General features: G+C 37.0%; 3 protein-coding genes across 3 annotated transcripts in view; 2 read left to right on the top strand and 1 right to left on the bottom strand.

Moving 5' to 3' along the window:
• LOC142338682 (uncharacterized) overlaps window positions 1-4,054 on the top strand; it is a 9,292-nt gene extending 5,238 nt beyond the window's left edge. The window contains exons 3-4 of the mRNA XM_075388546.1: window positions 802-953; window positions 3,576-4,054. Coding sequence (XP_075244661.1) covers window positions 802-953; window positions 3,576-3,693 — 270 coding nt within the window. The 3' untranslated portion in view covers window positions 3,694-4,054. The remainder of the gene's footprint in view (window positions 1-801; window positions 954-3,575) is intronic.
• Window positions 4,055-27,986: 23,932 nt separating this feature from the next.
• Window positions 27,987-32,869, bottom strand: LOC142338172 (uncharacterized). The gene is made up of 3 exons (XM_075387809.1): window positions 31,045-32,869; window positions 29,894-30,924; window positions 27,987-28,745 (listed from the first exon to the last, which is right to left on the bottom strand). Exons 1-3 carry the CDS (start codon window positions 32,867-32,869, stop codon window positions 27,987-27,989), a joined length of 3,615 nt encoding a protein of 1,204 aa, XP_075243924.1.
• A 31,945-nt stretch (window positions 32,870-64,814) lies between these two features.
• LOC142337914 (uncharacterized) overlaps window positions 64,815-72,089 on the top strand; it is an 11,910-nt gene continuing 4,635 nt past the window's right edge. The window contains exons 1-2 of the mRNA XM_075387549.1: window positions 64,815-65,929; window positions 70,175-71,408. Coding sequence (XP_075243664.1) covers window positions 65,498-65,929; window positions 70,175-71,408 — 1,666 coding nt within the window. The 5' untranslated portion in view covers window positions 64,815-65,497. The remainder of the gene's footprint in view (window positions 65,930-70,174; window positions 71,409-72,089) is intronic.

The following is a 72,089-nucleotide window of genomic DNA, read 5'->3' as shown; positions in this document are numbered from 1 at the left end:
GAAAGCTTTAATTTTCCCAGAGAGGGCCCAAGCCTTGGGCGTCAAATCCAAGTATTGCCAGGGCAAATGATTTTTTCAATATAATATTTGCAAACGATGGCTAAAATAGTCAAAGAGCTGCTCTCTTTATAAAAAAACAGTCTATCGTCATGATATCAAGCTAAACTTTGCTAGGTGAAACGCAACCCTTGGGTTAAGAAAAACCCAAGTATTGACTTCTTTCTGATCAAGCCTTAGATCCCAAGCCTTAGAACCTCTACCCAAGACTTTGAATATCTCTGCCACGACTTGGCTTCTGAAAAAATATCCAAATCAAGCCTGCTAGGCCCTGGAGATTCGCTACGGGCTGTATTAAGGAAATTTGTGCAATTAATTTCAGTATAAATCAAATAGGTTAAATATACTTGTAACAACATTAGATAATTAGACAATATCGCTCATAAATTATACATGCATCAAATCGAATGGTTGATCTTTGATAGAAACCTCTAGAACTGAAAAAAAAATGAAGCTTACGTTTTTTTTTATCATTGTCCTCTTTTCATGTCAACCTTCAACTAAACCAAAAAATCATCAGTTTTGCTAGCAAATTTGATTATATATTTTTTAACTCTGGGTTTCCTTTACTTTGTAGTCGGAAATTTTTTGAGCTGCCATTTGTTAATTAAGGGTTTCATTGAGCTTACGAACATTCAAAAGAACAACAATTGTCAATTAGAATTCCAATATTGATGAGATTATGAGCAAGATATCACTTTTGATTAAAAACTGTACTAGAAGCATCTCAGTTCTGTTGATTAGGATGACATGTGTGTGGATGGGACCCACGTGACAGTGAAGCTGTCGCTTCTGAGTGCCTCCACTGCCGAAGCGTGTGAGATTCAGACGGTCCTTGACAGTCACAAGGAAGCCATCGGGCAGACATACCCTGTGCAGTACATCAAAATGGATGAGTAAGCCAAATTATAAATAAATATTGTATATTTTTTGGTTAATTTTGCTGGGTCATGAGTGTGTAAGAGAAAAAATTGGGTGATAGAACGAATAGAACTTCATGCCTCATCAAAGCACCTTAAAATGAGCGACAGTGTAGACATAAAAAGCGGAGACATATTCGACAAGTCCGACAGGGCGATATTCGACAAACAAAAGATAGAAACCTAGCCAAATATTTTCGTAGAAAGTGATAGTAGCTAGCCGCTGTGATTATTTATTACAATATTTTTAGGCTCAATTTTTATCAACTAGCGTAACGAAGATCCGTTGCTGCACTCTCACCCCCCCTCCAGAAAGGGAGGGATGCATGGAGAGGCCGAGCTAAGCGCCATTTGACCGCAAACCAAATATAAAGGTCCACCGAACTACGGATTTATCGATTCATGAGATTTTTTGACCAATTATGACAAAACACTGTCGGCTAAATTTCTCATTTTTCCTTGTCGGCAAGACGCCGATTCGGCCAATTTTCATAGCACCTTAAAACTTAAGCCCTCGTCACTGTTTTCTTCGCTGAGCGTTTTTTGACTAATAATGACCGGAATTTGCAAGGTGCTATGAGATTACCACATTAGACCAAGCCTCGCGATGCATGACCATATCGTAGCCGCCCATGGAACCTAAAGATAGATTTCATCTGATTGGTTAATATGCAACTTCCAAAGAAATTGTTGATTTAAAACCACCATTGCAGAAAGTTTCGTTCTCTCCAAAAATAAAGACTATACAAAATTCAAAATTGGTTAATATAAAATCGTTGATTTAAACAGCTCATGTTTGCTTCAATTCGAATTTGCTCATTTTTCTTCGTTCATTCCCTCTCTGTATGATAGATGTTTGATCAAAATATAACCCTAATCTTAATTAGAATTATTAGAAAAATTTATATAAAATTTATAAAATTTATATAAAGCAATCGTCACTAAATCGTGCTTCCAATCATTATTCGGCACAAACTGATGAATCCAGAGTATAATTAGAGTGAGAGCAACTTATTTATAATCTTCCCAGCATGCAATAATGATTATGTTACCACAAGTAATCTGAACGAATTCTTAGAAAAGCGTAAATGCAAACTACATACTATTTATGGTATCCCATGCGGTTGATTTCTGTTAAATTTGCGGAAGCAAATCATATTGACTAAGCCCTATGACCCCCACTATAAATCATGTTGCTCAAGTTAATTATGTGCCTTGACTTTTTTGCACTGATAGTGACTTAGGATTTTTTCGAAAAAATTTGGATAGTGTAATTTGCAACTTCATTTCAATGTGATTAAAGAAATTTAAGAAAATCGAGTATGCGATTCTTGATGAGAGCGTTCATCCTATTTGCAAATTTAGATCTGCAGGCCAACATGCAGCCTTTAAAAAACTCTTCAACGAAACCGCACTTTATCTCAGATGTGTTGATGAAGTGTAATCTCACAATAACGTCTGCTGAAAATAGATAAGATTACCATTATTGGTCTCATATAAGCCTTAGTACTGCTACCTGGCAGTATTCAACAACTACCGTAACGACTTTTTGAAAATTAGCGAGGGGTTTTGTTTCTGTTGTAGCTTGGTTACCTGGATTAAAGCTGATAGGTGTCAGGATATTTTACCTAGTTCCATTTTTTCCAGTTCCATTTTACCCAATGCCTTTTTACCCAATGCCATTTTTGGAAACGTTGAGCATTTTTTTTGCTTTTTTACAGTCCTCTTGATTTTCAAAAGCGGAATGAAAAGCGTTTTTAACTAAGTAGAAGAATTAATTTCTCAAAAATGAGGGGAGAGAATAACACAAATGATATTTTACAGTAGAATTTAGATTTACAGGAGAGATCTGATCATTAGATCAAGCTGGTGATTTCAGTTTGGGGATTAGAAAAAATCAAAAATTAGCTATGTATATATATATATATATATATATATATATATATATATATATATATATATATATATATACATAGCTGACTTTTGAATTTTTTAATCTCCAAACTGAAATCACCAGCTTAATCTAATAAACAGATCTCTCCTCTATATATCTATATTCTACTGTAAAATATCATTTGTGTCTTTCTCTCATTTTTGAGAAATTAATTCGTCTACTTAGTTAAAAACGCTTTTCATTCCGCTTCTGGAAATCAAGAGGACTGTCAAAAAGCAAAACAAATGCTCAATGTTTCTATTAATGGCAATGGGTAAAATGGCACTGGATAAAATGGAATTGGGTAAGATAACCTGACACCTATGAGCTTTAATGTAGTTAACCAAGCTGCAACAGAAACACAACATCTTGCTAAGTTTCAAAAGGTCCTTACGGTAGTTGTCAAATAATGTCAGGTAGCAGTACTAAGGCTTATATGAGACCGATATTGGTAATCTTATCTATTCTCAGCATCCGTAATTGTGAAATTAAACTTCATCAACTCATCTGGTATAAAGTGCAGTTGCGTTGGAGAAGAGAAGAATTCTTCAAATGGTGCTGGCTGGCGTACACTTCTAAATTTGCAAATAGATTGAATGTATCGTCAAGATTTGCAGACTTGATTGGACTCCTGCATTGCTGAATGCCTCTTTTTTCCTTTTCAGTTGTGACATGGGCAGTGGTGGAGGAGGTGGAACTGGATCCAGCAGTGGAACTTCCACCTGTGCAGAACTGTTGCTTATACTCTTGTTTGTTGGAGCAACGTTGCTATATCTGTTCTAATGATACTTTATTCTGAAAGTGTGCTTATATTCGATTAACATTTCTTTCACCGCCCTCGAACTTCTCTCATTCTGTGAAGAGGAACTTGATATACACAAGCTAAATATTTAAATAAGACCAAGACAATCGTTGCGAATATATGAAAATTATCGTCTTTGCAAGATCTTGACAACATAAATACTGACAACATAAACACTGTTTGGATAAAGAAAAACACTTCAAGAGACAACATTCTTCGGAATTATAAAAAATTTGCCTATGAGTATTTTTGTAGGAAAAATGTTTTCAAGTCAAAATTATCAAGTTATCTGAAGTTCCGTTTCTCTAGGTAGTTAATAAGTACCTGCTCATTAAAAAATGTTCAAACAGGCAGGATTTTGAACTTTTGAACTCCTGACTTGCAATGCCTTCAATGAGTTTTACTAACAACGTTTTTAAACAATTTGTATACTCAAAATCCTGCCTGTAAAAAACTACCTGTCAATTTATTATAGCTTTATTTGTGTTCTGTTCAACTATATTCCTCACATCTATTTCAATTCTACCTGTACAACACGTAAGGCATCTGTTTCCTTTCCCATTGAGCCATAATTTTGATCGAAAATGAAAGACAAATCGACAGGCAGATCTAAAATGCAAATTAAGTGCAACCGAAAATGAGACCATTCCTGCTTTCCCCATTTTAGTTTTGGATGTACTGTTGTCCAGTCATCCAGGGGTTTTTTTGACGGGGGGGGGGGGTTCGGTGTTGGGAGAGGGAAGCAGTTTCCAAATCGTGAGAGAGAGCAAGTAGTGTGCAATCGACCGAATGACTGCTTAGCCGAATAACTAAGCACGAGTAGGAGCCACGAACTGGTTGCAGAAAATCTTCTTCGCTCCTCAATATTCGCATTGCACTCACAAATGACGCGTCAGATGATATCCACTTTTGTTAATGATGCTAACAGACTAATGAATTTGATGCTGATGTGCTGAGTATATGAATAAACTGTTATATGTCCAAAAGTTTTGCCAAAAAATTCTTAAAGAGTGTCTTATCACCAATTGTCTGACTTAACATCGCCTGACTATAATTATTTAGGACATCTTATCAGATCTCACACGATAAAAAATTTTTGTCAGATCTTACCCAACTCCTGAAATTATCAAATACGTAGCATAGTAAAATTACTATTAATGAAAAAAAATGCTTTTGGATTCGATAAACTATCGTCCTATTACGCTAAAAAGTCCGGTGTTGAAAAAAGACCGTTTATTGCAATACTTAGTTTGAGAAGTGCGTTAGTGATCACACAATTAAAAATGCACAGGGGGTAGAGTGCATTTTTGATTACGGGGATGAGCGCCATATTAAAGTCTGCTTACATGAACTAGCTTCCCGGTCAAAGTCTGCCTAATGACTGATCAATAACGAGCTAAAATCTGATCTTTAGCGAGCTAAATTCTTATGAATTACAATGTATATTCTGATCGTTAACAGCTAATTTTTGATCAATAGCGAGAAAAATTCTGATCAATAACGCGCTTAATTATGATCATTTGAGCGCACAATAGTATGATTGGGGGCTTTTGAGCGCCGATTTAATGAGGTGGGGTTTTTCTGGTGAGGTTTCCCTCTTTCTTTTAAAAAATAATTTGTGAAATATGTATCGTATTGGAAAATGAACAAAAAACTAAAGAAAAGTTTTTTGACAGGAAACTCATGAAAAACAAGTAATGGTAAGATCTCTCACTAGCCTAGATATCCTATTTCATAAACGTAAACAAGGCAAAGTCTGGAACTTCAACTTTTTCATAGATTGAACGGGGGACATTTTTCATAGCTTGAACGAAGTAAAAAGGAGTGGGCATCATTCATGGGATTTTTTCATGGCTTAAAAGAGGTAAAAACGGGCGGGAATCATTCATTGTAATCTTTTGACAGCTTGAACAAGGTAAAAACGAGCGGGAATTTTTCATAGGAATCTTTTCACAAATTGAACTAGGTAAAAAAGACAGGGAATCATTTACAGGAAAACTCTTATAGCTTGGACGAGATAAAAAGGAGCAGGTATGTAAAGCGAGCTAAAATTTGATCTTGGCTGATTATCGTCTGGATGGGTATGACCTTGCCTAATAATACTCCTAAGTGTCTGGTCCTTTGAGCGGCGTTTGAGGTGTTGTTGAGCGCCGGTTTTATGGTGATGATGATAATCATATAACAACTTTTCAGTACATTTTCATAAAAAGATTCAAAAAACCAATTTTTAAAATTGTCCTGTATTTTCTGGTGAGGTTTCACTCCTCCTTTTAAAAAATCTCAGGAAACTCAGGAAAAACAAGTAATTGTAGGCTCTCTCAGTAGCCTAGACCTACAATTTCATTAACGCAAGCAAGGCAAGGTCTGAATTTTTAACATTTTCATAGCCTGAACGAGGTAAAACTAGCGGGAATTATTCATAAGAATCTTTTCACATCGTGAACAAGGTAAAAACGAGCGTGACCATGCCTGATTATGGTCTCTAAAGATCTTCAACGGACATGGGTACCAATTGGACAAATGTTTTTCTGCAAACAATGTTTTAAAGGAATTGCAGAACAATTAGAAAAACGAAATAAACGCAAGAGGCAGTGCTCCCTTTTGACTATTTTGTGCGCAACAAAAATCATACGTTAAATTTTGGTTTGCTGAATTTCTTTTAGCTGCTTTTCTTCACTTAACAAAAGTAAAATAAGAATCACACGAAGAGTTCGAAAAGATTCCACAAAAAATTGTTCGTCAGCTACAAATTTATAGAAAAAAGATAACAATATTTCCAACTGGAAGATTTCAAACCACGAAACTTCAACTTTATATGATGAGATTTGAAACTGGTAAACAATAAATCATAGTCTTTCATAAGTTGGACTGACTTGATTACTACTTTCTATACTAAACATCAAGGATGTAAAAGTAAAAAGAAGAGGCAACATCGAAATAGTTCATTTGCAGATGCAAAGCATCAAATTCTCTGGCGAAGTAAACCGAGTACGTTGTTGTGAACTTCAAACTTTTTTAATTTAATATGATTATTAACGCAAACAGAAGAGAGGTACTATCTTTCACAAAATTACCAAATAATGAAAATAACAATTCTGATGCTGTGATTACTTTATTTAATATTTGAAGTCGTGTAGATATTTAATTCGGGGTTATACCAGAATAATATACATGTTTACTCTAAAAAAACACTTTTTCAGATTTCAATTTGAGAATTAAATTATTCAAAAAATGAAAAATTTAAATTTCTAGAACCTACCTTAAAAATGTATCGACTTTTAACTTACTTATGATTTAATTGCTCTGAAAAAAGCTCAAAATGTTTGTCAAATAAAGACAGAACCCTTCCGTCTCTACATGGCTCTGCAAAAATCTACACAAAAGGCAAACGAATTGGGGTGTTTGATTCACAACTCAAAAGAATAAAATATAATTCGAGACAAATTTTACCGACGATCTGTTTTATCGCAAGTTTAACTTTCAAGACGAACTAACTCCGCGGGAGTGGGTTTGACAACTTCGGATGGGTAATAACCGCGATTCCTTATCTCCTGGGCCGCACTATATTCATTAAACAGCTAAAAATTAGATCGGAACTACAAACAATTTTTTAACTTTTGGATTAAATTGACACAAAAACACCGAGAGATAGGGAAAAGACGGCATATAGCGAAAATACCGAAACCGTACAATGAAATATGTTAGCGATTTCGAAATTTTTTCATTGTTATTTTTTGAGATATTTTCTTAACCCATAAATTTTTTTAATGGTTGATTATAATAATGGTTAAGTTATCATTTTGAAGGCAACTTCTCAAAAATTAGTGCCCTAAATAATATTGTGAAGGAACTAATTTAATCAGATGAAAATCTGAGCAAAATTACGGACAGACAAATATCCTGGAACACGTTGAATCTGATAACACCCTGTTATTTGGCAGATCTAATCAAATCTTACAGATGAGTAACAGCAGAAGAGCAAAACAATTCAAAGATTTTGGAGAAACCATGCGCAGTAGCCGATACAAGATATTAGCTTGCATCGCTCATTTGTGCTGCAAAGAGAAAGATTAAGAAAAATCAAACCGCATCGTGGCTAACAAACGACATATTCAAATATTTAACTGCCCTCAAACACTGTTTTTGAGCCTGATTTGTGTGATTATACAACAATTATCAACGATGATGGTTTATATTATTTTTTGCTGAATTAATTGTTAGTTCTGGCATTTTAAGAAAAAGGGAAAAAAATTCGTTTCGATAACGACTGCAATTGTGTACAAGTAAATATCTGATAAAATTACTACACGGCGGCAATGAACTTCTCATAAGGTCATTCAAGTTTTTATAGCAGGAAAAACTAATGGGTGTCTTCTAGATCTAACAAGTATACCGAAAAGGACAAATTTTACAGAGAAACTGTTTTATCGCGGGTCTGACATTGAAGACTTACTAAATTCGAGGGAGTGGGTTTGACGACTGCGGATAGGAAATATACGCGATTGCTTATATTCCAGGCCGAACTATTTCCATTGAACAGCACACCATTAAACAGCTTAAAATTAGATCGGCACTACAATCAATTTTTTAATCTTTGGATTAAATTGACCCAAAAACACCAAGAGATAGGGAAAAAACTGCACATATGGAAAACATCAAACAAAATTTTGATGAAAAATTCGGAAACAATACATTGAAGAATGATAGCGATTTCGAAATTTTTTCATTGTTATTTTTTAAGATAATCTCTTAACCCATAAACTTTAGTTAACGAATGATTATAATAATGGTGAAATTATCTTTCTGAAGGCAACTTCACAAAAATTAGTGCCCTAAATAATTTTGTGTAGGAACTTAATTGATCAGATGAAAATCTGAGCGAAACTACGGACAGAAAAATATCCCTGAACACGTTGAATCTGAAGATACCTTGTTATTTGACAGATCTAATAAAATCTTACTTATGAGTATCAACAGAAGTGCAAAAAATGCAACGATTTCGGAGACACCATGTCACTTTAGCCCATACCAGATATTAGCTTGCACCTCCCATTGCTGCTGCAAAAAAAGGATGAAGAAAAATTATCGAACTGGCATCATGGCTAACAAACAACATGTTCAAACATTTAACTGATCTCAAATACTGTTTTTGAGCCTGATTTGTGTGATTATACACCAATTATCAACAAAGATGTTTTAAAAAATTTTTTCGCTGGAATAATTGTTAGTTCGGGCATTAAGAAAAAGGGGAAAAAATAGTTTCGATAACGACTGCAATTGTGTACAACTAGATATCTGATAAAATTGCAGCACGACGGCAATGAAGTTCTCATAAGATCTTTCAAGTTTTAAAAGCAGAAAAAAATAATGGATCTCTTTTAGAACTGACAAGTATTCCCCCAAACTTAAAACCAAGAAAGTTAGTCCAAAGCCGAACTTCTGTCGTTTATGAGCAATGCAACCTGTCAAGATAATATTATTCAGTTAAATTTTTTTCAGACCTTACCTAAAAAATTTTTCTCATCTCTGGCTTTTTCATAACTTTTAAGAGATACAATTCGTTTATCATCGTTGTTGCTGGGGAAGATTTTATCACCCCGTACTGCGCCTCGAAAGGCATACCCTTGGCAGATTTTCAGTCGCATATGTAATTGATTTAGCATCCGCTTATGTAAACAAAAAAGATGTTTTTAATTTATTTTTAAAACATGCATGAGAGCCTCCTTTTGATTGAATGTTTTGAACGGTAGACAAATCTAATTGCTTTAAGCATGCTAAAAAATTTTTATGCAGAAGCAAATCATTGCTTTCCTGCTAAACTTGTTACTTGTCGTGATCTGATATTTCTTGGAAAACCGTGAATATGAATATATTCTGCACGAAATTTAACTATATTCGATTCACTTGTGTTTTCAAAAATTTCAACTAAAAGATACTTTCATTAGTGATCCACAAAAAAGCCAGAAAAAAATTCTTGTGTTTTTTATTCCAAGTCGAACCTCCAAAATTATCTATACTTTCTTCATTTGGGTTAGTACACATCTAATGAGATGCCCAATTAGATTCTGGAGTTTTTGGTTTAAAATCCTGCCAATTTAATTAAAATCAAGCAATATTAGTTGCTTTAGCAAGGATATCTCTTTACGCGTAACAAAACATTGCATATGGTGAAAAAAATCATTTCCCCAACATCCGGTTTGTTTTATTTTTAGGGATTAAAAATTTGCATCCTTGATGGATTTCAGATTGGTCACTCGCTCATGGACGCACAACCATCCCGAATTAACATGTCGTGTAAGTCCTTCCAAAACGAGCGCATGTTTTTTCCACTTCAGTCTTGATGGTCTTCAAGAACACTGTCCATTATTTCTTTCAGGATGGCTTCTTACTTCTTAGGACGAGAGAGATTTTTGTAAAAAATTGATTCAAGTTTTTCGCGAAAATCTCTTAGGTGTATAAGGGGTTCTTCATTAATGAGCCTCAAAAGGCGTAAATTTGGTTGACTTCTATCTGATATGTAATAGATTTGATATTGGCTTTTGAAGAAAAAACATTTCTAATTTCTATTAGCATACAAAATAGCCTTCTTTTGATTTTTTGCAGTAAACGGTCAACAAATCCAATGGCTCGATGGTCTCCAACAGGTGCATTAAAAATGTTAAAATGGTTTTTGTGCAGAAGCATGTCTATTGTTTTCCTGATAAACTTTTTGCTTTTTCCAATCTGGTATTTCTTGGAACACCGTGGATATTGTTATACTCTGCAGGAAGTTTCCAAACGATCAATTCACTTGTATTTTCAAATATTTCAACTCCAGGATACTTTGAATAGCGATCAATTCCAGCAAGAAAATAAATTTCATGTGTTTTTTCATTCCAAATGGAGTTTCCAAAATAAGCTACATCTCCTCGTATGGGTTAGTGCATTTTTAATCAGCTGCAAAGTTCGTTTTTTGGAGCTTTTGGATTAAGAGTCTTAAAAATATAATTAAAAGCAAACAAAATCAATTGCTATAGAAGTGTATTTCTATGCATGTAAGGAAACATTGCATACGATGAACGGGAAACCATTCCCTCACTTCCGGTTTGAGTAATTTGTAAGGTTACGATGACTCCATCCTTGATGAAGTTCGGATGGGCCAATCGCTCATCGAGGCACAAGCATCCCATATTAATGTGTCGTGTAATTCCTTCCAAAGGAGTGTACGTAGGCACTTTTTTGGCTTCGGTCTTGATAGTCTCATAGAAAAATGCCCTGATTTCATTCATATTTGCTTCTTTAATTCTAAGGATGCCCAAGAAATGTGCTTGTAAAAAACGGAATCAAGTTTCTCTCAAATTTTTTATTTGTATTAGGGGTTCTTCCGTGTTGAGCCTCGCAAGGCGTAAGCACGGCCGATTTTTAATCTGATATGTAATTGATTTAATATGTGCTGTTGAAAAAAAGTTGTTTTCATTTTCCTTTGTATGCAAGATAACTTCTTTTTGATTGTTTATATTGAACGCTCGACAAATGCAATTGCTCTAGGGTCTCCAACAGGTGCGTTAAGTATGTTAAAAATATTTTTGTGCAAAAGCAAGTCTTTGTTTTCCTGGTAAATATGTCATTTTTTCCAATCTGATATTTCCTGGAGCACCGTGGATACGGATAAAATCTGAAGGAAATTTCACAAATTTCACTACATTTGGTTCACTTGTATTTTCGAAATTTCAACTGCAGGACACTTTGAATAGCGATCAATACAAGCGAGAAAGTAAATTTCATGAGTTTTTTCATTTCTAATCGAATCTCCATAGTTAGCTACTTTTTCCTCTTTTGGGTCAGTACATATTTATTGAGGCGCCCAGTCATATTTGGCAGTTTTTGGTTAAAGTGTCTTACCAAATTATTAAAAATGAAACAAAATTAATTGCTTTAGCAATGATCTCTCTATGCACGTTAGGCAACATTGGGTGGAAGAGAAACCAATCCCCAACTTCGGGTTTGTCTAAATTGAAAGGAATCGAAGAATGCATCCTTGTTGGAGTTCGGATTGGCCACTCGCTCATCGAGGCACAGGCGTCCCAATTTAATGTGTCGTGCTATTCCTCCCAAAACCAGTGTACGTAGGGTTTTTGGGCACCGATTTTAATCGTCTTGTTGAATAGTGTCCCTGATTTTTTTTTCATGATTGCTTCTTTGACTCTTAGGACTTTTTTTCTCTCAAGAAAGATCTTTGTAAAAATTTATTCAATTTGTTCTCAAAATTTTCTTCTCTCGACAGTTCTGATTCTTGGTTGTTTGTTGAAGTGGTGGTGAGGTCACGTTGATGGAGCTTTGCTTTCTAAATTAGTTGCTTTTTTCGATTTCATATGGGTGTTTTTTGTGAAAATATATCACCGAGCTCAATGATTTTCATTTTTCGAAAATGACACTACAATGTATATCCTGAGATAATCGCTATTAAATTTCTTCAAACAAGAACAGACATATTAAAGGTATTCTTCTTTACTGTTTTTTGCTGACTATTATTATATAATAAAGAAAACAAAAAAAAGTAGTTTTAGGGGCGATAAAATTATAATCCATTGCTTTTTGAAGTTCTGTAGTTATGTTTGCTATTCCATAAAAGCCAGTTTCGAATCTATAGGTAGCTGTTGATTCTCCGCAAAGGCTGTTAAAATTACAAAGGCGTTACGTTTCTGAATGTAGTTTACGTTGATTGTATGCGTGTTTCAATTGCAGTGTTGCACAAAAAATTTCAGTTTGGAGTGATAAATTGTTCAGATTCTGAAAATTGGAATTGATAAGCCCATCAATAATTGGTATTTGATCCTTGTTTCTGCAAATCCTTATTTCTTTGAGACTTTTAGGCCTAAAACAAGCTGAGTAGATTTATCTTCCTTTAAAGTAAAAACTGTTAGTAATATTTGAGATCTATTAGTATGTTGAGACCATAAAAATAAGTTTTTTTCTTATTTGTTTTCAACTTTTTCTGATAAATTGATTGGAACCCGATTTTTTTTCTCGTAATTACGAGAGAATTTAATGAGGCATAGATCCAACAGTGTGTGATTTAGACTTACCCTCTTGAGAAACGAGTACCTGAAAATCAGATTTTACTTGTTTTTTGTGTGGACTGATTTTGCTATCTACCTGATTGATTGTCTTTAAGGGATGAAAACGTTCACGAGAAAGTCACAGTTGTGGAAACAAATTTCGCCCGTGGTGGACGATGTCGGTCTGCCAGCGCTCTATTAAGAGCGTGATTCGAGATCCAACTGTTCCTCTCAACTGACGTTCGTACTACGCTGACCTTGTGAAGTGCCTCGTTTGAGAAAGATTTCCATTGTTTTGCGTTCTTGTTGTCAATCCAAATTCATTGTGTATCATTCAAAATTATCTGATTCTTTAAACATTCATTACTTATATTACATACAATACTTGAATCTACCATAACTGAAGGGTCTGTTCTTTCGAATTTTTTTCCGTAAATTTGAGGAGTTCAATGATAGTTGGTTGGTCGTCAGATATAATTTTTGCTACACAATTATCGTATGAAGAATAATTTGATTCTAAGTCTCGATCGTAAATATTAGAAATTTGATCTTTGGTCTTTGTCCTCTGCTTCTACAATGTTGGTTCTAGTTTTAGATTTCAAAAATTGCGCAGACGTGTTTTTTGGCTTCCGACAAATTTTTGCAAATTTATTGGCAATAATTCTGTAGTAGAAGGTTTTTCTATGAGCGTGACACTCAATCCTTTAGTCTGCGATCCAACTAAGTCTACAAAGTGACGAGTTGGTAACATTTTGCGTCCTGAGGAATTAATTTTTGACTACCGACTTGTGATGTGAGTACGATGAGTCAAGGTTTTGTCAATTTCGAATAGGCTGTTTGAAAATTCGTTTTTATTTGATTTCCCATTTTCATGTTTGTGGCAAAAGTCACTGCCCGACATGAGTCTGTAGTTTATTTCAAAAATTCTTGTTGAAGGTTTCCTTTTTTTAATATTCGCTTCACATTTTTTGAAATTTTTTCAAATGAACATAAAATTTCTCGATTAGTTCGGTCTTGTGTTGCTCACGTTTAGCTTTCTGTCGAATGTTTTATTTCGAACATTGACAACTAACTTGCTGAATAGTTCTCACAGATTTTTGGTGGTTTTGTCATCAAGAGTGATTGCAGATTATTTCAAATTTAAAATTTGACGGCTTTCCCAGCCTAAATTAAGATATATCAGAGATGAAGCTTTTAGGTTATCAATGTCTGTCACAGCAAAAAATTCCTACAAGTTAAAAATTTTGACTTTTCTGACCGTTCTGACTATTTTGGTTCACAATACTCTTTCTTTTTCTGATTGAGTTGTTGCACTTTCAAATTTCGGCCTCGTAAATTGGTTTGGTGGTAGTGTCATTGTATTTGATGATTCCGTCAGAAGAAGATCAATCAAAATTCCTTAGCTTGCAATTATCGCATGTTTTAAGTGTGTACGCCAGCTTTGGATGAGAGCAAAAACTTTTTCTCATTTCTCCGATGCTCCATTTTGATCCAGCTCACAACTAAGGACTCCTTGCTAGCGGCTTCATATCAATTTATACAACAAAAATCAAACTAAAATTTCTTCCCGTTCCTCTTTAATAACAAAACCAGCAACCACAAAAACGCTAAAGAAGCGAGTAAAGAAGCAAATTTGCACAGCCCTACTATAAATAGAAAGCTTGAAGAATCTATCTAAAATGAAAGCTTTTTCCAAAAATCTACTCGATAGCCCCAAACATTTACTTTACATAACTCAATCCATTGATTTCCTGATGACACGTTAAAACTAATTAAACAGCATCCTAAATCAGAGCTATGCGCGGTTCAGTTCGGTAGTTTTATGTTTCAGGTCAATATAGCAAATTTCCTTTCTATTTTTGTACTTTTTTGCCTATTTTGTCCAAAATTCAGACAATTTTATTCAAACTTTATCAAATTAAAGAACATGCATTATCAATAACGGTTTTGTTCTACGGATACACGGTTTTTTTTGCTCAGTGGTCTCTTTATCTGTCTTTAAATCGGGCGCAGTACTTTAGTCTCCCCTAAGAGCTACATTTTTTTTATTTTTCTATACTACATCTTACTTCTTGACTTCATAAACAAATTCAAGGACAAAGTTGTCAATGGATCGGCAACTAAATTTGATATAAAACCGATCATGATAAACATGGCATAAGTAGAGCCTGCATACTCCCTCTCCGCTGCTTGAAGTGGTTCAAACGTTAAAAATAATTGCAAAAACTTTGCTCTTGTTAAATTTTCAATCCAAATTATCTTCAATGATGCCTTATAAATTGACTGAGCTTGATAAATTGTTAATTGATGAATTAGAAGTATATTTTAGTGTAGTTTAGGTATTTTTTACGATAGAAAGTAATGATTTACTAGTTTTGAAGTTTGGTTCTGACGCAGTGTTTAGCCTCCAAATGCTGGAGCCATTCTCCTGATTTTTACCGAACGCTCCCAGGCTGAGGTGTTCATTTGTTTCATCGAAAATAATGCTAAAAAATAATGCATCGAAAATAACGCATAACCAAATGATAGATTTGGTTATGCATTTAGTCAACAATAAGTTTTTGATCAACAAACGCGAGTAATCTATGTATGCGGCAATTTGAAACATCATTTTCTGGTCAAATAGTAACCTGAATGGTTTCTTCCATTACTATTCTTCAAAAAAAGGTCAATTTCAACAATCCGAAAACTTATGCAGAATTTACGTAGTCACTATCCAGTGACAGTTTCTTTGCGTGAGGTCTATTGTTGTTCAAAGCCGATTAGCCTTGGTAGTGGCATTTAAACAATTGGGGTACTATGTTTGTTATGAGTATCCATGATGGTAATTTTTTCAATGTTCAACAAGAGTTGAGTTTAAATCAGTATTTCCAGTATCATCTGGAGTTTTTCATTGGTTGACTTTGCTCCATAGATTTGGTTGGACTTTCGGAGATTTTTCCACTAAAAAATACTGTGCTGTTACAGCATGCATTGCAAATCGTTGATTTTCAGCATTGTTATTTGTTAGAAAAGAAAAATCTCATTTTGTCTAATCCCTTTTTGTATAATTTCTGAGGGAGCTTATTTTGTACATACATATTCATGCTGAAACCAGTTGGATTATAAATATATTGTAAACTTTCTGATTGATTTGTTAGGTATTCTGTGATATTGTCTCCAAACTTGCGTGTGGTCTGAGTAAAAATAACGTAATTGACTAAAGGAGTTGAGTAAATCCAGTTAAGATTGGTGAGCTGCTAATGTGTTTCTTACCCTTTTCGAAACTCCCCCTCCCCCCCCCCCCCAGATTACTTGTTGAATAATATTCCCCTCCCCCAAACCCCCCCCCCCCGACTCACGTGCCATTTTTTACATAATGATTTGCTATGTAATGACACAAGCTCTGTAACTGGGAGGTACATAACGTACTTGGGGGAAGGGGGGCACAAATTGAATTGATCCCCTTTCTTAAAGATGTTGATAAAGTTGTGCAAAACAGGAAAACTTTAATCGTCGGACAGTTTTGTAAACACTTTCAGCTCCTGCAGTAATTATGCCTAAGTTTTGCAATGATGCTAAAAGTTTAAGGAATTTAAAAAATGGTTGTTTAAAAAGACCGTTGAGTTAGGCTGTATAATTTTCTCTACTTATCCATTGTAAGAAATTCTGTATGTCATCTAAGAGAGGACCAAATTTTGTGGAGGCATGGGGGACAACGGATAAATGAAGTTGTCTCTTTCGCAATTGCAGTACCTATAATTTCTGCTGCAAAAAATGGGAATCTTAAACTTTTGATTTGCGAAACTTTATCCTCAATAAAAAGGAAGTTGTTTTTGCGAAAATAGTGACATTCATTTGTAATGCTTTGCTCACTGTAAGATGGAATTCATCTGCGGATAACACATTAGCCATAGATAATGGCGGTTTTGCTGACATACGTTTTTGGCTCTTTCGTTGTTAAGAGAGCAATTGTCCATCTAAGAAATGGGGTAGTGGAAAAAAGTTCCCTTACGTACTTTATGGTGCCAGAGGGAAAGATTATCCATTTTGTATTAGTCTAGTTTACTGTGAAGTGGTTTGTTGGAACTGTGCCTCTAAAAAAACAGAATACTTTTTTTAAAAAAATATATTGCACATTTTTATTTTTGGGTCTTTTCCGTTTGTGCCCCAATACGTTATGCGACCACAGTTACAGAGGACGTGCCATTACACAGTATACCTTTGAGAAAAAAATATGGCAAATGCGTTTGGGGGTGCAATAATATGCAACCACCAATGGTGAACTTTTTTATAGTTAGAATCGGGGAAGTCACTGGTCGCACTAGTTAAAGCATACTTGATGTGGGCTCTTTTATGCCTTAGGGTTTTTAGATTTAGAGCTGATAATTGCTACGCGCAAACTAGACTTTATTACGTCAAGATGGATCTATTCTGTTTCGGCCCCCAGTGTTTTTTATTACTCCCTGTTACAAATTCTATGTTGTTATATAGCACGTTACTATGTAGGAATATAGCACGTGCGCCTGGGGGTCATAAAAAATTTATGCTCACTAAGCTGGGGGGGGGGGGGCAAAACAGAATAGATCCGACAAGATATTTGGGATCTATTCTGTTTTGCCCCCCCTCCCAGTGTTTTTTACGCCCCCAATTACAAATTATATGTTGTTATATAGCACGTTACTATGTAAGAAAATAGCACGTCATCCTGGGGGGCGTAAAAATATAAGCTCACTAAGGTGGGGGGCCAAAACAGAATAGATCCCTTTTACGCTCCCAGGCGCACGTGCTATCTGTTTAAATAGTAATGTGCTCTATAACAACATAAAATTTGTAACTGGGGCGTTAAAAACGCTGGGGGCAAAAGAGAATAGATCCGATCCTTGTTTTGTTGCAAGAGTCAATATTATACGCAAGGCAGTGAATATAATAATGAATATTACCACACGGTTGTTATCGCCACCGAAAAGTTATCAAACTCCGAGGCGAAGCCGAGGTGTTGTGATAAATTCGAGGGCGATAACAAACGTGTGGTAATTTTTTTAATCAACACCTGTTGCGATCAATTTTGTTTTTTTAGACAAACTTTTTATCAAACTGTTTCCATCATTAGACTACAATTCTATCATCACTCTTTTATCGCCACTGTTTACTGAGTAATAGTGGCGATAAAAGAGTGTGAAAAACTCGTAGTCTAATGCTAAAGTGTTTTTTCCAGTGTCAATCGGGCATTAAAATTTAGGATCTTTTACGTTTGTGCCCCCCAGTTACAGAACACGTGCCATTACATAATAATTCATTATGTAAAATATTACACGTGCGTCTTGGGGGGTGCAAATAATATGTGCCCACTAAGCTGGGGGGGGGGGGCACAAACGGAAAAGATCCAAAATTTATTATACTGGCAGTTTATTTAACTGCTATTATCGCAACAGGTGTTGATTAAAAGTAAAATAAACCATACTGTAATGGAAACGACCCTGAGTTTGAACTCAGGCAGGTTGAATAGGAAAAAACTCTAGCATTGCCGAACCTGCCACTGCAGAGATCATCTGAACTTGCACGTGCGCGCTTCAAGTAAGCTCACAATTGAAACTACGCTAACACGATTGAGATTTTTGCTGCGAACGTGAGCTGTAAGTGATTCAAGGAAAGAAAGGATCATTTCCGTTCGACCGCCCCCCCCCCCCCCACTCTCTCTCCCCATAAGTTATGCGCTCCCAGATACAAGGCACATGCCGTTGCACCATTATATAGAAATATGGCACGTGCACCTAGGGGTGCAATTTGTTTGCACTCAATAAGCGTAGTAGAAGCGAAAGTGGTCAGGTAACCTATAGTCACCCAATCTTGGTAAATTTGCCATAATGGGGGGGCCTATAATTTCGTGGGGGTCTATAATGGGAAAGACCCAAAAGGTGATATATAACAACACATGATTTGTAAGGGGGGCATAAAAACACAGAGAGAGAACTCAAATAGATAAATAGATTGTGAAGTGCAATAGTTAAATGACAGGATCTATTCTGTTTGCCCCCACCCCCCCCCCCCCCCCCGCTTAGTGGGCTTATATCTTTTACGCCCCCCCCCCCCCCCCAGGCGTGCTATTTTTTACATAGTAACGTGCTATATAACAACATATAATTTGTAACTGGGGGGGGCTTAAAAAACACTGAGGGGCCAAAACAGAATAGATCCGAATGATAGCTAATTTGAGGAGAGGATTAGGATAGCTCGAAAGTTGTCAATTCCAAAGATGATGAAGAATACAACAGAAGCTTTTGTGATGTTCTCTCTATTCTTGGTTTTCATCACATTCTCTCCGTCCAGTGCAGTCTCAAATGGGCACACTGCGTCCCCTGGTCAGTCTACTGAGAGGCGAAGGGGACTCCTTCCGACATCATCGGATGGTAATCCAAAAGAGGTTGACGAGAAGGCACTAGAAGCTGCCCTACCACTGTGACCACAAACATGAAATTGCAAAAAATCTACGGCTCGTGAAATTGTGAACTCTTTCCCATTATAGCCACCTCCTCCCAACGAAAATATAACCCCCTTTATTGTCTTAATGTTTGGTCACCATGATCTTGAGGGGACTATAGGTTATATGGCCACCAACGTGGATGGGCTCAAATGGGGGAAAATTAAATTCAATTGCGTATAAATATTGTATAATCCCCCCCCCCAAAAAAAATTATAAAATGAAATATTGTATAATCCACCTCCCCCCCCCCCCCCCCCCCCAAAAAAAATTATAAAATGAAATATTGTATAATCCACCTCCCCCCCCCCCCCAAAAAAAAATATCAAAAATGAACAATGTGAGCGACTATTTTGTTTTTGTGTGTGTGTGTGTGTGTGTGTTGTGTGTGTGTGTGGGGGGTGGTAATTGGGAAAGACCCCATTGTGTATTGAACCAAAAAAAGCGTAATTGATGAACGTCATTAAAAGATCAGATTTTGTAGAAAACGAATATGATTGTTATGTTATTATACGTACATGTTCGCGTCAGATAAATGTGGTGAGGTGATTTGAATATATAAATTTTAAGCTGTCTAATGAACAAAGTGTGTGATGCAGTCAACCAAGATTCATTTCAACATTATGAACAAGTGTTGACAACTTCGAGACCTTAAATCAGTTTTCGGGTCTTTTTCCGACTGCGCACCCCCTCCCTCCCCCCAGCTTAGTGGGTGCACATTAGTTGCATCCCCCAGACGTTCGTGCCATGTTTTTAAATCATTGTTTAACATGTAATGGCACGTACTGGGGGCAGCATAACGTACTGGGGGGAGGGGGGGTACAAAAGGAAAAGATCCCAGTTTTCTTTATTACGAGGAATTACGTAGATGTAATTCACTTAGATGTCATGCTCGACAAAAGAAAAGTTGGCATGAACTGACTTTAATAGTCTGCACCAGAAGGTTTCCTCAGTTGAAACGAGAAAACTTTTTTGGCTGATTTAAACCGCAGCAAAAAACGTTTGCGAAAAAAAACTGCTATTTTTTAAACAAAAATAACACAAAACGAAGTATATTTTTTCTTCAAGTCACACATATTTCTTAATATCAAGTCACAGATTATGAGAAAAATACATTAAATAATAACTTTGTTGGAAGAGACGTCAATGTTATCCATTTGTCATCACCCATGAATCATATATCTACTCATGGAAAAAATTAGGACCTATTCTGCTCCCCCCTCCAGTGTTTTTTATGACCCCCAGTTGCAAATTATATGTTGTTACATAGCACGTTACAATGTAAGAAAATAGCACGTGCGCCGTGGGTCATAAAACACGTTTATGCTCACTAAGCTGAGGGGGGGGGCAGAATAGATCCAAAAATTACAATGCTCATGAGGATGAGCTTCATCCTCGTCAGATAAATAACCTGAGCAGCAACTGCCAGAGCAGCCAATTCTCTGCTCTCTAAATTGCTTTTCATCAGTTGCACTGCTGTTGTATGTTGATTGCAGTAAAACTAGCCGGATCTTTTCCAATTGTGCCCCTCCCCCTCCTCACAGTACGATATGCGCCCCAGTTGCCGAGCACGTTTATTACATGGTAAATCATTATGTAATGGTTAAGTGACTCTGCTTGAAGTCACTGAGAACTTCTGGCGTTTATCGAGAACTGGGAAGCGGTTCGAGATATTAAGTCAGAATTTCGAAGTGACTTCTACTGAGTCACTTAACCATACTTAAAACACGTTTTAAATTGTCGAAAGTCAACGAAATTCAACTTCTGGCTAAGCAGAAACTTCTGGCATTTTGACTTCTGACACTGCAGACTTTCGGCATTTCAAAATATGCACGTGAGTGTTTTAAGTAAAAATATGGCACGTGCATCGGAGGGATGCAAATAAAATGCGCCCGCTAACCAATCGGAGTAAGTCAGTTGAAGTACCAAAAATCTGTCGACTTTTTGCTTTATGAATTTAGGGGTTAGGTTGAGGGGGCCGGTGACAAATTTTTTGCAGATTAATCTCTCCAACACCTTCCTGTTGGGCGAAAAGCTGACTAGGAAGTTGGTTGACTTTGTTCTGATTTGCAGTTGCCTAACATGAGGGTTTTAAGGGGAACAGTGCAGTTTTCCAGCGTCCAGTCAACAGACGTCTTAAGTGCACTTTTTGCACATTGTGACCAAAACTTTGGTACTGAAATCAATGGGACATCAAATCTTGGAAAAAGATTATGGTGGGTTAATTCAAACATCAGGCTGCAGTTGATCAGCAGCGCCTTGTTCGTCTCGCATATTGGCCCTTGGCGGTGACAGCCAAATTTCTCAAACTCTTGCTACAAGAACTAGAGCAAAATTTCTTGAACAGGGCGTCGCCGGGCTGACAAAAATTGTTTGCTATGCTTTAACTAAATTAGTAACTGAATCACGAATCTTTTTTCTTGCTGGCTTACTTGGGTCCTCATTTCATCAGACGCAAATTTGATAATCCGGGTATATGCCTACTTAATTCACCCAGGGTGAGGTGTTATAATATGATTCGACAATTTGTGTGCGGGGTTACCCACTCCAAGAAGATAAACACATAGTCTGAACCATACTTTTGGTTTGTTAGAATATCGATCAAACTATAGTCTTAAACTTAGTGAGAATTAGAAAGAAAGTTTGACTTACCAGATTAGAAAGACAAGCAATATGACTTCGATCAAAGAAATTATATAAATGAATCGTCAAGAAATGGTGCTGAGAATCAATATTCGGTTCAAATTGGTGAATCTAGATAACTATTATAAGAGTTAGATTAAGTGATGTAAAATCTTCCCAGCATGTATTAAATGATGATGATATCTCCGGAAGTGTGAATGAATTCTTAGAAAAGTGCAAATGCATTCCATTTATGGTTCCCTTTGCGACTGATTTGCAGAAGCAAACCATATTGGGTAACCCTTGCGACCCCCACTATAAATCACGGTGCTAAGATTAGTTTTGTATCTTGACTTTTTCACACTGATAATGGGTATATATACAGCTGATTTTTAGTCCTTTTTCTTCAAACCTCCTATCAGTCTCAAGATGCACGGAGTGGGGACCTAGCTTCACTTTCGAGAGAGGAAACAGCTGCATGAAACTCCAGAAGGGAACTCGGGTAAAACTAACACAAGAAAATAATTTGTTTTACTTACCCTGCAGCGTTCTAGAATTCAAGATGAGTTCCAACAGCGTGAAACTTGACAGTGCAAGGAAGTGGCACAGACAATTGGGTCATTTGAATCAAGCGGATGTGGTCAGGAATGCACCAGAGACAGTAGGGGAACTCGATGCTGTATGCAATGTGTGTGCATTGGCCAAGATCACAAAAACTCCAGTACCAAGAGTGGCAGAGACCCAAGCAGAAGAGAAGCTGGAGAGGGTGTTCACAGACGTGATGGGACCTTTCAGAGTAGAGTCACTGTCAGGGTTCCGGTTCTGCATAGTGTTTGCAGACCACTACACGAAGTTTGTGTTTGTGGACTTGCATAAGGCAAAGAGTGAAGCACTGGCCAGCTTGAAGAAATTTGTTCTCAGTGTGGGGACGCCCAAGAAGCTGAGGCAACACAATGCGAAGGAGTTTCTCTCAGAGCAGTTCAAGACGTAGTGCTTAGATGCAGGCATTCTACAGGAAAAGACCATACCAGAGACGCCACAACAGAATGGGTTAGCTGAGAGGTGCAACAGGACACTGCTGGAGATGGCAAGATGTTTGCTCATTGACTCAGGACTTCCCAAGATGATGTGGGGAGCAGCAATTCTTCACGCAGCAAGGATTAGAAACTTGGTTGTGAGACGAGGAGAAGAAAAATGGCCAGCAGAGCTGATGAGAGGTATAAAACCTAAGCTTTCAATTAGTAAATTATTTATTTTTGGTTGCACAGTCTTCATGAGGAAGAGGGACAGAGAAGTCAGCAAACTTGAACCAAGGCACTGGAAGGAAATTTTGTGGGTTACACTGAAGGAGAAAACGGATACCCGGTGTACATACCCAACACACGCAAGGTGATGGCAGTTCGAGATGTGATCATCAAGGAGTCTGAAGTGGGCTCAATCCCTGACAACAAAGAAACGGCTGACCTACTAGTTGATGGGTCGGAACTGGGAATCTGGCACCCAGATGATGGTCATCAAGATGATGACAACAGAGAACGACAGGACACATCTACTGCAATAAAGGAGGAGTGGCATGACGCAGGGAGCGTGAATACTCAAGAAACAACACTGAGACCAGAGGCCTCAGATGTTGGAGAAACAGCACTAGATGAAGGATCTACTGCAACAAGAGGGAGTTACAGACACTCAGAGTCACTGGAAGACAGTGACACAGAAGACTTCTCACAGTTAGAGACAGTTGGCTTCAATGAAGATGCACTGGAACACGCGGACAGAGCAGAGCCCAGACGAGGGACACGAGCAAGGAATGTTCCGCAATTTTTTGGAGAAGTCAGGACCCATCTTGCTGTGACTGAGGGCGACTATGTGGAACCCAAAACAGTCTACGAAGCCAAGCAAGGTGACGATTGGGACCAGTGGCACCGGGCAATGAAGGACGAGGTCAGGGCACTCCAAGACAACGAGACTTGGAACCTAGTGAGACCACCCACAGACAGGGATGTCATACCGGGCAAATGGGTCTACAAAGTGAAATTGGGACCCAGTGGTCAAGTGGACAAATACAAAGCGCGCTATGTGGCAAAAGGCTTCAAACAAGTGGAAGGACTGGACTACTTTGAGACTTTTGCGCCTACCTGTAAGCCAGAGACATTCAGGATTCTACTTCAACTATCAGCGAAGCAGGGCCATGTGATGCACCAATTTGATGTCAAGACTGCTTTCCTGCACTCACCAATCGAGGAAGAAGTGTATCTGGAACAGCCACAGGAGTTTGTAAAACGCGGATCAGATGGGGAGAAGTTAGTATGTCGACTAAATAAATCAATTTATGGTTTGAAACAGGCTGCTAACAACTGGTACAAAGAGCTGGCAAACTTCCTACTAAGACAGGGGTTCACCAGAAGCAGGAACGATCACTGCTTGTTTGCAAGATCAGAGGCAGAGGATCACACCTTCATCTTGGTCTGGGTTGACGACATCAGAGTAGCATCAAGAAGTATGACAGTGGTCTCTGATGTCAAGAAGGCACTAGAAGCAACCTTTCACATGGAAGACAGAGGGAGATAACACTGGTTTCTGGGTCTAAGAATCAGACGAGAAGAGGGCAAAGTCACAGTCGACCAAGAACGCTTTATAGAAACAATGCTTGAGCGGTTTCAAATGGATCAATGCAAACCCTCAAGAACTCCAGCTGATCTGAATTTGAAATTTCAGACAGCACAGAACGGAGACGAAGAAGTGGACCAGAGGATCTACAGAAGCTTGGTTGGATCACTTCTGTATCTGGCCGAACAGACGAAGCCAGACATCATGTTCACAGTCAACATTCTGTCCAGACACATGAATGCACCTACCAATCAACACTGGATGTGCGGAAAACGACTTCTGCGATATCTTCAAGGTTCAAAAAGTTTAAAACTTACACAAAAGAGGCTAGGTATGATTTAGTGGGGAAAAGTGATGCAGACTGGTCTGGAGACGTGAACGACAGAAAATCAACAACGGGCTATTACTTCAAGCTCAACGGACGTGGCGCAGCACTCAGCTGGGGTGTCAAGAAGCAGGCCACAGTTGCTCTTTCTTCATCAGAAGCAGAATATCAGGGCATGGCAGCAGCGGTTCAGGAAGCACTCTACCTGAAACAACTTCTAGAGGATTTTGGCATCCAACAGAAACGTCCAATAGCAATTGGAGAGGACAACCAAAGTTGTATCAGACTTTGCCAAAACCCAGTCATGCACAAGAGGAGCAAGCACATCGAGACAAAGTTCCACTTCATTCGTGACAAGACGGAGGATGGGACTATTTCAATTCATTATGTTCCTACAGACAAAATGGCAGCGGACATCTTCACAAAGTCCTTACCCGTTTCGAAAGTGGAAACATTCAGAGCAGTTTTGATGGGAGCAGACTCTACGCAATCAGCTCAAGTCTGAGTGGGGGTGTTAGAATATTGATCAAACTATAGTCTTAAACTTAGGGGTTGCTTTATTTACTTGTACATGGGTTGCTTTATTTCGAATCATGAGCAGGAATTAACGTATCGTAGTCACGCATCGTCTGATAAGCAGGGCTCATTTCGAACCATAATCGGACTCAATCGAATCATATTCCCACAAAATCACGTAAATCGTACTAGTTGTCGTTACCTGGACGTCATTTTTCATCCTTTGAAACTGTTTTTGCCTTCATTTGGGATATAAATATTCAAGCTGTATCTACTGCCTTTTATATAGGGGATGCTAGGCACGTTGTGTGGGAAAAACTTCAAAGATAGGAGAAATTTGAAAACATAAACAGCAAACAGGTAACCCGTTCACGCCAAAAATCACAAATTTCTATTTTCACGTTTTCGAAATCTCAATTTTTTCTCAACTCAAACATTTTCTGACTTACATTTTGCAACTTTAAATCATCATTCCTATTCCTATATTCTTTAGCAATTTTCAGAGCTGACACCATAACCCTGGCTTTGTTTTCCTCCAAAAGGTCCAATTTTTGTCTGATCAATAGTCTCTCAGTTTCGATACGCCGTACTTGAGAATCGTAATCGCGAACTATTGAATAGTCCCACAGAGTCGAAACAGAGTCCCACAGAGTCGAGCCTATTGAATGGACGCTCTTTTTCCAATTACTTCGCAATAAATTGCACTAATTCACACAAAATTGAACCACTGCAAAGTCTTTGTCATCATAATAATAATTAATTGTGTAACTTACTGACCGAAACATTTTTTTTGTTTGCCGCATCCTCAATTTATTATAGCAATCAAATTATCACCATAAATTGTTCTGATATTTGTGTTAAAAATCCATCGAACTGAAAACTGTGCGAGAGGGCCGAACAAAGATGACATAGTGTTGCGGTGCAACATTAACTGAATCACTTGCTTAGAAATGCTTTATTATAACGCTTTATCTCAAGCTCGAAAAGACCAAGTGAATGTGATAATATCGTTTGAAATTATGAACATTTGGTTTCAGCACGTGGTTAATTATCATTGTTTTCCTCATCTTGCTCGGATTGCCTTGAAGGTCATTGTATCAAAGGCTATTGTAAATCGTAACATACCGGCCTCCTTGAACTGGTTCAAATTTATTAATATATTGAAACTGGCTTTCTGGTTAAGTGGTCAATTGCGGTGAATAGTTTTTCTCAGCAACCCATCGCAAGTTTATTGATACTTTCTTAAATTCAATCAGTTCTTGTTTGTCAGTTTTGTACAGTTGTAATTTACATTTCCTTGATGTCATTCCTCGTCTGCATCCTCTGTTGTTCATTCTTCATCTGTGTCATCTTCCTTGTCAGATCTTAATGGCGGCATGTCATTATCGTTTTTCATTAACAAGACAAGCTTGTTGACTGGCCGTATAAATAGTCCAGATGATGTCTTCAATTCAACAACTCGAACTATTTTATCATTTCAATCAAAGACCTTTGTTATTCGCCCCATTGGCCACAGAGTGGGTGGTGTGTTCTCTTCCTTGATTATTACTACATCATTGATGTCAATATTTGTTTGTCCCGTTTGCCATTTGTTCCGTTGTTGTAAATTTGACAAATATTCTGTTGACCACTTCTTCCAAAAGTCCCTGATAAGATGTTCCATCCTCTTCTTCTGTCGTGTCAGGAAAATTGTTTCTTTTCCTGTTGTTTTTGGTTCAGGCAATGCTATGATTGGTCGTCCTATTAAAAAGTGTCCTGGTGTAAGTGCTAAGGCATCATTGGGATAAATTGAATCGGAAGTAATAGGCCTTGAATTTAAGATTGCTTCAATTTGTGCCAACAGTGTTGTGAAGTCTTCAAAAAACAGTTTTGTTTTTCCAATGCTGCGGTACATGTGGCGTTTCAAGGATTTGACAGCGCCCTCCCATAGTCCTCCAAAATTTGGTGTTCTCGGCGGAATAGTAAGCCAAGTAATATTGTTCTCCTTGCCGAATGTTGATATCAAAGCTTCGAACTCGTGAGTAGCTAAGGCTTGTCGAAACTCTAACTCTCCCTTGGTCCCAAAGAAAGTTGTTGAGTTGTCGCTGTATATTTCGTCAGGAATACCTCGACGAGATACAAATCGTTTAATGGCTGCAAGACAGTCGTCCTTGGTCAGAGACATAACTGGCTCTATGTGAACTGCCTTCGTACTGAAGCAAAAGAAAATTGCAACGTATGTTTTCAAAAGCGTTCGAGTTCCATTTTTCGTGTAGAACGGTCCACAATAGTAGAGTCCGCAGTGACTGAACGCAAGGGACGGTACTACTCGCTCTCGAGGTAGATCTCCCATCTGAGGCTGTAACAATTTGGCATCGAAACGGATACATGGCTTGCATCTGTATAAGACACCTTTCACTACAGAAAGCCCTCCAGGTATCCAAATATTTCGTCGAAGCGTCTATAACGTCAGTTGAGGTCCTCCGTGAAGATTTTTTTCGTGTGCTTCTCGAATAAGCATTTCAATGATTGGCGATTTTCTTGGAATGAGAACTGAAAATTTTCGGTCTATTGTGTAGGGTGAATTGGCTAGGCGTCCTCCAACTCGAATCACTTTATTTTCTTCATCAAAAAATGGTAAAAGGCTGTTGAGACTGCTGCTTCTAGGAAATTTTCGTCTTCTGTGTCTCCCTTTAGTGGCTGCTGCATAGGCGTTAACGAAACATTTTATTTCTCTGGTGTCATCTTTGTTGAATTGATATACTGTTTCGCTAGAATTGTCTGTATTCCCGGTAGACACGATGTACATTTGATCCCCAGGACCCCGGCCCAACCTATACCATGTCTGACATCATCCCTTGAGACCCCGACAGCTTCTACGCTGTCAAGACATCCTGGGCCCCCGGCCCTCCCTATACCTAAGGAATTGGTAATAGAAACTGAGCTCGCATTTTCACCTGCGTCCCCGGCGCTGACAAGACTACCTGGGCCCCCGGCCCTACCTACACCTAAGAAATTGGTAGTAGAAACATTATCATCTGCGCCCCCGGCGCTGAAAACATTACCAGGGCCCCCGACCCTACCTGTATCTAAGGAATTAGTAGAAACTGAGCTCGCATTTTCACCTGCGCCCCCGGCGCTGCCAAGACTACCTGGGCCCCCGGCCCTACCTATACCTAGTGAACTAGTAGAAAAAGAGCTCGAACTTTCATCTGCGCTCCCAGCGCTGACAAGACTAAGACTACCTGGGCCCCCGGCCCTACATATAACCTCAGGAGTACCGGCTGAACTTGAACTCCAATTTTCGTCCGCGCCCTTGGCGCTGACAAGACATCCCGGGACTCCGGTCCTACCTAAGTGTTGAGGACCATTGGTAACTAAAGAGATCCCCGCTCCCTTGCCAATCCTGGTGTTGATGTAAGCACCTGGGCCTCCGGCCCTACCTATACCACCAACCCCCTCTGGTCCAGTGGATTTGATACCTTGCTAAACGTATTGTTTTGTCGCATCTCTGCTGCTGTTTGCATCTTCAGTGGGCTGATTCATGATGATCTTGTATTCATGAAGAAAGTTTCGCTGTATGAAGCTGTACAGTTGAAGTCGTCCTTCGTATAAATCTTTCCCTTGTAAAGAGACTGAATTATAAGTCCAGATCATTGGTTGAGACGTAGACTCATTACTATGAGTGCTTTCGTTTGGCGTTGAAGAGCATGCTTTTATGCTGTTCGACTTTTTTGTTGTCCGTTGTTTCGCTTTTGAAGATTGAATTCTTCTCCTGATACTGCTGATGAACTTTTGGACATAAATAAATATCCTTATAACTTTATGTATTGACGAATGCCAATTTATCATCAAAAAAATTGCGTTATCTTCTTTTGATGAAATCATTGTCACGTTTTCAGATTGCACCTTTACTTCTTTTTTGGTCTCTTCTCCTGTAGGTGACAAAATGTCAAGTGAAGGCCAAGCGTTTTCAGGTTGCCGCAACCACTCTGGTCCATCCCACCAAAGCTTATGGTTCATTAAATCAGCTGCTGCTAATCCTCTGAAAGCACAATCCGCTGGATTATCTTCTGTTGGAACATATTTCCAACTACTGGCTGGAATAATTTCTTGTATTTTTGCTACTTGGTTGGCGACAAATGTTTTCCATTTCCTCGGATAACCTTGTAGCCAAGCAATTGTAACTGTAGAATCTGACCACGCAAAACCTTCGGAGTTGGAAACCGTTCATCGCTAATAGCATTTGTCACTGCATCAACAAGCTTAGCTCCTAGCAGAGCAGCACAAAGTTCCAACCTTGGCACACAAACTGATTTGATTGGTGCAACTCTTGTCTTTGCTGTAAGCATTTTTGTTTCAATGAAATTGTCTGTCTCCTGTCTGATGAAAACGACAGCAGCATATGCTGTAGTAGAAGCGTCGCAAAAGACGTGCAACTGCAAATCCGATTTCTTGGCTGGCTTGAGAATCTTCCGCTGAAGACTAATTTTTTCAAGATCCTTCAGTTGTGCTCGAAGTCGCATGTACTGCTGTAGAATTGGGTCCAAGAAAGGTTGATCCCAGCTAAGCTTGTCCATCCACAACAGTTAAACAAAGGATTTTTGTTGAATAGTCGTTAGTGATAGCCATACTAGTGGGTCAAAGAAACGTGAAACTTCTGAGAGGATTTGCCGTTTTGTAAATGGAGATCCCTTGTCAACTTTTACTGTGAAACCAAATTGATCAGGATTTGGATTCCACCTTATCCCAAGCGTCTTGATGGCATAGTCTTCGCTTTCAATTATCTTCTCGTCTTCCGTTTCTCTGACAGTGGCAGCTAGTCTTGATACAAGTTTTGAGTCGCTAGATACCCATTTCCGTATATCAAAACCTGCTGAAGCAAGAAGCGTAATAATGGCGTCCAGAAGCTTCTCTGCGGCTTCTGAATCTTCGCTTCCTGTAAGTAGGTTATCCACATACATATCAGTTGTTAGTGACAAACGAAGTTTAGTGTTTGTTGTTTCTTCGGCAAGAACTTGTAGTGGTCGAACTGAATGAAAAGACGAAGACGCAATGCCGTATGTTACCCAAGTCATACGATATGTTTCAATCGCCTCTGAATTTGGATCTTTCCACAATAATCGGTGATAATCTTTGTCTTCCTTGTCCAATTCCACTTGCCTATACATTTTTGCAATATCAGCAGAAAGTGCTACTTGGTGTAGTCGAAATTGAACAAGAATGCTGAAAAGGTCTTTCTGAATTTTTGGTCCGACCATGAGTCTGTCGTTGAGAGATACTCCTCTTGTTGTCTTTGCGGATCCGTCGAAAACGACCCTCAGCTTGGTGGTAGTGCTTGACTCCTTGAACACACAATGATGACAAAGATAATAGCAGTTTTCGACAGGCTTGACAAGTTCTGATGTTGGAACTTTCTCCATGTGTCCGAGATGAAAGAATTCTCCAATGAATTCTGCGTATCTCTTATAAAGGTCGGGTTGTCTTTCCAATCTGAATTGAAAACTGCGGAGTCGTTTTTTGGCTTGTTGACGTGAATCTCCCAATGCTTTTGCCTCGTTCTTGAAGGGAGGTTTCACTATGAAGCGACCTTCAGGGCTTCTTCTAGTTGTTTCCTTGAAGTGATCATCGCAGCGTTTGTCTTCGGCTGTCCAAAACTGCGCTGCTGGAAATTCTTCTATTTCTCAAAAACGCTGCAAATTTTCTGGCTCTGAAGAAACAAAGAAAGTCTGCAGATTGTTTGTATAGGTTTTGTCTGTCTGTTCCCTTCCAATAACGACCCAACCAAACATTGATAGCCTATATGTTATTCCACAGTTAAGCTCCTTTAGTCGATTGTTGCCAATCATTATATCTTCATAATGGGATGCTCCAATCAAGAGGTCAATTGATGACGGCTTGTTGAAGTCTGGGTCAGCAAGCTCCAACTCCTTTACTGTTTCCCATTGGCTGGTGTCAATGAACCGTGATGGCAGATTATCAGTCATTTTTGTCAAAATTGACGCACTAATATTCACAGTGGACGATCTGTTCCTTGATGAGATAAAAAGGTCCACGCGAACTTCGTTGTCTTGAACCGTCCCACCTGGTCCAAAAACTTTTGTGTTGCTGCTTTTCTTCTTCAATTGTAACCTTTGTACTGCTGTTTCAGTTATAAGGTTGTTTTGTGAAGCTGAGTCTAAAAAAGCCGTCAGTAAAATTGTCTCGCCGTGAACATTAACGGAAACAATTGCGGTTTGAAGAAAGACTTCTTCTGAAGTGCGTTGAGTCATAGCTCCTGTGAACTTGTTTTCATCCTTAGATTTTGCAATTGCTGTTGTTGTTATAGCGTTGTTCTTCTGTTTGTCATTTGCTTGAGTGCTGGTTGTTCCGCTTGTCGTTTGCTGATCGGTGCTTCTGTTGTGAATGTTTTCACGATGAAGAAGAGTATGATGCTTTCTACCACATTGCTTGCATTTCGATCCATCACAATCTTCTGATCTGTGTCCCGGTCGTAGACAATTGAAACAGAGTTTTCTAACCTTTATCAGCTCTTCCCTTACTGAAAGTTTCTTGAACTTTCTGCATTTGAAAATTTTGTGCGTTTCTTCAAAACATTCGCATTGTTGCTCGGAAGTCGCCAAATGTGTGTGCAAATGTCGTTGGTTCCCGTTCATTTGAGTTTTTGTCGCTCCTACTCCATTTGGCGCTGTTGCCTCGAGTGCTTGTGCGCGTTCCTCTAAGAAAAATCCGAGCTCTGCATTCCTTTGAGGTTCCCTGCCTTTTGAAGACAGCTCCCATTGTTTTCTTGTCTCTGTAGGCAGCTTCTCACTGATCAAGTAAACAAAAAAGATGTCTTGACTGTTGACTGATTCTCCCAAATTCTGCAAGGCAAGTTGATGTTCGTCCATTGCTTCAATTAATTTTCTTAAGTCTCTGGCATTATCGGTTGTCAGTGATCGATACGAAACAATTGAATGCAGGTGTGTGCGAATGATGATCCTCTTGTTCTCATATCTGTTTATCAGAGTATTCATAGCAATGTCGAAGTTGTGATCGGTAACTGGTATCGAGGCAAGCAGTTTGGCGGCATCACCTTTTACAGATGTTTTCAGATACTGCAACTTCTGACTTCCTTGAAGAGAACTGTTGTCGATGACTGCTCCTTTGAACAAATCAAAGAACGAAGTCCATTCCATATAATAACCCGAAAAAAATGGCAGATAGAGTTTTGGTAACTTGATGTTGGCTGAGTTCGTCATAGCATCGGAGAGCGTTGAAGTAGATGGCCTTGAAGTATCTACTGCAGTTGAAGGTCCCTCAAAACGTTTCGTGAAGCGTTTGATTGCATCAATGTTTTGTGTCAACTTGTCATCAACTTCCTCGGACTCCAGAATGTCATTGTCCAGTGCTTCCGCCTCCGTCAAGTTCTGTTGAAGTTCTTGGTTCCAAGTTACCAGAAAATTCTGCTTTCGGGTGAGAAGTGTCGCTACCTGATTTAGCCTGTTGATGTCTGCTTCTGAAATGGTGTCTAGATCTTTTGACATGATATTTTCAGCCTCATTGTTAAACCTTGTAGCAACTCTGCGGTGTGATCCCCGCGACTGTTTCTGCATTTCAAGATTGGACATTTTGACTTGCTGTTGCCTTTGAGGGCGTTTTTTTCGTGTCTTTGATGCTGGTCTTTATTCGTATTAGTTTTGTTTGTCTTTTTCGTGGATTTTGCTGTGCTGAAAGCTAAAAACACACTAAAAGAACGCAAAAGATGGGAAGTCGGGTTTCACTTTATCCCCCCTTTAAAAAATGCGACCAATTTTTGCGCGCGAACTTAGTGCTATTACTTCGGGGGAGCAAACCTAAACTAAAAATTTCGAGTTCTCCGCGAGAACTGAGAAAGAGATTGTTTTCCCCGAAGTTTCACAAAAAAGTTTTTGTAACCCTTGAGATATAGTTACATTAATCAAAAAACTCTAGTACAATGATACCTAAAGCGGCAAATTTTGGGTCACTGTAAATTAGAAAATAGAAATGGTAATCCTTCGTCATATCGAGTTCAACTTTGGGCTAAGTTTATCTCGGCTCTGTGCTCTAATTGCCTTTGCTTTCCCAGAACCATTTACAATTATATGCCTACAAGCGATGAATCGAAGGTTGAACAGCTTACAATCGAATGAAAGAAGTCAATTGTAAACATTTTAAAACCTAAACCTTAACTTTTTAGCGGAAAGGTCTAACGGTTCCTTAAGATAGTGTTCAGATAGATACACACTAACTATAAATGCGACCTGAATCTCAAAAAAACTTTCATTTCTTTTATAGCGCTTCACAATTCCAAAAAACTAGAGTAAACGTATCGTTTCCTGCCTGCTAAGCTGATTGGAGTTAAACACATTGGACCACAATGTGCTTTTCATTTTTTTTAGAGTCTAACATTGAATTACAACATAGAGAAAAATAACGGAAATGTTTTCGAGTCTACGGAAATATAAATATCTAATCCACTTTCTACAAGATTTCTCCAGGACGACGAATTTGGAAGAGTAGATCTCAAAATTTGTATCAACGCTTGGTTATTTTGATAAACATTTGAAAGTAGGCAAAAATTCTGACTATGCAATGAGCTTTGAATTCAAAAGAGCAAATTTATCAACTTGCACTGATTAAATTAACATCTTACAGCGCTTGCGCTTCCAAATTAAAGCGCTGTAAGATGTTAATTTAATCAGTGCAAGTTGATAAATTGGTTCTTTTGAATTCAAAGCTCATTGCATAGTCAGAATTTTTGCCTACTTTCTAATGTTTATCAAAATAACCAAGCGTTGATGCAAATTTTGAGATCTACTCTGTTTTGCCCCCCCCCAGCGTAGTGGGCTCATATTTTTTTCGCCCCCAGGCGCACGTGCTATTGCTCTACATAGTAACGTCTTGTATAACAACATATAACTTGTAACTGGGGGGGGGGGGTGTAAAAAACACAGGGGGGCCGAAACAGAATAGATCTAAATTTTAGATTATTTCCGTTTGTCTCCCCCTCCCAGCTTAGTTGTTGCATATTCTTGCACCCCCGCCTTGGGGGTGCATAATGTACTGGGGCTGGGGGCACAAACGCAAAAGATCCCAGACACTTTCTATGTTTTTTGGGGTCTTTCCGTTTATAGACTCCCATGAAGTTATAGCCCTCCATTATCGTTTGAAAGGGGCTATAGTTTATCTGACTACAAAAGTGGGGGCGGGGCCTGGCTTGAAAGACCCCTTTTTTGTACTCGTCTTATAGTACTTCTCTTATAGACGACGGCAAGTCAATAAGATCAGCACTAGAGCTTTCGAGCTATTTACTGTTTTGTTTCAGCACTGATGAACCCTGTTTATAAGTTGTATAATTTAATGTATCTAAAGATATGTTAGCACAGGAATCTTAGCGTGCCCTGACACGAGGGCACTTGCACACGAATTCTGGGCACAAGGCCCGAGGGGGGCTAAAATTCATGTGCCAACTTATTTAGAGAACCAAAGTGTACGAAGAGGGTTAAACTTTAATTAAAATTGAAGTTAGGAGTACAGAGATATCGAATTTTTTACCACCATAAAGCTGAGGATAGAGGGGGTTGGTGGGGGTGGGAGTATTTGGAGGATCCTTTTAAACGTTGTGAATAAGATAAATGTTTCCGTTTCCAAGACGAGGCAATTGTTTTCGTTTCAGGTTTTGATGGGAAATGTAAAAAGTATTAGTGGGTTTGGCCTCAACGCCAAAAATTATGCTTTCTTGCTGCGAGCGGGCCGCTAAGTTAGGGCCGCTAAGTTAGGGCCGCAAAACTTAGCATTCTACTTTTGCGCGTGCTAATTGCTAATTGCACGTGCCTCCAAGTTTTAGCAACCAAAAAATTCGTACCCTGGGTTCTCTAATAAGAAGCAGCACGTGCTGAACAAACCAATTTTGAAACAAAATAGCAAATTGATTCCACGATTGCAATTAATTCAGCTTACCTGTTTACAAGAAACAATGAACAATTTTGTAGCGCTCAGTTTGTTTCTATTGGTGACTATAATTGGTTATTCTGCACGAGGCGTGAACAAGGACAATTTTCAACAACGCTATTCACATTCTGGGCATTTTGACAAGGAGAGTACTAAACGGGGATTGTTAGAGTCGGCAGTAGAGGCGCTGGTGAAAGAAACAAACAAACAAATAGACTCTGTTAACCCACTTCACGATCCTAAACTACCTTTCAAATAACTAACCCATACTTCGGGTCTTTCCCATAATAACCCCCCCCCGCTTGGCGGTCATTGGTTAGATTTCCACTATGCCGTAAATATACCGTAAATATGCCATAATGGGGGTTATAAAATTTCGTAGGGGAGGGGGTGGTGTTTGTTTGGTGATATAATGGGAAATACCCCCCCCCCCCCGCCGCCCGATTTCCAACTAAAAATTATTTGGCTTTTGTACATTACGCTCTGGATAAGTGGTAGAAATATGCGACCGATTATATTCTGGTAAATGTAATCTGAAAAATTGTGGGGGAACGGGACTCAGATCCCAGTCTTAGTTAAATGGCAGCAGGGTTGCTGGATTGGAAAGAGCCAACATTACCAAGGAAATTAGCCCCATTTACCTAGTAAAATTGTAAGAAAATGGTAACGAAGCCTGATTTGAATTTGAAAAAGTATTCCAAGGACAAAGTTACATTCAATAAGAAATTGTATTCTTTTTACTTGGTTTAAAAACGTAATTATAAATGTTTTTGAAATACTTTATACTTAGCGCAATGTTGAAAAAGCCCTAAGTAGAGGAGAAAAGTAACCAATCGAGCCACGAACAGGAGAATGAGCATAAACTTAATTAGATGAGTGGGATCTTTTCCGTTTGTGCCCCCCCCCCCCAGTACGTTATGTTCCCCCCAGTTACAGAGCACGTGTCATTACATAGTAAATCATTATGTAAAAATATTGCACGTGCATCTGGGGGTTGAAAATAATATGCACCCACTAAGCTAGGGGGGGGGGGCACAAACGGAAAAGATCCGATGAGTGGTTGAATAAGGCTAAAATTGTTTAATTTCATTATTATTTCGAAAAAGTATCGGTTGCTTTGATCGAAATGGAAACCAATTGAATCCCTCTGAAAACGATGAACATTTGGGAACATGATGCTTTTCACCTACAGTAAAAGACAGGAGGAGCCGATAAAATCGCGTTTGACACAAAAAATTAAAAATATTGTTCTGGCACAAAAATATAACAGTATTCTTGCTTTGTATAGCTTTTAGTGCCAGCCAGACTCAACGCTATTTAAAAAACCAGAAACAAAAAAAAACTTCTTTTCTACGAAAACAGTAGATTGCTCCGCAATTAATTACAGATGTGAAAAGAACAGAAGTATGACAAACTCATCAAATGCAAAACGTTTACCAGAGCAGTATGTCATTAAAACAATAGAAAATTATTTTTCAGTTCCTCCATTTTTTTGTTCTGAATACAATGTTTAAAATGCATTTAAAGCAACAGGCAAAAACATTTTTGAATCCTGAAGTGAGGGATAATTTTTCAAAATTTCTACAAATCAAAAAAAAATGTTATTCCACTTCTCTTTGCAAAAATTAGCGTGCTTCGTTTTCATTTCTCCCATTGAGAAAATTGATTGTTTCAACAAAACAATTGAGAAAATTGATCGATCCGACAAATTAGCATTAGACCCTAGTCAAGACCAAATCCATTCACAAAAACAAATATCAGATTCACAAAATAGAAAAACCCATTGACTCATTCCCAAAGAACATGATTAGCTCTCAATTAAGAAATACAGTAAAGTTCAGTGCCTTGGATCTCAATTATGTGTATGCGGACAAATGAACTTTTACCACCCTGACGCTCCGAAAGTCTGTATTTTCGGTATAGTATATGACTATTTAATAAAAACAGAGCAACTTAAAGCCGGGTTTTTTAACTCGGTAGTTCTGACAGTTGATTTCTAAAAACCCACAGGCTAGACGCGTATCGGTCTTCGAGATAATTTCTGTTTTCTTGATGTCTTCCTAATTGTAAGCCGAAGCTCAATTGACAAACATCCTAAATTAGTCTATTATTGCGTTATGATACTAGATGAAGTTAATCTTAGAATACACCTATTCGAAAATCATTTCTAAAATTGAAATTGATTGGCTAAGATGCAGACTAATTCAAAAAAGAAATTTGCTCCTCGAATCTAAAACAATTTCATTTCACATCGTTTGCCCCCAAATTCACTTAAAAAGTTGCGTTCATTTTCATTATTTTTTTCAGATCTCGCCCAGTTATGTCATCCAATGAGGCCCCTGTTAAAAAAAATTCGATTTCATCTGGAAAAAAATGTTTTAGTTAGACAAATTAAAATTTGCACAGGCAACAGAGGAAAATCATTTCAGGATATCCTTCTCAAATCCCATGTCCTACCCAGCTAAATTAATTATTTCAAAACTTAGTATATTGAAAATCCACACAGACTTGAATCAGAGGATAGTATCAGAAACACTTAAAAAATGTGCAAACAGCTTACTGTTAAAACAGAACAAGCGGACAAAACAACTGATAATAAGAACGCAAAAGTAAACTAAGCAGAGTAAAAGATCTTTGATTTTGAAGAGCATACAAAAATGGAATAAGTTACCCTTTAACGTAAGAGCGACGGAGAACAAAACTCTTTTCAAAAGAACTTTAACAGAGTTTTTGCAACGTCAGCATGACAATTTTCCAATAGATAGACAGTTAGGATCATTCGTGTCTTTTTCTATATAAAGTGTAACGAACAGCTTAATGGGTAACATCAATTAATAACCAGAAGAATGATTTAAAATTTTGATTATTTCAGTATATAATCCTGATTTTTCTGAATATTCTGATTATGTAAAATTTAACCTTCCGGTTAATTTTTTAAGATACATGTTTGAAAAGAATCAAAAACCAGTTTAGAAAGATATTCGGTAACAAAATTATATGTTGAGAAACGGTCTATCCATCGGGTCAAATGACTGCTACTTGGCTTGTTCGAACGTGATTCCTCTAAGAAGCCAAGTAAAGGGAAGCTCAATGATCTGTAGTGGTGTGTAATGACTGTAAATGATTTTCTGTGAAGACAGTTTTTAATGTTTTCAGTTGACCAGACTGATAATTGGCTTTGTTTGCGCTATATCTTGGTTCTGTTGAAATTAGATATCGCGAGGTGAAAGTGATTGGGCACAATTGTTATCCGCAGTTCGCTGTTCTAAAGCGGCACTGAATCCAGGACGAAGGTGGCACATCACAGCTAACTCGCATTGCAAGTGAAGGGGCGACAATGGTCGAGTTTACGACGCTCATAGGACACTGTTATGCCCCAATCAATCTGTCGATTTATACGCTGTATGTTTTTGCTGACAATGTTTGTAAATAAAATCCACTGAATGACAAATGAGACAGGCCTAAAGATTTGCAAACTCGCAGCCTTACTTCCAAAGGTGTATGGTTTCTTACCAGATATAGTGAGCGAATGGCGGCCGCCATTTTTTAAAAAAAAACTACATTTAGGTGTGCTTCAAAAGTCAAATTTGAGTCAAAGTGTATTCCTGGATAACGACAACTCTCAGCAGATTTTATTAAATTTCCGTTGAAATTATTTTTTGGTTCTGATTCCTCCCTGATAGAAAATTAAAATTGTTCTGTTTTATCAGCATTCAAAGTAAGTTGGTTTTTCTTCATATAATTATCCGTCTTCAATAAAACATTTTCAATTTTTGTTGCATATTTTTCTTTTGGATCATATCGACATAAAATACTAGTATCGTCTGCAAATTGAACAAGCTAAAAGTTACCTTTGATTTTTTCCGAAAAAATCGTTAACGTATAAAAGAAAAATCAGGGGCCCTAATACTGTGGCTTGCAATACTCCATGATTAACAAAAATGTGTTCTGAGACCGCGGTGCCTATTTTGACGCATTGTGATCTTTCTTTGAAAAAAGATTTCAATAAGTTAACGGCAGGCTCACAGAAGTTGAATCACTCTGCTTTTTTAAGAAATATTTTGTGGGAAATTGAATTGATTGCCTTTGCAAGGTCCAAAAGGTCGGTAGTTGCACACTTGTGTTGTTGATCCTTTTTTGTGAATTGGTGTCACATATGCATGTTTTAGAATAGTTGGAAAGACACTGTTTTGAATACATTCATTGAAAACAAATTGCAGATGAGTACCAATTGCGTATTTCGCCGCCTTTAAAGCCCCCGCATAGACTAATCCTAGACCCGGTGATTTACTGTCTTCTAAAGTGTAAATGGTTTCGTAGTTTTCTATTAAAGTCAATACTCTAAAATTGAATTTTTTCAGAACTGCGGTCCAACTTATGGATATTGAGAGGAACGAGATCACCAGAATATTTGCCCAATACCGCAAAAGATTTATTAAATGCATTGTAGGTTGTTTTTTGTCAACGGTCTTTGCTCTGTTTGTTTCAATTTCAGACACATTAAGACCTTGTTTGTGGTTTCCTAATTCTTTATTGTTGAAATTCCATTTCTACTTCGAAGTTTCACATTGCTTAAAAAAATCAACAGAATATTTGTGATGTGTATCTTGTAGTTTTCGGTTCACTAGGTTACGGCAATTTTTGAACTCTTCCAAAACATCGTATTAAAGTTTGTATTGACTGAACAAATGATGTTTTTCTGCTATTAATTTTTTTTGAGTTCCTTGGATATCCACGGTTTTTTGTTTTGTTTTATTGAAGAATCACAGATCTGTATAGGTGCATGTTGATCAAGTATACTTTGAAAAATTTCATTAAATTTTGTAAACGTTTCATCACAATTTTACGGTTGATACATAGGTCGTCTGTCCGCAAAAACCAAACCCCTGTTGAATTTATCCCCTGAAAAAAATTTCATACTTCTCCTAAAGAACAAAGGGTTAGTTGATTACTTTCTAGATATCCTGGCCAAAGAGCAAAACAGACTTAAATGTAAACCGAGGATTTTGTTGTAACAACAATCTCGAAAATACAAGATTGCGTAAGAGATATTGGTAATGAAAACCGAAATCTGTAATCTCATTGAGCCATATTCTCAAAATCTATCTACATGATGACTCAAATGAATCTCTAATCAATTCTCGTCGCTTGACGTCGCTTTGTTTTTTTTTAACGATTTTCATTTAAAATTACCAGCATTGATACGCAACCGCAATTTAGTCAAATTTAGCCGCTATAATTTACCAACTAAGCTTATGGAAGCAGCGTTTCCCCGGATTTGGCCATTTGAGGCACACTTTAGGGGAAACACGAATACTCGGCTGAATACTATCAGCACAGAACCAAATTGGTCCCAGTTGAGGTATGCAATTGTTTTGAATTGCTTTTTAGACAACGATACAGTCCAGGTTGCGATAATGTAATCCCTGAGTCTACTTTGGAGGAGAATAAAATGAGTGAAGCAGAATAGCAAGACGGGGGCAACCCGATAAGCTCAACAACACGAAGCTGAGGCAATATATACGGAAATCAGATTGATGCGGACAACTGAAATGGAAAGACCCATTCCAATCCGCCACCGAACAATTGGCCAATTAAATCAAAATCAACGATAACAAAATATCTAGAAATAATCTGCAAGGCTTAAATACTGTGCTTGTCCCCGGAGTGACTGTCGTGAGATAGTCTCCCAACACTCGGTTACTGGGCAAACACGGGAACGCAGATGTCCGCATTCGTTCATCTGATTTGGCTAAAATTGGTTCAAGAGAAGAGAGGAATGGTCCACTAGTCACGTATGCACTCAAATGATCCCCAAGTATAACAACAAAAAAAACGCAAACGGAAAATTTTTTGCCACACATCAAAAGGAGATACAAAATAAAAGGGTCGGGATTAAAATTATGAAACACAAAAAGACTCCAGCTTGCTGTGAATTCATCCAGCTATTCAAATATTTCCTGATGAACGATTGCTGAAATCCACAACGGCCTGCTTATTACGCCTCACCAGTAACAATTCTACCAGGCACATAATTTTTATGAACTATCATACTAGTTGTACCTCAGTGGCGGGTGAAATGTGATTGCCCAGAACAGGAAGTTTTACCTCAAACAATTTTTCCAAGAAGGAAACTATTGTGATTGCATGGATGATTGCATGGGTTGAACTGATAACAATGATCATTTATGAACCAAGATTTTCTAATTGTAAATTTTCTTCTTCTTAAAAAAGTTGTAAAGCAGAAACTCATGTTTAATTTAAGTAGAGACCCGGTCCATTAAGTTCACAACCACAAAATTCTACTGAAATTGGTACATCGCCAAACAGTTGCAAGACTGGACGATTCAAAGCACGGTCCAATTATTATGGATTTCCAAACAATTTCAATTTGGACGATTCGACCGCGTCAGCGACAGCATAGTTTCCTGGCTCGCAAGAATCTAAACAACCTGATATTACTGTTGACCAAATGTTAACGCTTGCCCAATACCACGAGGTGGCAAATCATTCAATCGAAATCGGAAAAGTATCACCACTGGACCCACGTATGGCTCATTTAAACAAACTTACACCGGATGTAACACTTGAAATGTCATTTCAAACGGAAATGAGAATTTGGGAGCCCGGGTCGCCATTTCTCAGTAGTCATACAAGGATCATATATGGTATCATACAAATCATAACGTATTTCCTAGTACGATCCTTGTATGACTACAAAGAAATCATATATGATCCTAGAATGAATACCAAGAATCATACATCTATTTTTCATAAATTTTTATTCATTTATGTCTTTTAAAAAAATTCATTCCGCAAGGACTCACTTATGTGATTCCCCGGCATCACTTTGTGATCCGCCAAAAGACCCAAACTCACAATATCATATGCAAAGTTGGGCACGCAATTAAAGAGTAAGACCAAATAGATAAATAAAATTCGGATATTCTCTGAAGCCAGCTGATACCTATAAAAAGTATTTGAAAAAAGTTTTTGCAGATAACCTCAAATTCGTTTTCTGAATATATTTAAGTTTGAAAGTTATTCTTTTCGCACACACAAATAATCAAATGTGGAATGTAAATGCGATATAATAATTTATTATGTCCTCTGACTACATTATACGGGAATTTTTGGAACCAATCAATGTTTTATGTGTCATATATGACTTTGTATGATTTCCAAGAAATTTTTTCAACATCAGAAGAAAATGAAAGATATACAGTTTTAAGGCATTGAATTTTTTTGTATGATCCCTGTATGATTTCTAGGAATTCATATATGATCTTTGTATGACTACTAAGAAATCATACAAATCATATATGACCTTGTATGAATACTAGGAATCATATATGAACTTGTATGACTACTAAGAATTGTGTATGATGAGCAACCCGGGAGTTTGAACATGCACACTTTAGCATGCAATTAAAGTTTTGCTAAACTGCTATATAAATAACTCTTCGTTATCGATTGCATTTGAAATCTTATTTTACTTAATTTTTCTAGATACGACAAACAGCACATACATTTTAATTAGTTTTTATCCGGGGAATAAGCATTATTTTTTTGCAATTATGCTATTTTTTGTACATCATAATGTCTTATCAGCGGGGGAAATGCCAAACGGTGCCCAATACCGCATTCATAAGTTAGTTCCATTTATATTATTTCATTTGCAAAAGTCTTGCTTTTCTGGTAATTCGTTCATAATTGCTGTCTGAGCAAATTGATTCACTTCATTTGCTTCCACGGAATCGGTTCCTATTTTATTCTTAGAAAACGAGGTTTTGTTCTCGTAAGCTGTTCATCTAGAGCCCAACTAGATATTTAAGTAATTCGGGGATTCAGCTAACGTAAATTTAAGTAGAGATTCGCCCCGCAAATACCAGCAATTATAGTCAGGTTCTGCCAATAAAACATTTGATAACCGTGTTAACACCATACGACAGAGTTCAAGACTAGTCGATATTTGTAAGAACAGATTTTTATAGGCTTGTTTTTCATAGTTTTGTACTTAAACTTTAAGGATGAGCTTTGTTACTTAAGATGATGTAAGAAAAAGATAAGAAGTCAAATCAACATTGACACTCAAAGAGTTTTGTATAATTGCCTATTGTTAGTTTGATCTTAACTTCACTGCTTTTAAAAGATCAAACGTTGAGTGTTCAGGGAAAAATCCATATTGAAACAAAGCATAGCTTGTTTGAGCTCAAAGTTACTTCGCATCAGAAACCTTATTAAAACACTTACGTGCACATTTTAAAATGTCGAAAGTGTGCAGTGCCAGAAGTTAAAATGCCAGAAGTTGCTACTTAGCCAGAAATTGATTTCCACTGACTTTCGTCATTTTAAAACGTGCGCGTTTCGTGTTTTAAGCATGGTTAAGTGACTTTGCAGAAGTCACTTCGAAATTCTGGCTTAATATCTCGGACCACTTCGCGGTTCTCGATAAACGCCAGAAGTTCTCTGACTTCAAGCAGAGTCACGTAACCATTACTTCTGAACACCTATGTTTGAACTGCTGGAAAATAGTTAATAGTTATAACCAGTTCGAGACCTATAACATCAGTAAACAAACCAAGTGGGTTTAGCGACCCCAGTGCGCGACACAAGTCGGTCGGTCCGATCACAGCCATCTGGAGGGGGGGGGGGGCAGAATAGCTTCGTCAATTCTTTTTTTCTGTTGCAAAGGTTTTTGGTGATCTACAAAACTGATTTGGAATGAGCACCACTTAATTTATTTGAAAAGTGGCAAAAATATCTCGTTGAATGTCCTCGCATCTGTTTTTTCTGGACTTCTCTCATTCAGCTTTCCCTGGATCCAGTATCGCATCACGCAAAAGTATACATGCTGAAAAAGATTGTATATCCCGTGCCCATGAACATACCATGCTGCAGCCCTAACGGACATACCATATACGCCCGCTAAATACTAAGCATACAACGTTATTTACCCCCCCCCCATGGTTTATAAAAATTACGTTCCTCTACACACGTGCTGTTACTACACAGAGTAATGCAATGTATAAAAGCACGGAGGTTACGACACAACAAAATGGCGCAATTTCAGTCTAAATGTCTGGTTCGCCCTGTACGCGGCTGGTCAATTTGAACACACAGCTTGCCCGGGTTAAGCACCTCAGCCTGGGTATATATTTAGAGTCATATATTTTATTCAATGATTTTTCTATTAGTTTAACTGTTACTCCATACATTTCTATTTACTACATTTTCACTGATTTCTCTAAAACTGAAAGAGATCCGAAAGATCACGGCAAAAAAGTCATCAAGATCACATCAATTGGAGTGATCTCCCGCAATATCAGAAATCACAATCTCGACTTTTAAATCCAGGTAAGATCATAAAAACAACTTCAAGTTCCTGTCCATGTGAGTAAAAATGAGTGCGACATTCCGTTTTAATCAAAATTTCTTTCTGAAGATAGTCGTCCTGGTTGCCTGGATAACTCAGGTCGCTTCTGCCGACGATGAAAAGATAACGCTTCCAAAGGGAACGAAAGAGAGAGTGCATGAAGTAGTGGACGGGTTGAATAAAGCAGCGGATACAATTAAAAACCCGTTTGGGGGTGATGCAATGACGTCACATCCGAACATAATCTGCGTTCTGGTGACTACAGCCATTGCCCTTGTTTATCAAACTATTATTTAGTACGAAAATGATTTTAAATTATTGTAATATTATTGTCTGATTGTTGATTTGAAGATTGCTTATTTACTAACTGTTAGTGCTAACTTCAATGCGAATTTAAAAATGACTTAGTTCAAAAGACTAATTTCAATCTAACAAATGCAACTAAGCATTATAGATATCATAGCTCTCGAGATATGTATCTATATATATATATATATATATATATGTGTGTGTGTGTGTGTGTGTGTGTGTGTGTGTGTGTGTGTGTGTGTGTGTGTGTGTGTGTGTGTGTGTGTTTGTGTGGGTGTGTGTGAGCGTGTGTGTGTGTGTTTGTTTGTTTGTTTGTTTGTTTGTTCGATATGAACTATTTTGCAAAACGAATTTCAGTGAAAATCGCCTATCAACAAAAATGCTTTCATTAAACATCTCTTTAACATTTTAGTTACTCTAGTGTTTATCATTAGTTAACCAATCTAGTGTTTATCATTAGTTATGAGAGAAAAAAAAACATTTTAAGACGATACGAGACAATTACGCAGTTGACACTTTTTTGCCTTTCTCAAAATCTCGAGCAGAAATCAAAACCCGGACCTAACAACAAGTTATCTTCAGTATTGGGCTAGTCGCTTCTTTACTGATTCAGAACTATGTTCATGTCACTTTTAACACTTGTCAGTCCTGAGGACATGTAAGACTGGCCAAGTCTAAATCCAGGTATTGGCAAGTAAAAAAAAACATTCAAACTAGCCGAAAAATCGTCGAAAACAGAACCACAAAATTAGCCAAACATTGTCCAAAACAGGCCCTGAAAACAAAAAAAAATCAGGAAAATTCTCAAAAAAAGGTCTGGAAAACGGGAACTGGAAAAATAGCCGAGCAAATATTTCAAATAGGTCCGGAAGTCATAGTTAGGTCCAGAAAACACAAAAAAATTGCCAAAATTTTGAACAAAATAGATCCAGAAAACGCCAAAACTGTAAAAAAAAAACCTGTTATCTGGGTTTTACAAAAAAAAACAATATTTCGTGATCACTTACGACTGATCCATGACGCGCTCTATAGTTCCGAAGAGACCCCTTCTCTGCCAGGGGTTTAGCGAGAACTCAATCACCTCTAGATTTCTCAGCTTATTCAGTCCATCAAGTCGAAAATCAGCAACCGACCAATATTACAATTGCAAAATCATTCCCGCATCTGAATTTATGCATTTGCAGGTTAAAGATCCTATTTTTGGGCCAAAAAATTCAGAAGATACTAACCTAGACATCAAAAAAGTGGACATTTACCTATAAATTTACAGAAAAAAGAGTAAAGACAACTTCAAAAAGAGGGCCATACAGAACAAATAAACAATTGTTCAGATGAACACTTTGTTTTAGCAGTAAAGATTAAATATTTGCTTTAGATTGAATACCACAAAGGAACACTATCCATAAAACGTTTATAAATTAAAAATAATAATAAATTGTTCTCAGATACTAAAAATACAATTTTTTGCATCTTTATGTACCTGAAAGGACACCAAAAGGCATTAAGCCTGTCAAGTGGTGCCTGAGAGCAAATTGTTTCTTTATGGGTTGTACGATTTTCTTTACCTCCAACACCCATCCCACGCACCAAATCAAAAATTAAATTCTGAACTGAAAAAAAAATCATCTTTGATTTTAATACAGAAACAAAAAAAACACCAAAAGAGCGAAGTCTTACCAAAAAACGTTTATGAGTTCCTCGTTCTCACAAATATAATTATTTTTCAGATCTTGAAGTAAATGCGGCAATTCTTTGGATTTGCACTGAGCAATTTTTAAGACAAAGCTGACATCCCATTTCACTAAAACATTAAACAGTTTGTGTAAGCGCCACTTAAGAGTTTTGTTTTCTTGCTCAGTGCCTTTTGACGTTTTTTAAATTGTTTTGCTTCTTTTTGAATCATTAGTAACAACTTCTATTTCATCATTGGATATGACATCATTTAACTCTGTGTTATGTCGCTCATTTCTTATAGTTTTACTCAAACTCTTCATCAGTTCATAAACATGCAGTTCACGTATTGATAGTAAACGATGCTTTTGTCTTATGCTGGTAATTGAGTTAAACTTTTTAACACCAAAGAACATTCTCCAAACCATTAATTGTATTTTTACAAGCGCAGAGCCGTAAATCAGAACTCCATATTGAAAAACAGGTTTTATGTAGATCTTGTATAAATGCAGCAATCGTTTCTGTTTTACGAACTGTCTGAAAAATCGTAGCGGTTGAATGTTGCCGAAAATTGTTTTCTGAACGAACTTAACATGGACCTTAAAAGTTAGGTTCATATCAATATATAATCCCAAATACTTGACACATTGTGCATAGGCAATAGTCATACCGTTAAAAGAGAAGTTGGCCCTATTAGTTAGCAATGAAGAGCATGGGGTCAACAAGTACGTTTTTTGTTGATTTAACGTTAGTTTATTTTCACCAAGCCACTTCTCATTTTTGGTTAGTTCTTGTTGTACACAATCAAGGTTTTTGTTAACTACAATGCAAAAAGTGTCGTCAGCAAAAAGAGTGACCTTAAGAGTATGGCAGACTTTCGGCATGTCATTTAGATAAAAAAGGAACAAAAGGGGTCCTAAAACTGAACCTTGTGGAACCCACAATTTATTGCTAAAACTCTAGAACTTAGGCTGTTATGTAGCACAAACTAGTTTCGGTCACTAAGATAGGAAGTAATTAAATCCAGAACATGACATCTAAGACTATAAAGTTCACACTTTTTTAACAACAGGTTGTGATCCACGGGATCAAAGGCCTTTTTTACATCCAAAAACGCGCAACATGTATTTGTACTAGTGATTTTGTCTGACCTCAAGCTATCTATCACAATTGCTATAGCGTCTAATGTAGTTCTTTTACTACGAAAGCCAAACTGTTTTTCTGTACAGACGCTGATTTTGTCCAGAAAGTCTACTCTTCTCAACTTAAGAAGTTTTTCAAAAATTTTGCCTACAGTAGGTAGTAAGGAAATAGGTCTGTAATTAGAACAAACGCTCTTGTCTCCGGACTATAGGAGCAACTTTGGGTGTTTTCAAACAGCTTGGGTAAATGCCGTCTGCAATTGATCGGTTTATTAAACCAGTCAAAAGGGGTGCTATGGTGCATTTTACTGCTTTAAGGAAATTATTGCTGATTTCATACTGCTCTTCAGAGATTTTGTTTGATAATTTATCTATAATACACTTTATTTCTTTTTCATTAGTGCCGAGAAGTAACATAGTTGCTGATACTTCGTCAATGAGGGAGAAATTTGGACTAGAGTGAAACTTACTGTTTAAGTCAGATCCTATCGTGCTGAAGAAAGTATTGAGCACTTCGAAATTTGGGCTAAGGTCCTTATCATTGAGACTTGCAGCTGAGGGTTTCAGAATTGTTTTGTAAAAGTTTTTACTCCCTTGTTCTTCCTTCCAAGAGAGATAAACATCAAAATAATTCCTTTTAGACAGTCTTAAAACTGCTTTGGCTTTGTTTTGCTGCTGCTTGAACTTTAATCAATTTTCTTGTGTTTTACAGTGAATGTAGTCCTGATATAATTTTTTCTTCCGCTGACATTCTTTCTGAACCTTATTATCCACCCAACATTTATTCGGTCTCTTAGTAGAATTTTTTGTTTCTTTCGGCACATATTTGTTCAAAACGTGAGCAAGAATCTCAAAAAACTTTGTGAAAGCTACCTCACTTGTTCCATGCGTAAAAATTGTAGCATTCTTTACTAATTCATGTTGTAAAACAAAATTCATAAATAACAGTGTTTGTTCATTTTTTTAGTTTTTTCCACACCTATAGCTGAACCTTTCGTTATCGTCAATGTTGCACATCTCAATCTGAGTATACCAGAGTAAAATGAAATGATCTGTTATAGCCGTTTCTACAATGGACACTGTCACGTCATGGTTAGCAAAGCAAAGGTCTATTGATGTGCCTCCAACTCTACAAGTTCAGGTTATTGATTCCGAGTTCATACTTTCTAACTCAAAGAGTCTTAACGTGCCTTTAAGCACTTCGGATGCAATACTGCTACGAAGCAAGTCCATATTGAAGTCTCCACAAATCAAATGTTTCTGACCCAAGGGTATGTTTAAGTTGAGTATGAATTCTATCAGCTGGTTTAACAGAAATTGACATTTTGTAGAAGGCGGTTTGTGCACAACTGTTAAAAATGTGACCGGATGCAAAAAAATTGTAAGAATCTGCAATTCATTCAGCTCAAGCTTTGCAACAAATTTACAGGCAAGATTTTTCCTAACGTAACGGGCATCACCCCCACCTCTTTTCTCCCTGTTAGCAACTACCAAATTTTTATACTTTTAAAGAAAAATAATCATGAGTGGGACTTTTTGAAAGCCAAGTTTCAGTAAGTGCTATTACTTCGGGTTCTGACGTCTCGTCTAGGAAAGCTTCAAGTTCAGAAAAATTTTTAGTAATCGATCGAAAATTCTGCAGAATTAATCGCATAAGTATACCGATTGCATTGTAACCTCATTCATCTGGTCTTAAGAATACACGCAATGAGAAAAGCAGCTCATAAAGTTTTGCAAGTTTCTGAATTTTTGTTTTCACCACGTTTTCCTTTTCCCCGTTTTTTTTGGAGTTATCACGCGGTTTTTACGATGTGTTAATTTGGAAGGTTATTGTAAATGTTATAATTATGTACAGAATCTAAAAATGTCCGTGGATATCACAGACACTTAGTTTCTTACCCTTATGGCTAAGCAGTCGCTGTTTTTAATTTTAAATCTAGTAAGAGTCCGCGAAAGTCACAGACACTAGGTTTCTGAAACTTATGACTAATCGGTCGCAAAAATCACAACTACTTAATTATAAATCTGGTAAGAATCCGTGAAAACACAGATTCTTTGCTGTTTTCATTCATAATTTCGTAGTCGTGAATATCACAACTAATCTTTATATATGTAAAATCTTATGAGAGTGTCCCCGGAAATCACACACACCCGACTGCCAAGGAAAAACACGGGGCGACTTTTTTTTAAATACAAAAAAAAATTTCTTCGCTATCCTAATTTATTAAAAAAGGCAAAAAAGAAAAAATGATAAAATGTTCGTAAGCCGCAAATACTGACTAAAAAAATTAAAGAAAGTACTAGGAGACGAACAAGAAGAACACCCTCCAACCCCCTTGGTTACCTGAAGCTTAACACGACAAAAAAACTAAAGTACATATATCATACAGTTTCTGCTGGACACAACATAATTTTGCTTATCAGCTTCCGCCTTTATATCATGCTCAACAGGAGGTAATCGTTCCATGATATAAGTGTTTTTATTGTTTATCGGATTTTTAAAGTCGCGAAGGTTTCGTCGGTTTTCGAACACTTCGTCCTTGTCTTTGAAATATACAAACTTGACAATAACTGTGCGCATTTAACCTCTAGACACTTCTCTCCGGTTTGGCAAGATATGATACGCTTTCAAGGTTTTATCAACTATATCCTTAACTTTAATTTGTTCTTTGAAAAAATCCAAGATATTTTGTCACAATTTCGCTTCGTCTCGGGCGCCAAAGGGGGGTTTTGCAGAATAACGCCCACATATACACTCTTATTTATACTTTATTTCACAAAATTAAAGCAAACGTTGCCACAATCAATGTCAAATACAATTATAGTCAATTCAAACTCAAACAGAAACTGCAAAGCAATGTAATTTTGGTGTGGTTAGTATTGTTATGACTGGAAAATTTTAAATTAAGACAGCTTTGTTTTCAGTCTTATCGCTAAGCCGGTCGTATTTCAAAAGTCAATGCACTAAAAAATACTATTTTCTCCACCCATTGATATACTAATTGTTGCTCAATGTACTGAAGAAGATCGTTTAAATAGGGTTTACACATGCCTTGACTAACTTAACTCAGACATTTTACGAATCCGCCTACCAAAATCCAAATTTGCAAAAGAACAAATAATTTACCTGGGATACAAAATTACTCGAATTGGGATTTCAAATCTGAGACTCAAGAAAAAAATTAGTTTGAGTTGTGAAAAAAAAACACTGCAAAAATTACAATCATCTTTGGGATTCCATGTCAATTAATTGGGCACATCAACACGAGGTACATATCCAAGTTTCAAAATCAAAAACTCAAATTTCAATCCCTCAGTAGCCACAGGAGTGGAATGTGATTCTAAATCACGATTAGCTTCTGCCTTTGAAAAGCTTACCCATGACGATTAGAGTCATATGTCTTTTTCACTGCAATTTTTAACTCCAGTCATGAAAGATATTGCATCAACAAAATTGAGTTCTAAGGGCAGTTTGGTCTAATGATTATTTCAAAATTACTTAATCGGAGAGATTTTCATGTTAAAACTTCTCATCGGGCTTCACTGTCAGATTTTAAAATAACACCGTTTCGATGAATCATAAATAGCCGCCTCTGACGCTTGGATGACCATTCACTTCCGTTCTAATTCACAATTGAACATTAACAACACGAAATTGAGACTGGTATATTTTGTTTCTCGACAACCAAATGTAACCGTTTCAAATGCATGATTTTCCGATGTGATGTATTTAGCATCTCAGCCACACGATTTCACACAACCGCTTAATGTTTTCGATGGGAGATGTGAATCCACTGCCGCAGTAGTTGAGCCTGACTACACAATAAAATAATTTATCTTCAAATCATGTTCCTTGACTCTCTGTTCTTGCAACATGACTACCTATTGCATTTTCGAGCGTGACTATTGAATATGTTTTATCAGTGCCACTCTGCATGTGGCAATAAAAGTTCTCAGTCAATAACGTTCCTATATTCGTGAATGCAGATAAGCTAATGAATGCATAGTAACTTCAGATGGGTCCGCAAAACAAAAAAAGTTTGGTTTTGTTTCTCACTGTGTTCGAGTATCGATGCTTTTTCCAACTACAATTGGTAAATGCTCAACCTACTTGAAGAGTTTCGCTTCTTAAAAAGTCGCATCTTCGTCACTTCGAACACTGAACGAAGCAAACAATCTTACAGCGTCAACTGCATGGATTGCTAGTGGCCAAACTGCACACTTCTTTTGTGCTACTTGTGCTCACAGTAACAGTTCAATATTACAAGCAAAGCAAAATTCTCAGCGTTAGGATGCACTTTGACTTGCCTATTGTTGTTGAGCCGCTTCAAGTCTTCGGAGATTTCCTCGGAAACCGCCTTGCTGGTGATGACAATTTTCCCAACGCTAATCCATATTGGGTGAGAAGCGTATTGAACTGATTGAACATTTCAGCCGCTTTTTTGTGATGCTTCTATCGAGTTGATGAATTCGTCAACGTGAAAGTGACTTTTTATTCGTTTGGTGGAATTTCAACTTCTTATTCTTTCTTGACATTCACCCACATAATATGCTTAATTTGAAGAAATCTCTGTTCCAAAATTTGACGGTTACACCCATAGATTTGGACAGGTTTTACAGTTCTTGGGTGCCATAGAACTCTCAAGCAACTTTTATGTTGCTCGGTAACTTTTACTTTCAGTAACATCAAAACCATAAGGACTGTCAGCGCTACTGAATCTTCGCAAAATGATTATGACAACGATTTTTTTTCATGTAATTGGTCAGAAAGAGCCAGAAGTGTTTCTTTCAGAAATACTTGTCTGTGCCGCATCGCAGTATCTGTGCAGCATGCTTCTGCAGGCAGCATTGCAAGAAAGTCGTTTGTTTGGTCTTTGTACGAAATGGTGTTGCAAATGTCATTTTTTTCCATACATGGCTCTAAATTTGGGTTTTTAAAGTAGTTTAACGAATCAGCATCATTTCAACCTATGCATCTATACATTTTGGATTTTTAAAAATCCCACTCTTACGGCTCGCCCGTACACAAAGAACTGCCTTCTAACATCTTCTGTGCCTGAATTCAGCTGACGACAATGATTTTGGAAGCATACATTTATGTCACAAAATTTGGATGTTCCCATTCCCAATCACATCCAGATCTTCGAAAAAGTCAAAATAATAAATATTTAATCTGAATTTTACCGTCATGAGTCCACTTACAGCCCATCCTATTTCCTTTATAACTGCAAAAAATTCACTTTGTGTCTTTATCTTGTATTCAAATGGTCAATGTATCTCAAAACAATCTCAACCTACGATGATGACACATGTTTTAGGTATGCAAAACCATTGATTAAAATCACCTTTGAAGGTAGCGCTTAAGTTTTGAAAAGAACTTTTTCGGGCTTCAGATCTTTCGTCCCGTATATGCCTGACCAGACATGTTGAGCAAAACATCTTTGCTTTGGGCTGCTATATTCTCTTACACGATTCGATCGATCATGGAAACCGATTATCCTTTATCGTTGAGAACATATGTGTTAAGCCTGCTACCACTGCTCTATATTGAGACCAGGAAATTTTGCAGGAAATTCTGCTATTCTGGTTGATTGTTGCTCCACTTAAATGAACTGCGTATTTGCCCTTGTTCAATTGCTTTACCAATCAGGCAATCGGTTGGGCTTCTTGGTCTGTACCTGTAAATCGCCCGCGAGGACAGCTGAATCTTCGCTCGAAAAAAAAATTCGGAGCCATTCGTAGCACAAGCGTTACTTCCTCACTGTTTTCCACCAATCGTTCACACCCATGTCTTTTAGTAGGGGTAATTTCTATTTCCTGTGGGCCACTAACTAGAAGATAGTGATTGTTTTTGCGTTTGTTTCATTTCTTTTGCCTTTGAACACGCACTAGGGTTTGATCTCTTGAAGAATGGTCTTAATCTTTTCCTCTCTCTATGGTTTTGCTCTCATTTAAACGCTTAAAAACATCTCTATGCAATTTCAAGTTTTGATAGGCACTGTTTTGAGATTGTTTTATCAGATCTATCTGATGGAAGTCATCTGCATATGGCCATTTTTTCATCAGTTTTGTAGCCAACTTTTTTGTCGTTTGGTAATTTGTTGCATTGATTATATCTCACCTTTATATTTTATTGCTTCAAAATTGACAAAAAAGGTTAATTGTTTATCAAACCAGTGATGAATGATTTTGCATCAACGAATTGGAACTATTATGGCAGTTTGTTCTATCTATTTTTTTCGCAAATACTTCACCGGAAAGATTTTTCAAGTTAAAACCGCCCATCGGGCTATACTGTCCGAATTCAAATAACACAGTTTCGATAAATCATAAATATCCGTCTCACAACACGACGGTTTTACCAATCACTTCCGTTCTAATTTAAAATTGAACGTTAAAAACGCACAATTAGGACTAAAATTTTTCATTTCTCACAACCAAACGTAGCAATTTCAAATGCATCCTTACCCTATGAGAATTTTCCACTGCGAAGCTTAAATTGTATCTAGTATTTCAGCAACAGAATTGCCCACAATCACTTAATATTTTTCATTGGAGATGTGTCTCCACTGCCGTACAGTATTTGAGCTTGACTAGAAAACAAAAAAATTATATTCAAATCTTGTTCTTTGACTCTCTGTTTATGCAGCATGACTGCCTATTGCATTTTTCAAGCCTGAATTTGAAAGTGTTTTATAAGTACCACTCTGCATGTCACAGTGAAAAATTGTACGTCAGCTATGTTCCTATGTTCGGGAACTTAGATAAGCTACTGCACGCATAGTAACTTCAAATGAGTTCGCAAACAAATGAAGTTTGGGTTTGTTTCTCAATCTGTTGAAGTGTCGATGCTTTTTTCAACTACAATTGGAAAAAACTCAGTCTACTTGAATAGTTTCTCTTCTTAAAAAGTCTCAATTTCGTCCAATTGCCTTCCGAACGTAATCTCAAGTGAACACTGAACGAAGCAAACAATCTTACAGCGTCAACTACGTGGAATGCTACTGACCAAACTGCAAGCTTCTTTTGTGCTACCTCTGCAATCTTGACGAGTATTGTTAGTAACAGTCCAGTATAACAAGCAAAGTAGAGCTCTCAGCGTTACGTTGCACTTTGATTTGCCTATAGCTGTTGAGCGACTTTGGAGATTTCCTCAGAAACCGCATTGCTGTTGATTTTAATTTTTCCAGCGCTAATCCAAATTCGGTGAGAAACGTATTGATTTGATTGAACAATTCAGCCGCTTTTTTGTGATGCTTCTATCGAGCTCGTTAACGATGCATTTTTGTGATGAATTCGTTAACGTGAAAGTGATTTTTTATTCGTTTGGTGGAATTTCAACTTCTTATTTTTTCTAGACATTCACCCACCTCAGAGCATAATTTGCGAAATTTGAAGAAATCTCAGCTCCAAAGATCTGACTATTACACTCATAGATTTTAACAGGTATGACAGTTCTTGGACGCCATAGACACTTCAGTGCATGTTTGCCTTTAAACACGCACTGAGGCACTTGATGTACTGAAGAATGCTTTGTCTCTGTTCCTCTGTTTATGGCTTTGCTCTCTTTTAAACGCTCAAAAACTGTAAATTCAAAAACTGCTCTCTTTTAAACGCTCAACGCAAATTCCGTCTTTGGCAGCCATTGTTTCGAGATTGTTTGATCAGGTATATCTCATGGAAATCATCTGGAGGTCATGATTTTTCATCAGTTTTCAAGCCAACTTTTTGTCTTTTTGGTAAGTTGGTGCACTTGATTGTATATCAGCTTTATATTTTATTGCTTCAAAATTTACAAAATGAGTCACTGAATTGTTGATCAAACATTCTGAATAACGTTTTTGAGCGGCTGATGACTACGCAGCATTTCGAGTTGAGCGTCGACGTCCAAATTTGCACTGCCACACCTACTGTTCAGAGAGCGAAAGGCTGGGTGAAGAACGACCCAGAAAACCGCGTTTCTGAAACAACTGCTTTACCAGTGCCAGGTTTTCGCAGATTCAAGTGACTCATCAATGCGTTGATGAACAGTATCAGCAAAAATGGGGCTTCGCTCTGTCCATTCCAGAGACTTCCCAATGAAAGAGACGAATTTTATTTTGGGAAATTGGTTGTTACTACTTAAAGGTCTTAATTGTGAAATTCTCGTGCTGTTCTTTGCTTGGTGAGCTTCAATTGCCCAACCAGTAGCAATCAAACCCTAGGGTATAATCTGCACTTCTTAATTCTGGAAATGTCCAAATCGTTTACCTTTACACATATTTCTGTTCGGTCAAAGCTTGAGGGCTCCTTTTTGCGCCTTGCGTCCACCCAGTCGAACGGAGGCATACTTCGCATGCTCAGGGCGAAGCCATCATCATCTTTGTCTGACACTTCACCTCGAAGGTTTCTTTATGGCTCTTTAATTTGGATATACTTTTTATTGCGAACCACTGCCGCTCCATCTCGAGCTCATTACCTTTCAACGCTAGTTACACTTTCTTCAACCGAAGCTCGGACAAATATTCCTCTTCCAAAACAACCATCCGCTCAGGTTTCCTCCGGACTTCTTCTTTGAAGAAAATTTTTTATTCGCAGTCTTTGTTTTCGTAATTCAAAAAGAGACTGGCGTGTTCTTTCAAATGCTGAGAGACGTTTGCGGTTAAATCCTCATTACTGTTTTGTACATTTGGTTGGCTTTGTGGGTCAGACAGTTTCGTCTGACGAGGAAGTACGGTAAAAAAAAAATTGGGTCTATTCTGTTGAAGAAGTTTCTTTCTCTTTTTTATAATGGCGAAACGAGGTTAAATTGTGAATATTGTCGCCTCGCTCAGTGATGGGAAATTGTTGAGAAATTGTTTTAAGCTGGCTGAGCCATTCTTTGTTCTTTACAATTTTGTAGCCCCCTCGTGTTGTTGATCGCAGTTGCTCCTGATCCGTTTGTCAACATTGCTTTGAGTCCTCGACCAGGTCTCCTTTTTTCTCAATTGTCGCAGCAGTTCAGATCTCATTTGGAGTTTTGATTTCTGGGAACCTACTCCAAAAAATCAGACAGCTGTTTAGAAACAATAGACTGCTCCATCAAATTCCACAATGAATAATCGGATTAATTAAGTATCAAATTTGCGCAAACGCAAAGAACATCTTTAACAAGGTTCTCAAGATTCGCTAAATCATCAATCTGAAACTAGACCAGTCTTCATTAAAGGCAGTTATGGAAACTGACTGCGCGCTGTATACAATGTGTTCAGTTGCTGAGCAACTTTTCCACTGAGTAATATAGACTGAAAACATCAATGTTTAATTTCTTTTAATCAATTCAAAGTTAAGGTAAAATGTCCAGTCACAAGTTAAGTTAGGTTGTAACAAGTCACAGTAACAACTAATTCACCCCTCAGGTAATTGTTCTTCAACACAGTATTTTTTTTCTTCTTTAATACAGACCATGTTACTTTCCACTGACTTTAGCACATGATTTTTCATGTCAAGTCGCATCCCTCACTGACTTTAAATAACTTTGTCGACCAAGATCAGATTGCCTCTTATGGTGCCCCACGTTTTCTGAATTGGTGTATACTTATTGCAAGTTTCACTGGCTTACAAAATTCGGTATCTCATTCTATGTTTGAGCTTGATTCGTCGAATTAGTCATTTTTGGATACATGGGAAGAATGACTTGGCAATATTGAGGTAGACGGAGTTGGGTTTTGAGTTTCACTTTATTTATGAAATTCACATAATAATTGCTAATTCACATAATTGCTAATTCACATAATTGCTAATTCACATAATTGCTAATTCTTGACAAGCGTGAACAAAGCGATAGGGAATTTTTGAAGAACTAGAGAAAAACATCCAGGGGATTAAGTGATTGCAAACACACCATTCAGCGACGTTCGCGACTCCCTCAGCGCGAGAGCAAGAACCAAATTAGTTGCACTTTTTGAAAGTTCAGCGGGATTCAGCGCATTTCTCACCAACTTTCAACACACTTCAGCGCAATAATATGAAATGTTTTTCTAATAAAAATTTTAAAATTTAGCGCATTTGAGCCCAACCTTGCATAATTTTCAGACATTTTTGCGACCCCGGTTTTTATAACCCAAATTGGTGAAAGCTTTTTCAGCCGTTTCAGCGCCGAATTTTTTCCTTTATCTTCGATTTGACCTAGTCGCTATCGCTGCTTTCAAAAACAAGTTTCAGTTTTGTGATGTTTGTTGCGCTTCTTAATCCGCGTATTAATTTTTAAATAAAGTCTTTGCGTAGTTCATCGTGAGTCTCAGATCCTAAGCGGAGTGGCGGTACGGAGCAGTTATATCTGATTTCGCAGTGTTTGTTGTTGCACTAGACCAAGCCCATCTGCTAACCCGGTTACACTAGAACATCACCCCCACAGTCTGTTCAATCAGGCCAGTCTGTATGCTATCCGATTCTCTTACATTATTCAGGTCATTATCCCAACTTAGTTATTAATTTCCCAACTTAATTATTCGCAACATTCACCGCATTGTTTCACTTTTTTCAAGGGCAAAGTTATGAGACAATTATACACTTTATCGCAAAAAGAGCAACCTTCAGTTTCAGTCGTAATGAAAGTTTAATAGTTGTATACGTAAAGTTTTCATCTTGAGACTTGAAAATTGGACGGCAGGACAAAGATGGTTAAAAACAAGCATGATGTATGATTGAATAACATAGCCAAAATCGTGAATTGAGAATACCTGAATGAGTTTTGATGCTACTAGCATTATCAGAACTTTAGAGAAGTTGGAAAACTAAAATGACAAAGCAATTAAAGATCAATTCAGACAACTCAAGAGTTTCAGTAAAAGTAGTCCAAATCAAAACACACACTTTAAACAGTTCTCGTGCGAATTCAACAAAAAAATCGTGTATTTTTAACCGATTTCTCGCGTGAAAAGACATATGATAAAAGGCCATTTTATACGAGAAATCGCGTAAAATTACGCGATTCTCTCTGGCTTAACTTCGGGACTTTTTGTGTGATTCAAACGATAAATCATGTAAAATTCAGGCAATTACTCGTGTTTTCGCTGATTTTTTGTGTGAAAAACCACGCAATTTTTCGTGTGAAAACACGAAAAATTGGTTGAAAATATAAGAAAATTTGCATGACTTTTAAATGATTTATCATGTGAATCGCACGAAAACTCCTGAGGTTAAGCTTGAGAGAATCGTGTAATTTTACACCAATTCTCGTGTAATTTGGCCTTTTATCGTTTGTCTCTTTTCATGCGAGAAATCGGGTAAAATACGTAATTTTTAGGCAAATTTTCCGTGATTTCTCATGTAGTTCTTTTTTTATTTAGCCAGCGGGACGAGAAGAAGAGCACAGAGGTTGGAATGTTGACTAAGCATCTTGAGCATACAACTCTTGTTTGCGTTACATATTCTTTAAACACATTATCCGCAAAATTTTGTAAAACACATTTAAACTTTTTTCAATTGGGTCTTCTTTTGGGGGGTGTTTATCAAATGAGAAATTTCCGAATGAGAAAATTGGTTTCTATCTTTAATGCGTAAATAACAAAAAACAAAGGTCAGAAAATTGGTCAAGTGTAATCTAGGAAGATTTTTTCTGGGTTCAAACAATCACACCAGACTAAGCGTTCATGAAAAATGTCACTTTAGTGTTCTTTTTGTGACTTTTCAAAACAACAACTAGAAAAACAGCTTGCAAAACAATTTTGTTTTTAAAATTGCTATTATTCCTTATACGCTCTTTCACACGAAAAATTTTTCACACGAGAAAGTTTTGGAGTGCAACTGTGACGACAATAAATTTTGCTGAAATGATAAAAATCCAATATTATGTTCAGTTCTTCAAAAAAGTAAAATAAACCAGTCTTACTGTTTAAAAACAAGTTGTGTTTTACTGTTTAAAAACAACAAATTTACGCTATCATGCTATTATTATCCGAGACTATGTATCAAGATTAGGTTTATAAGCGTGCGTGGACAAAAACCACAGTTGAAAAAACTAATTCAAATTAGCTCAAAACAGGACATATTCAACACACTTTTCCTCAATTCTCAAATTTGGATATTTGTGGATATATGTGACAGCGTTATGTCACTTTTGTCCACACATCAAGGTCACATTTACTCAAAACGTCCCACCAAAATCTGCGTTTGTAATGTTCACAAAAAAAGTTCCTAAGACTTAGAAACTTTACGCCAGAACAAAGGTAACTAGCACTTAGAAACTTTTTATTATTATTAAAATAAGCATGCGTCAATCAAATTAGCATCTTTATTTTAACGACCTTCCGTTTGTTGTTTTCCTCCATTATTGGCCCATGAGTGCAAAATTGTCAGAACTTAATATCTAAAACAAAGCGATATTGATCTGATATACAATTACCATACATGCTATAAGCCACAGTTTACATTTTACCAAAACAAAAATCATGCTCAAATTGTGGATGTGTTTCTATCGTCCCTGAACGTTGCCTACGTCAAATTTCTGCAATTGTGACGGAATTTTTTTGTCTTGTCCACAATTTACCATAACATTTTTTTCACGTTTCAAGTTTTTAGACAAAACGTGGATATAAGTCAAAAGAAAGTCTCGCGCATGTCATCAAAAGGCGAAAGAATTTTAAAATGTGCGTTTCGCGACCAAATATGGTTGAAATCTACAAAAAATAGCAATTTGATTTTTTTGTCCCAATACGCAATTTCCTGGCTGCGATAAGCCAAGTTATCTATTACAAAGGGATATTGTGTTAGCCTTTCGGTAAATAAAAACAAAAGAGTCAGAAACCAATCCGCACCAGAATAGCAATGGCGATATTTTGTCAGTGTCCTGGCCTGAAAAAAAGTTCAGTGTCCAGAATTCCACAACTAAAAATTAAGTAGAGGCGCAATTGATTGAAATTAATAAGGTTTAAAATAAAGCGAGCAAAAGTTAGCTGCACAGACTAGTATAATACAGACTAGTATAATATAGTTTGTTTCTCTCGATTATTTTTTGAAAAAGAACTCAATAAGATTAACATAAGAACAAAATTCAGGAACTGGTGCGTATTGATACCTGTTTTATCTTCATTCCTTAAATTTTTTTTCAAATTAAGAAATATGAAATCATTTGAAATCAATTTTTTGACGCCTATAATTTTTTGTTGATTTTGTATGAATTCATGAAAAAAAGTGTAGATATCTCACCTATATAGATGAGACCTAGTTTTATGGAAAATTGGGTCGCTTGTTAATGTAGCGAAATCTTGGAAGATTTTACAAGGGGCAACTTAGAGTGAGAACGGTTTGATTCGACGATGATGACTGCACAGTTTTGTTGAATAGAAAAAGTAGGCACATGGATGAAGTGCCAATCAGACGGCTCGAACTTCGCACAATTTTATCAGAAGCAGTCGAAGCAGCCAACAAAGAGGTTCGGTAATGTACGTTTGCACATGATGTTCCGAACCGGCTCAACCACATATTTGACTTAATTGACTACCAAATGAGGAAAAACTTTTTAACAATCACATTTTGTGCGAAAAAAAACTGATGTAATAAAATTTAAAATGTTTAAAACCTTTAAGTAAGTTAAATAATTCCACATTAGGGGGCCAATGGGATCTGCAATTCAGAGGATACAAGATAAACAGCAAAATCCAATTTAAACGACAGGCAATAATTACTTCCAAAATTCGATACCTATTTTATACAAAAATAATAAACAACAAAGTCCAAAAAAAATCATATAAATCCTAAGCTATCCAAATTAGCTGGTACTTTATTAGAAAAGATAGCGGACCTGTATTTAAATAATACTATGTAACAAGTAGAAAAACAAAAAAAAACAAAATGGTTGTTATAAAACAAACTTGTTTTATTTTGAAAATCGCTAGTTTCAAACCCATGAACACGATTAGCTAACAACTAAAATTAATAAATAGATTCATTTGTACCTCCATAGGGAGCGACTAAGAGTTGTCATTATCCAGAATATACTACACGACTACAAAAATACTACAGAAAAAGCTTAACGTTACGAAAAAAATTGACGTTGCGAGAAAAGGTTGTCCAAGCTGTTAAAACGAAAATCGATTCACAAAAACATTAGATGGCTTTATTTGCACTTCCCTTCAAAGTCAATAATGCGATATGTGACCCATCATTAATGAGAATAGGTAGCAAGTGGATAAAACAGATCTAAAAGGTGGCAAAGTTTGCAAACACAAATAAGTTTTTTAGAACAATTAATTTCGAAGACATCAAAACTATTGGTTAACAACTAAAATCATTAACTAATTCATATATACATCCAAAAAAAGCAATTGAGTTTTGTCATTATCTTGAGACATTAGACTTCAAAAAACAACAAATAAAAAAAAATAACTGCAGCTTCTTGCCACGCAAATAAGGTTATAGGAGACGTGCCATTAATGAAACTAAGAAAAAAAGAAAGAACAAAAAATGCGAAGTTGAAAAAAAAATCCTTTTTAAATCAATTAATTTCGAATTCCTGAAAAAATGAGCTATCATGTAAAATCATTGCATAGTTTCCAGTAGATCTCTAAAATATACCATTGCCAGTGAGAACTCTCATTATCCAGAGTTTGTTTTAAGTCTACAAAGGCAAGATAAATACAAAAAAAAATCAAAAATAATTTTAAAATTTGCAAGAAAACGGTCTTGAAGCTGTTAAAAACATCCTTTGTTCACTAAAAACAGTATATAGGTTCAATTGAGCATCTATTTAACAGCAACAATCAGATATGTGACCCTACATTATTGACACTGGATAACAAGCAGGGAAAAATTTGCAAGATATAGAAAACAATTAAATTTTTGAAAACAATTAAACTCGAAGTAATCACAGCAACAGTTAGTAAATGCATCATATTATATGTTTATCTATGATGTCTGTCACAGAACGCGACTTAGAATTTTCATAATCCTTTATATGCCATACGACTATATAAAGAGCAAAACCACAGAAAATCAGGTAATTAAATTTTGTGAGAAAACAGTGTCGAAGCCGTTAAAATCATAATCTTTTCAAAAAACACTTTTAAAGTTATCAGTTGCCGCTGCATGCAGTCATTATTGTGATATAAAAACTTTTATATATGAAACTAGGCAAAAAAGACATAAAAGAACAGAAAGGCAAAGATACAAAAAACGTTTATATTTTCTGAAAACACTTTTTTTCAAAGCCATAAAAGCCTGTCAACTCAGATATTAAAATAGTTTTGTTTATCTGTCCATAAAAAATCATTAGGACTTATCATTATACGGAAAAAGTCATACAACTACAAAAACAACAACAATTACAGACAAAGTTCCAAAATTCAAATGAATTTTGCGAGAAAAAGTTGTCGAAGCCGTTAAAAACTTAATCTATTCACAAAATTTAATAGATCTTTGATATTGAACTTTCTTTCAACATCAGTAATGTGATTTAGGACCCCTCATTAACATCATATGCCACAATACAGAAAAAATACCTCAAAATTTGAACAGTGATGATGAGCTCAGCAAAAAAGGAATGGATCTTCGTTGCGTTTCCGACACAATTTGCAAAACGCTACACGAGGGGTGAGGTAGGCCAAGGTAAACAGTGTTGAGAGAGGTAACCTTGAAAATTCACGAGGGTTATATAAGGGTTATCTTTGAGCCGTGGGTGCATCTATATTCGATGCTATATCGTTTTCACAGTCATTGTCGCTGTAATCAACAATGACTGTGAAAACGATATAGCGTCGAATATAGATGCACCCACGGCTCAAAGATCGACGGAAGCTCAAAGAATTCTCAGAATTTGGCAAAGTCAACTCACAGACCAGTTTTCTCAATGATAATCCTAATTTATAGTTCTTCGCTCTATTTTTATTTCGAAATTAAAATAACGCTGTTGGTCTATTTATTAGATCTGGCTACAAATTTGTTTATGGCACAACTTTTTAAAAAATTTTAAAATTTTTTATAAATTTGCTAGCCTGGGAAACTCCATAACCAAACTTTCTGTCTTGTGCAGACCCATAGATTAGTTTTTAAACATCAATTGCACAGAAGTAATTAAAATCAAAGTTCTAGAAGTTTTTCCAAAATCCAAATTGAGAACTCGTAAGCAATGTCAATATCTGAAACAGAAAACCAGCTGTTCAAGTGAACGACAAATAGCCTGCACCTGATATATGCTCATGAGCATGGTCAAGAAAACCCCAAAAATATTAGAGGATGGCCCCTCTGATCAAATTTTTTTAACAAACGAACGCCCTATCTCAGCCCGGAATGTCAATTCCGGCTTCAAAAGCAGTTGTTTAAAACCCTGTTTAATTGAGTACAATTTTATGAAACGTTGGGAAAAGATTGATTTTTTAATTGATTTTTTTAAATAACCTCATCAATTTGCTGATAGCATTGAATATTTTTGTTTCTAATTTGAGATCGTCATTAAAACATATTCAAGTCAGTACAAACAGTTCTTATAAGTATTTTTAGAACACATTCATGATTAAATTCAGAATTATTGCGTAAATCATTTTTTAAAATATCCCATATAAAACGGAATCAAATACGTTTTTTTTACTTCAAAAATTCACAATGTTCTTAAACGCAATAGCAATTGTTCAGGTCAGATTTTTTCCAGGGCAATGAGCATGTGTAGCCTTGAACACACAGGTAATATAATTCAAGAAACGAAAAGTTCGAATGTGTTGTATATAGAGAGGGAAGCTGGCCCGCATATTCTTAATTTTAGTAGCAATTGACACAAGAATGATACTTGTGAAGCCTTTTAACTTTTTCCCAAATATTTTGAGATCCACACTAATTACCCAAGTCGCCATGTCAATTTAATCCACTTTGATCTGTCGGAATTTTTGCCAAGTTAACTTTGTGCCCCCAATTTTTACCTGCTCCGTCGTCTAATTTTATCTGGGACTCTGTATAATAACTGAAGCAAACTCACTTTCGCCTAAAATTAGTTCTCACTAAAATCATGCTTAACATATGCCTGAGTTCTTTCATGTTGTCTTGTGAAATTGTTACCGCTCTTTCGTGAATAACCAACAAATAAGCGCGTGATCAACTTATTTTCCCAATAAAACTTTCAGTCTTCTATTTTCTTCATGCCACAAAGTTGAACGAGTTTCGCCTCAAGTTTCAACAGCACAACTTTCGCTTATTCTCAACAACAACTTGAGCGAACAATCTTAAGCGTAAACAGAGCGAGAGAGAAAGAGAGAGAGAGCAAATTACGGAGCCGAGTTAGTCAAGGGGAGCTGAAATAGGGGCCACATTACCCGGTGGTCTTACTAGTGATAACAAAATAGGGAAAAGTTATAACAATAACTGAAAGCAAATATCCCCTCAAATATCGCGAGCGTCCCAACACACATTCGCACGGGCAAATTAAAATTGGGTTCCTCTTTCTGGCGCATTGCGGCACCCGCGGCGGAAAAGCAGGCGAAAGTTTTCTGGACTTTTCCAACAAAGTTAACTGGCATACTAGTAATGGTCGGGGGAGAGGAGATTGCGTAGGACAAGATTTGGATTGTCAAAGTTAGCCGCCACTTCAAAGGAACCCGGGACCTCTAGCTTAGCTGGAAAAATTCCTGTTCCTTATTAAACCGCGAGCCTCTCTCCCCGTGTTAGCAATTCCATTATCAAACAAGTGAGGAAAAGCTATCGAATCGCTGCTTGGCTTTTCATTTCTCAATCTGGTGCTTAAATTCTTGACTGAAAGTTTTGGCCCACTAAACCAAAACTAAATTATTATTTTTGTTTGTAAATTGTTGCTCCAAATTTATACCATTACGACTTTATTTATCATGGACTGGGCAATAGTACAAAACCCTAATTGCTCTCCTCAAAATAATTACGGACAAGTTAACAACATTAACGTTTACAATATTACCAGTAGTAGTAATAATAATAATAGTAGTAGTAATAATAGTAGCCCCGTATATTACAATTACCCCTTTTCATATTGTAATCAGAGTAATTACCAACCCAATAATCAACCGCATGTTAACGCCCAGAATGATTTCGACACACAGCAAACTTGTAATCATCAACATCAGCCTTACAATCACAACACGAGTTGTCGTCAATCGCCCAGAAGTGAAATTTTCTGCAAATCGGAAGAAGAAGCGACAAATATAAGACCTGGACGAGATGCATTTTGTTGTCACAGCGCTGGCGAAGGAGACAGGCATCAAAGGGTGCTCAGAAACGAGGATTGTAGATTTTCAAGTTTTTTGGTATGTGCGATATTGAATAACTAATTATTAAAATTAATCAATTTCAAAGCTTCACCTGAAATCTCAAGCTTTTAATCATCAAACCCACTCACAAGTATACTGATCATATTAAGTAAGTTAGAACCACCTTCAGAACCAGATTCTCCAACTTCTGAAAAAAGTTTGAAAATGTCATAGATCCCCTACACTAGTCGTCTGCCGTGACATTGAAACTAAGAAAATACGCAGTAGTAACTCACCAGATACCCCAATGTAAAGTTGATGAGCTCCATCTAAGTTCAACAAGAAAAAAAGTTGGCATAAAAGCTCAATTTGATCACATCTTTTCTTTCTCTAATGTTTAAGACAAATGCAATTCAATCTTAGTTAAACAAACGTGAAAACGCATTAAATTTTGAGACAATTTTTCTTTTACTGTGATTATCTGGTAAGTTAACACGTATTGTTTCAATGTTAAGGCATAGCATTGAGGTAGGGGGTCAATGATATAAAATAATTTTTTCAAGTTTTTGTCTTAAGTTGTTGAAATATTGCGTCAAAAATTAACTTTTTAGTTCGTAAAACTGTGAGGTGCTAACTTAGTTTTGCGGTTGAGTATAATTTTGTTCTCCGTCTTAATCTCTGGTCAATAGTTGTATGTGAGTGTAAATTTCCGAGAAGACTAAAGTAACTCGGGTTCAAAGTTGAGAACACGTACCCCGAGGCAGAACTCCAAATAACGCAGAGTTCTCATAACTAACATTTAACTTAAATTTAATTTAATTTTGATGTCAAAAGCGGGAAATTGAGATAGTTTGTTGCATCATTGAGACAAATAACAGCTCAAAAATATCCGGGTTTCCACTAGGTTTCCAATTCGAATTAAAATTTCTTGTCAAAAGACTCTGTGTGTATCATGTGTGATCATGTCTTCTTCGATTCGGCAAACAAATTTGAGTAAACTATTCATATTTCCTGAAAACTAAATATTCGACAGGGTTTACCAACACAGCTAATGTTTGGAGAAATTCTTCACACTACTGCTCCCACATAATAATCATGTTATGATTTTGTTATAAAATGCATTGCTAATTTACCTTTCATTGTTGCGTCAGAAAACCCAAGTCCGTCAAAGTTTCCCAGTCAAAAATTACTTAGCAGAAGAAAAACCACAAGTAATTCAACGCGTCATATTGCCGTTTCGCAATTTTGAAAAAAACCCTGAAAATATATCAAAATTTGGACAACTATCCTTTTTTTGTAAAGATAACATGGAGATTGCTAGACAACGTATACTGAACATCAAAAACAATCGAGCACTCGCTAATAATGCGAAAAAAACAAAAGTTCAATTTTTGAGGCAATATCAATAAAACTTAAAATCACCTGGCAAATTTTCTTAAATTGTTCCCCTACTGACCTGCATGTAAAAATCATATAATATTTGAAATGGTAACTATCTATATATGGAATCTAAAATTGATGAACTTCACGTTTCACAGAGAAAAAAATGTCGCAAAATTGGTTTTTTTTAGGTTAATTCAAGTATGGCTATGTTTTTACTTTTTATGAACACTTTAGAGAGAAAAGATGCAGATAAATTGTGATCATGTGACAACTTTTTTTTACTGAAATTTGGATAAAACTCATCGAATATTCATTGAGTTGTCTGGTTAGATAGCATTGCGTTTGATCTGAAATTCATTTGCAAAATTGTTTTAAAAAATTGACCTTAAGTTCGAGTAAAAAAAGCCTCAAAATTCTAATTTTCGCCTAGTAAAATTAAGATTTGCCAGTATACTTGTAATGGTTAAGTGACTCTGCTTGAAGTCACTGAGAACTTCTGGCGTTTATCGAGAACCGCAAAGCGGTTCGAGATATTCAGTCAGAACTTTAAAGTGACTTCTGTGCAGAGTCACTTAACCATGCTTAAAACACGAAACGCGCACGTTTTAAAATAACGAAAGTCAACGAAATTCAACTTCTGGCTAAGTAGCAACTTCTGACATTTTAACTGCTGGCACTGCAGACTTTCGGCACTTTAAAATGTGCACGTTTTAATTGAAATTCAGTATACTATTATGTTAGTTAGTGACGCTTTTGACATCGAGGTAAAAACAACACGGCTTAAATTACCGTGGTGGAACCGTGGCGCATTCCAGACACTCTAGCTAAATTTCTTAGACACTCTGACTAAATATCGCACGAATTTCAGTCGAAGAAAGATTTTTCACTGAGTAAATATAGAATGCTACTTTTCACCATCACTATAAATTTTTGGCAATAAAAGATGTACTGAGAGATTTTGTCAATCAAAGATGAGTGCTTCATGTTTAATTCATTTGATTTATATAGGAGCTTCATTGGAATATATAGGAGCTTGTATAAAAGTTTTTGAAAAACTTAATTTTAACACTTTTTGCATCTTGTTTTAACAGCCAGTAATAGTTGGTGTTCCGGAATGTGTTGCATTTTTAACATACATCCATCAATGCAAACAAAAACTTGAAATTATGTGAAACATACGGTAGATTTTAATATGTTTTGTTGGATCTGCTATCAAGCAGCTCCGACGTAAAACTGACTTAGTTATGCCAAACTTTATTCTAAAATAGTCCTGCGCCAATTTTAGATTCTGGATTTATTAGCATCAATCGAATATGCATTTGTTCAACGAAAATTCAAAAAAAATTGAATCAATGATATAAAACTCTATGAGTGCAACTTACCAAAATAAACAGCATTGTAACGTTTAATTTCGATAACGAGAACACTGATAGAATGCATGAACAATAGGTCAGCCTACCAAGTTTTGGCTTGAAATTTTTTGTTGTTTGTGAAACTAACATGAAGCAACTAACATAAACCGTTTCAATTTTGTTCTCAGTGAGCAGGTACCACAGTCTTTTTATGGTAACGAGGATATACCAAATTGGAAGTTTTGTGGTAAAATTGGAACCATTTATGGCACCAAAAGTATCTTACCTGACAGTTTTATGGTTGTAGATTTTAGTGCTTCTTTGATTATTAGCCACACAGCGATAGGGGTTTTTTTTTATTTCGTCGTCGCGATTTTTGTTACGACCATACGACGTCTCAACCACTTCAAATCTGCTTTTTGTTCATTCGTTCATGCAATTTCAACTGAAGTGCATGTGTGACGTCATTTTTCGCTCTTAGTGGAGCGAGTTTTTTTTGTTCAGTCGCGTGATTAAATTTTTGGTCACACTTGACTTACCTCACTCTCAAAAATGACATCACTTTGAAATTGACTTTTATTAACTTTAATTCAAAGAGATAAGGTCAAATGGTTGTGTGTTACTCTAAATGAAGGTTATTTGAGAGCATCTAATAGAGGCAGCAAAAACCTATACAGATTTTTAATCAAAATATTACATCAGCCTTCAATGAAAAGACGATTTTTTTCGGCCTGTCTTTTTTGCTGTTTTTTTGAGACGGCAGATCTACAAAACTATTGCGGCTATTTTCTGGCAATCTGCCAGCTATGTTTTCTTTTTGGTCACACTTTTGTCAGAACTAAGGAATTTTTATGATTGATTTGTGGTATTAAAAATTCTACAAAACCCAATATGGAAATCTCTGCCCGACAGTTTTCAATGGCCAATCTAATTATGATAAGCTCAAATTGAATATTGACAAGATGAACAATAATTGTTGTAAAATTGTTTGTTACCGTTTCTTTTGATTTTCATACAATAATAAAAACTAAAATTCGAAGAACTGATCAGATTAGTTGGAATGAAAATCCAGGTACGCTTGCCAGTTTTCCGCAGTTTTCCAGTTTTCCGCAGTTAAGCCCAAGTAGACTTCTATGAAAACTTAATCATGAATCTGGTGATTTACAGAGGAAAAATGTGACTGAATTAGAAAATTGAGCATTACACATGGGAAAAAATACTTTTTTAGTTTTGCTTTATAAGTACAATGGGAGCTAAGTAGAATAATATCTCACTAGAACTTCAACGGGGGAGGGGGGCGGGGTATATTTGGCAACCCCCCCCCCCCCCCGTGGATATCCTGGTCAATTTTTTTGCGTGCGTGGGTCATCATCGGTTCATATGAAAAACTAAAAATTATCAATCATTTCGAATAAAGGTAGACGGAAGACAGACCATCTTCAAAAGATCGCACGTTTTCGTTCGTATTAATCAAAAGTAAGAATCGCACTTGAATTAAAAAACGTTGAGTGGTCAATGAAGTTTTCTATAATATTTCGTACAGACTGTAAAGATAATATTGCTTTAGGATCTGGACATAGACGACATTGATGAAATCTTGAACGAATTAGATCCAAGTCTCTTCTCGTCTGCAACAGCCAGCTTCTGTCAACAAGAACAACAACGGGCAGACACCAAATCAACAGACCAGGGAGAAAATGTCCCAAACTCTCCCTCAATCGAAACCAGTTCATGTAACCATACCCCGACTTCCAAAACAACTGACCAAAACGTTACAGCACCAAGTACTGTAGTTTCAGAATCAAATTGCGAAAGCCAAAAATCAGATAGTAGATCTCTATTTTGTAACACTAACTCCGAATCAGACAAGGTTCCACCAAGAACCGCTAAACTTGCAACTAACTCAAACAAGTCCTCAATTAATGAGGCACAAATTGACAAGAGTCACAAAGACTTGCAGCATGAACCCGTTAAAACCTCCCCAATTTCCCAACTCATCAGTTTTTCTCAAATGAGTCGAAAGTGGTTTGACAGTATGAGTTCTAGCAACCCAAACCCGCAGAAAATGTCACATGGTAAGCCCTCTACCGAGAGAACCCAAATTGACGAATCCAGTGGGCAATATTATCCTTGTATGTCGGCAGGTTTTGCCCCCAACTCTATGGAATCTCAAATTGTAAATGCAAGCAGATTTAACCCAACAACGACGACAGCGGTCGGGGTCGGGCAGCCGACAGGAAACCCACCGTTCGAAGCTTTTAACCCCACGTGTAACACATCCATTGTCATTGACGACGCATCACCTATGATGCTGAACTATTTCAATTGCCCGGCAGCTAACAATAACGAGCTTATTAACCAGACATACTCGCCAGTTTACAATTTAAGCACTTGTTGGAATTCTCCCTCTGGTTATGACTCAGGTTTTGAGAGCGGCGCTTCGTTTCATGGGAACTCGCCAAGAAGCGCGGCTTTGTCATCCCCGTGTAACTCAATTCCACCAAGTCCGAACTGTAATGACGTAATCAACATGGCCTCATCAGAGTGTGTGACGTCAATGAATATGGTGACGTCACCAGGATCTGTTACATCAGCAGTTGGAAATCAAACAACGAAAAACTCCCGCACAGCAGCGCAAAATGGGAAAGATTCCGAGGGTATTTTGACAAGTTTGGGGACAAAGGAATTAGAAATGCGAATGTTCCAAGACTACCTGATGAGTCACAATGCATTCAAGCGAGGTCCAAGGAAGAATGACCCAGCCATGGAAAAAAGAAGAACTCACAAATGCACATACGAGGGTTAGTTAATAGACAATGGGACACAATTGGGACATAATAACGCATAAATTTTCTGCCTAAAAATTATGTTCCAACTTTGTATCTCAAGATCGCAAAACTAGTGGATTAGCTGTGAACCCGACGACAGGGAAGCAGAGATCGCAATCAAATTGGCGCCGCGCCGTTCGGAGAAGCAATTTTGTTAACTGGTAACGGAGAATAGATAACAAGGCTTCTATTATTCTCCAGTCTTTTTGAGAGAAACAAGGGTTTTTTAAAGGGGGGAAATAGTGCAAGCAGAACTTTTCCTACATAAATTTGAATTTGGGCAAATATAATTTTTTGAATTTCGGTGAATGATTTCCAACGCAACAACATTATGAGAAAGGCCACTAATTGAACTCTTAATTGAGAATTAATAAAGAGGTTTTTTTGGACTATAAATTGAAAAAGATTAAGATACTCTTTTAGAATTGGGTAGCAATTGATTGAAGGTCTAGTGGTGATCCTCATAACACAAAATCTTTATTAATAGCCACACAGCGATAGCACGCGCTATTATTGGCATTCTCTTGGTTTTACGAATCGAAGAGGAGTATCGTTTTTTTAGGTTTTTTTTTACCGGAAGTACAATTCGTTCAGATGCTGTTTTGACCTAAAAGCGAAAGTGAGAAAAATTGCCTTTTGAACTAATTTTTTCTG

Source organism: Convolutriloba macropyga, chromosome 4, assembly GCF_964194025.1.
Source record: "Convolutriloba macropyga chromosome 4, txConMacr16.3, whole genome shotgun sequence".
NCBI classification, from domain to species: Eukaryota; Metazoa; Xenacoelomorpha; order Acoela; family Convolutidae; genus Convolutriloba; species Convolutriloba macropyga.
This window is presented reverse-complemented; position numbering and strand designations above follow the sequence as displayed.

Bases quoted from the DNA above. Each gene is read 5' to 3' on its own strand.
- LOC142338172 (XM_075387809.1), bottom strand. From the start codon at position 32,869: ATGTCCAATCTTGAAATGCAGAAACAGTCGCGGGGATCACACCGCAGA. The intron at 30,925-31,044 runs GTTGGGTCGTTA...AAGAATTTCCAG, and splicing joins ATATAGGCTATCAATGTTTG to CAGCGCAGTTTTGGACAGCC. The intron at 28,746-29,893 runs GTATGGCTATCA...CAATACGTTTAG, and splicing joins CACGTTTCTTTGACCCACTA to CAAGGTATCAAATCCACTGG.